This window comes from Pagrus major, chromosome 3 (assembly GCF_040436345.1).
Source record: "Pagrus major chromosome 3, Pma_NU_1.0".
In the NCBI taxonomy this organism is placed as follows: domain Eukaryota; kingdom Metazoa; phylum Chordata; class Actinopteri; order Spariformes; family Sparidae; genus Pagrus; species Pagrus major.
Window position 1 is genome coordinate 20,728,396 of NC_133217.1, and position 60,948 is coordinate 20,789,343.

The window sequence follows — 60,948 nt, forward strand, 5'->3', positions numbered from 1 at the left end:
TGGGAGAGAGGTTCATAATGCCTGGCCTCATTAAGTTGTCTATGTGCCTCTAGCAGGTATTGAGCTCTATCTAGTATTACAATTTTTGATCCCTTGTCAGCTGGCTTTATAACTATATCTCGGTTGTGTTTCAGGTCATTCAGTGCTCTTCTCTGTGGATTCGACATGTTATCTTTGTTGTCTATGCCACCTCTCATTCTCTCCAAACCCCGGCGTCCCGTCTGATTATCTCCTGGATGGGCTCCGGTACTGTTTCACAGACCGGTTCCCACCCAGAGGACCCGGTAAACGGAGTTGGGGAGGAGTTGGTGGCACAGTCAAAGTGGCTCAACAACTTTAGAGTCCTGTGATAACGATGTAGGTCACGTCGCAACTCATCCTTATCCACTCTCTGTGGGGTTGGAACAAAAAAAAGGCCTTTCTCCAGGAGCTCAGTTTCAGCCTCTCTAAGGACATAAGTTAGTGACAGGTTCATAATATTTGATTGTGTGTTTATGTCCGTGGGGGTGAGAACCCTCGAACCCCCCGGAATTAGTTTAATTGTTCCATCCATGAGGAGAAAATGCTCCTTGCTGTATCGGCAGTCCAATGGACAGGATCATGCGTGTGCATTCTAAAAAGACCATCTTCCACCATATTCAATGTCCTGTAGGTCTTCAGTATGTGCGTGTTGGTTTCTTGTATAGTTGCTTTTACTCTCGGTGCAAGGCGGTCGGAAAACTGGATGAGAGGAATAATTAACTGAGCGTTTGGGAAGGTTTTTGTTGCCATCGCCAGTAGTTGTTGGATTTGTTTTTTTATCGTTTCCGATAAGTTCTCTCTCAAACAGTTATTCAGGCCAACCGAGAGTATCACGCGCTGAGTCCCCGTGCAGGGGTTCAGTTTTGCCAGGATCCCCTTCAGATGGTGGATCTGCGCACCAGGAAAACTATCAATCTGGACCGATGAGTATGCGTGTGGTGGGATTCTAGCCAGGTTGGAGTCCCCAATAACCAACACGGGCTCCCTCACCTCCAACGCCCACCTCCTGATTTTCAGAGGGGTGTTGGGATGGCGTGTCGGTCTCCGCCATCCAGATGGAGACACTCCCCCACGCCCCGGTCCCTCCTCCCGGGACGGCGAGGCGGGGGGCGCCCATGTCGGCGGGGGACTCCACCTGGTCCGCACTCATCGGCCCAGTATTGTGCATTCAGAGATGGTCTGAGACGCCCGCACGGCCACATTACTGAAGTTCAGCTCTCTGATGTTGTTTTTTGTGGAAAGGAGATTGGTCTCGCACTCCATGATCCCGTCCTGTCCCTGTCCCCGGACGTCACTGAGTACCACTCTCGGGTGTCCCGTACCCACATCACCCATCTCAGTGGCTGTGCCATGCACCATGGCCACCACCTCCCTGACAGCCCGCTCTCCTGGTCGTCTAACCCCAACCACTCCCCCGTCGCCCGAATGTGGTATCACATCCAGGGGGTGGTTAGGGTTAGGATCAGGGGTTAGGTCAGGGTTAGGCTCATCTAGTGCCACAAGATGGTTAGGGTTAGGTGGTAGGTTCTGGGCTGGCCCAGGACTCAAGAGACGGTTAGAATTAGAGATGGAGTAATGGCAGAGGCCAAAATACGGCTGTTGAGCCGTTTAGGTTAGGATTAGGGTTAGGTAGGGGAAAGAAATAGTAGTACCCCCCCAAAAAAGGAGGACCACATCGGCACGGGCACAGGTCATATCTTGTGTAAGTTAAATTTAAGGGAAGGAAACAAACTCACTATTCTTTAGTAAACAAGATGGGGGAGAGAAAAGAAAGGGGGGGGGGGAATTAATAAATAAATGGACCTAAAGTAAACCAAACTATAACCTAAAGGGAATTTTTGAAAAACAAAGGGAGGGAAGAAAAACTAATTAACCAGAAATCTAATAAACAAAAAAATCTCAGGTAGAGGCCACCACTCTCAAATATTACAAAAGTAATAACCTGGTCAAGTGACAAAGGAAAGTAAACTGGATCTAATTTAAAACTAACCAAAAAAGAATAATAAAAAAGAAAAAGAAGAAGGGAGAAAGGAGAAGGGAAGAAAATCAAAAGGAAGACAGAAAGAAAGAAGAAAAAAAGAGAGACAAAGGTTAGGATTAGGGTTTGGAGGTTGGGGTAGGGTTAGGGTTGAAGGGTAAAGGTTAAGATTAGGGTTTGGGGGTTGGGGTAGGGTTAGGGTTAGGGTTGAGGAGTTAAGATTAGGGTTAGGGTTAAAGGGTAAAGGTTAGGTAGGGAAAAGAAATAGTAGGAACCCCCAAACAAAGGAGGAACACATCGGCACAGGCACAGGTCATATCTTGTGTAAGTTAACTTTAAGGGAAGGAAACAAACTCACTATTCTTTAGTAAACAAGATGGGGGAGAGAAAAGAAAAGGGGGAGAAGAAATTAATAAATAAATGAACCCCAAATAAACCGAATTATAAGCTAAAAGGAATTTTTGAAAAACAAAAGGAGGGAAGAAAAACTAATCAACAAAAAGTCTAATAAGCAAAGAAGTCTCAGGTAGAGGCCACCGCTCTCAAATCTTATAAAAGTAATACCCTGGTCAAGTGACAAAGGAAAGTAAACTGGATCTAATTTAAAACTAACCAAAGAAGAAGAATAAAAAAAAAAGGGGGGGGGGGGGGGGGGGGGGGAGAAGAAGGAGGGAGAAAGGAGAAGGAAAGAAAAACAAAAGAAAAACAGAAAAAGGAGAAGAAAAGAAAGACAAAGGTTAGGATTAGGGGTTGGGGTAGGGTTAAGGTTGAGGAGTTAAGATTTGGGTTAGGATTGAAGGGTAAAGGTTAGGTAGGGAAAAGAAATAGTAGGAACCCCCAAACAAAGGAGGACTACATCGGCACGGGCACAGGTCATATCATGTGTAAGTTAACTTTAAGGGAAGGAAACAAACTCACTATTCTTTAGTAAACAAGATGAGGGAGGGAGAAGAAAAAGGGGGGGAAAAAAATTTAAGAATAAATGAATCCCAAATAAACCGAATTATAAGCTAAAAGGAATTTTTGGAAAACAAAAGGAGGGAAGAAAAACTAATTGACAAAAAGTCTAATAAGCAAAAGAGTCTCAGGTAGAGGCCACCGCTATCCAATCTTATAAAAGTAATATTGTGTTCAAGTGACAAGAGGAAAGTAAACTGGATCTAGTTTAAAACTAACCAAAAAAAATAATACAAAAAGGGAGGGAGAAAAGGGGGGAGAAAAAAGAAGAAGGAGGGAGAGAGGAAAAAGGAAGAAAAACCAAAAGAAAAACAGAAAGAAAGGAGAAGCACAGGAAGACAAAGGTTAGGATTAGGGTTGGGGTAGAGTTAAGGAGTTAGGATTTGGGTTAGGATTGAAGGATAAAGGTTAGGGTTAGGGTTTAGGATTTGAGATTAGGGTTAGGGTTGAGGGTAAAGGTTGGGGTTAGGGTTGGGGATTTGAGGTTAGGGTTAAAGGATAAAGGTTAGGGTTGGGGTGGAGGGGTAAAGGTTAGGGTTAGGGTTGAGGATTTAAGATTAGGGTTAGGATGGGAGGGTGAAGGTTAGGGTTAGGGTTGAGGGATAAAGGTTAGGGTTAGGGTTGAGGGGTAAAGGTTAGGGTTAGGGTTGGGGATTTAAGATTAGGGTTAGGGTTAAAGGATAAAGGTTAGGGTTAGGGTTAAGGATTTAAGATTAGGGTTAGGGTTGAGGGGTAAAGGTTAGGGTTAGGGTTGAGGATTTAAGATTAGGGTTAGGGTTAGGGTTGAGGGGTGAAGGTTGGGGTTAGGGTTAAGGACACAGGTTAGGGTTAGAGGTTAAGGTTAGGTAGGGGAAGAAAAGGAGAGCAATCTAAAGAAGAGAACTCCGGGCACAGGCACAGGCTGTTTCATTTGTCAATTGTATAAGTAGAGTATCAATAAACTAAATTCTCTGGGAATATAATAAGATATGTGTGAAAAGAAGAAAGTAAACCTAATAAGAACAAGGAGGCTAATGACTACAACTCGAGATTGCAAATTGTTCAACTAACAGATAAAAGGTCTGAGCAACACGAATGTATGTACACACCATCATAAAATTTATATTGAGTTAAAGGAGCATTGAGAATCCAAACCGGTCGGAAAAAGAAAAAGTTGGAGAATGAAAGAAAGGGGAAAGTAATGGTTAAGATTAGGCAAGGTAAAAAAAGAGGTTATGATTAGGATAAAGTAAAAGAGGGGAAGAAGATAAGAAAAAAGGGGAAAAAAGGAAATGGTTGAGGTGAGGCAAATTAGCAGCTCAGGTTATGGTTAGGTCAGAGGGATAGGATAAAAAGGGACAAGGGATGGTTGAAATTAGATAAAGTTAGGTTAAGGTTATGGTAAGGGAAGGGAAAGGAAATGAGATAAAACAGGAAAACCAGCACAGGTGGAGTGGATAGTCTGGAACATAAAGCAGAGAGATTAAGGAGAGGCCCGCGCTCGAAGTCAAACAATAAAAAATCATACTCCACGGAGTAAAGAAAGATAAATAAATGTTTTAATAAATATATGCAATAAATAAGGAAAAATTGAGAAATAATAAGGCGGCGTGCTCCTCCTCAGAAACCCCCGGAAGGACCAAAAAGGTCACCCTCAGCTGTGGTATCCTGTATGACTTAGGAAAGAAAAGGGGAGGGGGGAGACTCTGTGTGAGACCTGGGGAGATCAAGCCAAAGGCCTGAGATTGGACAAACTGAGGACAAAAGAAAACAAGTAAGTGCTTAAGGTCAAATAAAGTGCTAACAAGATACATAAAGTAGAATAAGTGCTCAAGGGTGTAATAAAAACTTATAAAGAATTACAAAAAAACCACACAACAACCAATAAGTGCCTTCAAAAGCAATCAAAACACCTCTAAAGAAAGAATAAGTGCCAAAATATAAATGAAATCATAGAAGAAAACATAAAAAAAAAATTAACACAAGACAAAAACTACAAAAATAGCTCAGAGGCCCAGCTCGTCTCCCAAAAGGTCAATGCAGGTCATCCACAGTGGACCTAACCCTACAGCAGCAGGAGAAAAGAAGAAAGCCAGGAATGGATTCTAGATATTTCTAGTATTTCTCATTCAAACCCAAAGGTACAATAGAAGCCAATAGAGAGATATAAATGCTCTCTTTGCGTTTGCGTTGTAATTTGCTCCACAGGTTGTTTGCTTCTAGGCCCGTGTATTTAAGATGGTGGATGCCGTGAGTAATAAAATGTATATACAACTGATTTAATTTACAGGAATTCCTAATGTGGTACAGGTGCTCTGCTATGCGTAGTTTCAACATCCTGCCCGTCTCCCCAATATATACTTTGCCACAATGTTGACATTGAATGGCATATATAACATTTTTCTCACTCGGGGCAATTTTGCGTGGTATCGGCAGACCTTTACCTGAAGGTTTATTAAACAAAAACGGGATAGACGAAAGCCAAAAGGGGTCGTTAACAGGGCGTTTCTTGTCGAGTGCGGTATGAACTAATATATCTTTAAGGTTCCTGTTGCGTCTGTACGCCGTGATGGTTATGAAATTGTTAAGAGGAATGCAGTTACGTTGGGCATGCATAAAGTTGGTCTTCACCGAGGAAGTAAAACAATGCAGATGATGAGAGAAAGTCACCACCATAGGAACCAGCGGGGGGCTATCCATCCTCCTCCCGAAGCCCGTTAAGCTGTTAAAGGTATGTTTAACTTCGGCTTTGATTTCCCGCAGGAATCTGTGAGAGTAACCTCTCGGAGTGAGCGCCTGGAATAAGGTATTGGTAGCTTCCTCCACATCATCGGGGTAAGTACAAATACGGTGAAAACGGATTAACTGTGATTTGATAAGACCTCTGAAAGTGTGTTTAGGGTGGAAGCTCTTTTTATGTAGTAAAGCGTGTCTATCTGTGGGTTTAAAATAGACTTTAGTCGCTATGCTTTTAGCTTTGCTAGCATGGGAAGGCACAAAAAAAACCACTGTATCCAAAAATTCCACTTTTGCTTTCTAGAGGCTATATTTTAATTTTATGCACGGATGATGCTCGTTTAAAATGTTAAAAAACTGCAAAAAAGACTCCTCCGTCCCAACCCAAAGACCAAAAATATCGTCCAGATATCGAAGATACAAAAAGGGTAATTGCGCACATTTAAGAAACGCTGAGCTTTCCCAGTCTGCCATGTATATATTCGCGTATGCTGGCGAATATTTACGACCCATCGCGCAACCCGATACTTGTAAATAAAATTTCCCATTAAATTCAAAATCATTCCTGGTCAGAGTAAGTTTTAATAGCTCTAAGATCAACTCGTCCGGTCTGCCTAGTTGTGGTGAGTTCTGGAAGGCTAGCTTCACCGCTCTGAGGCCTCGCTCAGTGTCGATGTTCGTATAAAGAGATTCAACATCTATCGAAAACATCAGAGTCTCCGAGGGTACCACTAGGTTCTTCAGCTTATTCACAAAGTCGTACGTGTCTTTGATGTAACTAGCATGAAGTCTAGCCAACGGGTTAATCTGATGGTCAATATACTCTGCAATTCTACATGATTCTGATCCACAATCACTCACTATAGGTCTACCCGCCGGGACCTTGAAAGGCACAGTCCAGGGGCCTCATTTATCAACCGTGCGTACGCACAGATGTGTGCGTAATGAATGCGTAAGAACTTTCCCACGCAAAGTATGAAATTTATCAACTTGTACTTGTGCTTAGGAACGTGTGTAAATTTAAGCACAACTCTGACCATGCTTACACACAAAATCTAGTGGTAGAACAGTGAAACTACAAATAGAACCCATTAAGAGTGTTCAGCAATCTCAAACTTCACACATGTTCCCTGTTTCCTCTAATTAATAAACATTCTCAATTAGTAGCAGACACTTTGAATAATGGGTGTGACAAGCTATAAAAGACAGCTGTGACAGGACAACCTGAAAAGAAAACTTGAAATACAAGTACCATGGCCTATCTTGCACTATTGGAGGATTTGGAGAACCGTGCGCTCCGCAGGGAGCGCGTTTTCAAAGAGCGTGCTGATGTGTTCAGTGAGAGCACAGAGTGGCTTCTCAGCAGGTACCGCTTCCCAAAAAACATATTGATAGATCTATGCCGTGATTTACGACCCATGTTGGAGCGAGAGACAAAACGCACCGAAGCCATCCCAGTGCACATCCAGCTTGTGTCCACCCTGGGATTTTTGGCCACCGGAACATTTCAACGAGAGATTGGAGACATATGCAGCATCTCGCAGCCGGCAGTGTTGGATGCAATAATTTCTCTAGCCCCAACTTACATCCAGTTCCAATACAGACATCACCAACAAGCCGAAATTAAACGAGGATTTCACGCCATCGCCGGATTCCCAAACATAATTGGAGCCATAGATTGCACCCACATCGCAATAAAAGCACCATCACACAATGAATTCAGTTACGTGAACAGGAAAGGATTTCATTCAATCAATGCACAAATAATCTGCGATGCAACTATGTCTCTGTTAAACGTTGTTGCCCGGTGGCCTGGAGGAACGCATGACTCATTCATTCTGCAGAACAGCTCTGTGGGTGTGCACCTCCAAGCAGGAGCTGTTGAGGATGGCTGGCTTATTGGTGAGTGTTACAACATTTCGAAATTATTTTCTGGGCTTCGTATGGTATATTATAACATCTCTATAGGTGATCGGGGATATCCACTAAAGCCGTGGCTGATGACCCCCGTAGCCAACCCGAGGACCCCGCAGGAGCAGCACTACAACCGGGCCCATGCACGCTCAAGAACGGTCGTTGAACGCGCAATAGGCCTGCTAAAAGGCCGATGGCTGTGCCTGTCCACCGCGGGGGGGGCGCTTCAGTATAAGCCTGAAAAAGTCTGCCACATCATCTTGGCTTGCTGTGTGCTTCATAACTTGGCCATCAGACAAGGCGTCCCTCTGCAGGAACCCCCTAGAGCAGATGAGCCCATGCCCAACGCAGAGCCTTTCCCACCCCCCCATGCCACTGCCATTCAAACAAGAGAGAGGATCATACAGAGATTTTAGGTGAAGCTGCCTGTTGGCCGATCTTTGAAAAGTGAGATATACCGAAAATGTGCGTGGGAAAATAATCACAACATCATTAAACATTTTAAAGTTTATTTATTTAACATTTGCGATGCGCATGCAGCAATCTGTTTCAGTGACTCGTTTATTTGCTGTAAAGTATTTGCGATGTTGGTCAGTTGATCCTTTATTTCATTTATGGATTTTGTGGTGTCTTGTTGGTTTTGCAGCACTGCCTCCGTCAGCACCCTCGCCCCCCCAGGACGCACCAAATGGGTTTTGGATGGCCCCGGCTGCTCCTGTTTCTCCAACTCGCCCGGCTCCTCCACCGCCTCCGGCTCCTGGGCGCAGGCGGGACTGGCTTGAGTTTCTGAGTTATTGAAGAAACATCACATTATTGTCATGTTTATTTTCATTCAAATTCACAAATTAAACTGTCTACGTGTTTATCAAACACCTCAGCCCAGCTTTTTATTTTACCTGCAGTGTGACTGGTCGATGGTCCAGCCTGTTCTGTTGGGAGCGTGTCTGTATCTCCACCAGATATAATGCCACATAGTGCTGTGTCCCCGATGATGCTGGCAATACGGGTATCCATAGGTGAAAGCTCGGTTGTTGCTTGTCCTCCTCCAGTAACAGATATTTCGTGTCTGTGGGCTGTGACGCGTTTTTTGGCACCGAGTTTGATATCAAACCATTTCTTTTTTATTTCTGACAGTGACCTTTCCTCTGACCCAACAGAATTTACAGCAGTCGTTACCCTCTCCCACGCAGCATTTTTTCTTTTGTTGGTCACACCTGCATTTAGTGTTCCAAACAGTATGTTTTGGTTTGTTTCAACTTCTCCTACCAGTACCTCTATCTCGGTGTCGGAGAAGTTCCTCTTCTTCGCCCTCTTTGCCATGATATCGGTGTGGAGGGAAAAAAATCAATTCACGCATTATTAAAGGGATTGTTGCTACCATATATGGTCAGTTGGGGGCGTTTCTGAATGCAAATGACCCTAACCATGCACGAGCATGGTAGTTAAGAACAGGTGGGATTTATCATCACTGATTACTTACTAGTGTGCGTACGACAGGTGTCCGCACGTTTGATAATTACGGATTTCTTTGTACTTACACACATTCTAAGTTTCATTCCTACGACAGAATTTAGAACCTTTTCTATGCACGGTTGATAAATGAGGCCCCTGGACTCAGGAGGTTTGTGAATTTTAGGTAACAAGTAGAACAAACGCGGACGAGGAGATTGAGGACCGTACAAATAATGAAGTTGTTTATGCGAAATGAATTTCTGATCGTATAATTTTGTAACTAGAGACTGTACTAATACCTTAGTTGCAGGCTGCATAGACTCAATTAGAGGAACATAATATTTTTGATCCTGCAATTGCCTATTTGCTTCATACAGGTAATCGATCCGGTCCTGGAGCACGATTTGGCCCCCTTTATCAGCTGGCTTTATGATGATGTTGTCAATCTTTTTGAGCGAAGTGAGAGCTGCCAATTGGTCCCTGGTGATGTTACCTGACAAGGAAACTGAAGGGACTCTAAAGGTGTTGAAAGCAGCTAAATCTCTTCTGATCGAAGTCTGAATAAAAGGGGAAAGAAAATGGGATTGAGGCTCCCATGTAGACGGATTTATAAAAGGAATAAAAGTACAGTCCTGTTTAAAATTAAAATGATCAAGGATCTTCAGGCGTCTATGATAATCGTATAGGTCTTTACGCAGTTGGATCTTGCTAAAAGAACGCGGCGTTGGAATGAAATTTAAACCTCTCTCCAGAAGCTCCTGTTGGGACGGATTCAAACTGAAGGAGGAACAGAGAATCATAACATTGCTCGATTGGGGATGGGAGGTCACCTTATCCCCACTCACAAGTTTAGTTGGTCAAGCCAGTGCTCAATGATTTGTTTAGCAGTTCTGGGAGTCCAATGAACTGGATCTCTAATCTCTGTTCTAAAACGTAAGTGAGATAACTCCGTCAGGAAGTTGTAACGGCGAGCAATAGTCTGGTTCAATAAACCCAAAAGGTGTTGCTGGGCCTCATCTAGTTTATTCGAAAAATTAATAATAGGTACTCGAATGATAGCATTAGGGAATGTGCGTTTAGCTGCTGTCATTCTGAAAAGGAGGGATACGTGAAAGGTTAGAGTCACCAATGATCACAATAGGTTTGATTACCTCTAATTCCCAATCTTTATTCTTTCTATTGGTATTTTGATGTCTCTTAGGCTCAACCCTGGTCCCATTGGGGATGTCATCAATTTCAGGCATACGAAAGGCATCCTCAGAAGAGACAAGCATGCTGGTCGCATTTATGTCATCTGTGACAGGTTCGTCACATATCTCGATAGTTGCCACTGTGGTGAGTAAGAGCCTGAAACAGGATACCGGTCGCCTCCTCTACATCGTCAGGGTAAGTACATATCCTATGAAAACGAATTAATTGTGATTTAATTAAACCCCTAAAGGTATGTCTCGGATGGTAACTTGTTTTGTGTAGTAAAGCATGTCTGTCTGTTGGTTTAAAATAAACCTTAGTCGCTAAACCTTTAGCTTCACTACCATAAAACGGAGTAAAAAAGACTACTGTATCCAGAAACTCGACTCTCTCCTTTTGTAAGCTATATTTTAATTTAATATCAGGATGATGTTCATTCAAGACTGTAAAAAAGCGCAAAAAAGATTGCTCTGTACCGACCCAAAGCCCAAAGATATCATCCAGGTATCTGAGATACAACAGTGGTAATTTGGTACATTTGTCAAAAGCTGATCGCTCCCAGTCTGCCATATATATATCCGCATACGCCGGTGAATATTTGCGCCCCATAGCACAGCCCGAAACTTGTAAGAATTTTTTCCCATTAAACTCAAAGTCGTTACGTGTCAAAGTTAGTTTAAGAAGTTCTAAAATCAACTCGTCCGGCCTGTTCGGTTGTGCTGAACGTTGAAAGGCTAATTTAACAGCTCTGAGGCCCCTCTCAGTATCAATGTTGGTATATAATGATTCGACGTCGATAGAGAACATCAGAGTCTCCTGAGGTACCTTTAAATCCCTTAACTTATTCACAAAATCATAGGTGTCTTTGATATAGCTCGAATGTATTCGCGCTAAAGGATTAATGTGATAGTCTATGAATTCCGCTATTCTATAAGACTCGGACCCGCAGTCACTAACTGCTGGAATTTTAAAGGGTACCGTCCAAGACTCCCCAGGTTTATGAATTTTAGGCAACAAATAAAACAGGCGCGGACGAGGATTTTCTGGACCATAAAGATAATGAAATTGTTTATACGAGATGAATTTTTGCTCATATAACTTGTTGACCAGCGATTGCACTAGTTTTTGTGTTGCAGGCTGCATAGATTCAGACAAAGGAATGTAATATTTTGGATCCTGCAGCTGCCTATTGGCCTCAAACAAATAATCAATACGATCCTGTAGTACAATCTGGCCCCCCTTATCGGCCGGTTTAATGATGATGTTATCGAGGTTTTTCAGAGTTAAGAGAGCTGTGCGTTGGTCCCTCGTGATGTTATATTTTACCCCAGCTGAAGGGACCCTAAGAGTGTCAAAAGCAGCAACATCTCTTCTGATTAAAGCCTGTATAAAGGGGGAAACCAGATCCAAATTAGGCTCCCATGTTGAAGGATTCTTAAAGGGTATAGCAGTGCAATCCCGGTCAAAGTTAAAATGATCCAAAATCTTTAAACGTCTATGGTAATCATACAAGTCCTTACGTAATTGAGTTTTGTTAAGGGCGTGTGGCGTCGGGATAAAACTAAGACCTCTCTCCAAAATCTCCTGTTCTGCAGGGCTAAGGCTAAACGAGGAGCAGAGGACCATAACGTTGCTCGAAGGGGGATGGGAGACCACCTTATCCCCTCTCACATGTTTAATTGATCAAGCCAATGTTCTAGGATGTTTTTAGCAGTTCTGGGGGTCCAGTGTACTGGATCTTTGACTTCTGTGCGAAAGCGTAGGCTAGGTAACTCGTTTAAAAAGGTGTATCAACGAGTAATAGTTAGATTTAAGAGCTCCAAAAGATGTTGCTGGGCCTCATCTAGTCTATCCGAAAAGTTTATCACAGGCACCCGGATGATAGCATTGGGAAAGGTACGTTTCGCTGCTGTCATAAGGTGAGTGAGTTGTTTGTCTGATGTCGTGGGCAAATAGCCTTTAAGACAGTTGTTCAAGCCTACTGATAGAACTACCTCTCTCACCTCAGTTGCAAGCGGCACCTTCAAAAGGATTTGGCCAATATGATAGAAAGTTGCTCCAGGAAAGCTGTCCACCTGACCCTCCTCGTTCTGAAATTGAGGGATGCGTGAAAGATTAGTCACCTATAATGATGATCGGTTTAATTACCTCCAGTTCCCAGTCCTTATTCTTCCTAGTTGTAATCTGATGTCTCTTGGGCTCGACCCTGGTCACCCTGGGGTCGTTACAAACATCAGGCGTGTGAAAAGCATCCTCAGAAATGACCGGCATGTTAGCTTCATTCATGTCATCTGTGTCAGGCTTATCAGTTTTCCTCATAGGTTGCGCCTGTGTGGTGGCCGAAGGGTCGAGCCCCGGAGCATCCTGTGAGATGGAGGCAGAAACAGGTAGTATAGTATTAGGCAGTTCAACAACTACATTGCTCAAAATCAGATGTACTAAATCGTCTCTTTTCCTCACTACAGGTGCCTCCAGATGTACCAAACCCTGCGAGGGGTCCGAGGAAACCCGAGTGGGAGAGGTAAGTAAAGAGGTATGCAAAAGAGTAGTTTTACGAGTAGGGGTTGGTAATCCTTCACTAACCTGTTCAGGAGTGGTCCGATCAACAGAAAAGGACTGCTTCATGTCCAAAGAAGTGTCACAGATAGATAAAGTATCCAAAGCTGCAGGCTTTGAGGGTCCAGCTGAAGGCCGGGCTCTCGTTTCACAGTCTGGGTTTTAGAGTTCTTGGATAAGCTCAGTCTGTTCGTTTTGAGTGGACTTTCCAAATCCTTCGACTGTACAACTTCCTGGGCCTGAAAACTGTCAATAGGGTGTGAAATCGAAGCTGTATTAACTGGAGAAGGTAATGTTACCTCCTCTAGCGGAAATGTCCCCTTCGAAGATGTTCGAGGAATCCGCTGGGGTTTGGGAGAAGGAGGACATATCTCGATAGTTGCCACTGTGGTGAGAGAAGGCCTAACGCCAGATTTATCGACAGCTGGAGAAGGTGGAGGAGTCTTTACTGATCTGTCAGGTCTAAATACCGCAGGCATGTCCGTTCTGGCTGTGGCAGAGGTGGAAAATCTCCATCTTGGATGTACGGGGTCTGCTCAGGAGCAGGGACTACAACAGGGGACATGATCATCGAGCGTAAAGTTTCAATAGACGATGTGGTGAGTCTCCGACCATACCTTGCACGCGCCCACTTCAAAGCTCTATGATAAGACTCTAGCTGGAATGCTGGTAGATGTAGCAACTGTGAGGTGATGACTTCATCATAGTGAGCTCTAAGAATGACAAAATTCTGTCTAATCCAATCCTCTGTGTTCAGTTTAATCTTCTCCAAAGTGGAGGAGTTAGGAGAGGACGGCTTAATAAATGATGTCATTTTAGCAATCCTATTGGTCATTCCTTTAGGGAAAGAGTTAGTCTCCAATGATTTGCTAATGATTTCTGCATGATGGATTGCCTGTAACAGCTTAAAATAAGTTTTGGTGGCATCCGGTATAGATGGTACATTAGCTGTTGCTACTTGAGTATGTGTTGCAGGTGTTTCCTTACAGGGAAGGGAGGAGGAGGAGGAGGCCCCCCCACACACGTTTCTGCTACTCCGGTGGCCTGTGGATGCCGTGAGGGATGAAACACTAAAGGAGGGTCAGCCATGAGTACAAGGTTAAAGGTCAATCAACTCATAATACTAAAAAATAAATAGAAAAAAAATCGAAAGGGATCAGGGCCAAACTATGAAAAAACTATTAAAAGAAAAAAGAAAAAGGGGGCAAGGAGAAGGAAGGGTCAAGGATGGGGGGGGGGGGGGGGGGGGGGACAAAAATAAATAAAAAGAAAAAAAAATATAAATACAACATATAAAATATAAAACCACAAGATCAAAGGTTGTGTACCGCTATGCACATACAAATTCAACCACAATATAAGAACTCGGATTGGCCAGTCGTCTTCTGGCACCCCCTGGTGGGCCAAATAAAGAACAGCCAATATCAACAGATCACCATACAAAATGGCAGTCACATCATTTGTGATGTTGGAGCTCCATCTAGTGGGCAAAACTGAAAACAACCACCATTTGTAAATTAAAATGAAGTGATCACAGAGTATATGATTGTGGAAAAAATAAAACTAAATTCACTTCACAAAACAGACTCAAAATTGATCTATAAACAAAGAGATCAATATTATCAACAAGAGAGCTATACAAATAAAAACATTAGGATCCAAACAAAAGAAACAGAGATCCAAATCTTGTAAAGATTTCAAAACACTCAAATAAAGTTCGTTTTTAGAGTGAATTCACCTCGAATAAGCCGTGTTTTGTGTTTCCACACAGGTTCCAGTCCTTTGAAGTGTGGATCCAACAGGCAATGAGGACGGGGGAGGGGAAATTTCCTGCCGGCAGGAGGCCCTCACCAAACAACTGAAATTAGATCTCCAAAGTCTTTGCAGGAAAAGTATTAGGTAGCTCTCCACAAGAGCTCAGCAATGGAGCAATAGTCTGATAGTCTTTGTAAAGAGAAAAAAGGCATATAATGCATAAAAATCTTACAAGGGGATACAAAATCCAAGAGCATGCAAGTCCTGACGTTTCGCCTAGGTCGGCTTCATCAGAGGAAAAGGATTTGGCCAATATTGATAGAAAGTTGCTCCAGGAAAGCTGTCCACCTGAACCTCCTCGTTCTGAAATTGAGGGATGCGTGAAAGATTAGAGTCACCTATAATGATAATCGTTTAATTACCTCCAGTTCCCAGTCCTTATTCTTCCTAGTTGTATTCTGATGTCTCTTGGGCTCGACCCTGGTCACCCTGGGGTCGTTACAAACATCAGGCGTGTGAAAAGCATCCTCAGAAATGACCGGCATGTTAGCTTCATTCATGTCATCTGTGTCAGGCTTATCAGTTTTCCTCATAGGTTGCGCCTGTGTGGTGGCCGAAGGGTCGAGCCCCGGAGCATCCTGTGAGATGGAGGCAGAAGCAGGTAGTATAGTATTAGGCAGTTCAACAACTACATTGCTCAAAATCGGATGTACTAAATCGTCTCTTTTCCTCACTACAGGTGCCTCCAGATGTACCAAACCCTGCGAGGGGTCCGAGGAAACCTGAGTGGGAGAGGTAAGTAGAGAGGTATCCAAATGAGTAGTTTTAAGAGTAGGGGTTGGTAATACTTCACTAACCTGTTCAGGAGTGGTCAGGTCAACAGAAAAAGACTGCTTCATGTCCAAAGAAGTGTCACAGATAGATAAAGTATCCAAAGCTGCAGGCTTTGAGGGTCCAGCTGAAGGCCGGGGCTCTCGTTTCACAGTCTGGGTTTTAGAGTTCTTGGATAAGCTCAGCCTGTTCGTTTTGAGTGGACTTTCCAAACCCTTCGACTGTACAACTTCCTGGGCCTGAAAACTGTCAATAGGGTGTGAAATCGAAAATGTATTAACTGGAGAAGGTAATGTTACCTCCTCTAGCGAAAATGTCCCCTTCAAAGATGTTCGAGGAATCCGCTGGGGTTTGGGAGAAGGAGGACATATCTCAATAGTTGCCACTGTGGTGAGAGAAGGCCTAACGCCAGATTTATCAACAGCTGGAGAAGGTGGAGGAGTCTTGTTAGGGTTATGGGGCTAGGGATAGAAGATGAGTTCTGCGGTGGCTGGTGTCCAGTGAACTGGGTCTCTGGGACAGATCTGAAAGAGAAGCGGATTAATTTTGGGGAGGAAGGTGCACTTGGTTAGAATGAGGTGGTTACGTTTGGTGAGTAGTGTCTTTTTCCTCTGTTCCAACCTGCTGGAGAAATTTATGATAGGAATGTAAATGGTTGCATTAGGGAAGATGTAATGGCCGATTTTCAGTAGTTGTTGCAACTGTTTCCAGGTGGTCATGGACTCCTGCTCCTGTAAACAGTTATTGAGGCCGGCTGAGATGATGATATGTTGTGTGTTATGTTTGGGTGTGAGTTTTTTGAAAATTGTGGTTATGTGATGAAAAGTTGCACCGGGATAACTGTCGACTTGTATGTGTGGGTTTTTGAAGTGAGGGATGCGTGCCAAGTTTAAGTCTCCTATGATGAAGGTTTCCTTCTGCACCTCCAGCGACCATTCTTGTAGTTTTCTGAAAGTGCGTGGGTGTGTGTGTGGTTCCGGACGCCCTAAGGAGTCGGGTGTAACCACAGAGACCCCGTCAGAGTTTGACGTGGACGGCTCAGACGTTGGAGGAGACATCAGCGTATCGCTTATCATCGTATCAACCATCATCATCGTGTTATTGTCCACGTCATTGGTTGTAACTTTTTGACTGGGCTCTGTGGCTAGCAGCACTGACTCCCTCTGCTGCTGGTGTGGTGTGGTGGAATCTGTAGGCGGAGAGGATGAGATGGTGTTACTGCAGGGCAGAGCAACATTGCTGATAGTTTGTAGTTGCTCTGAGTGATGTGTCGTGGGTGACGTGTGAAAAGAAAGGTGAGCGGGGGGGTCAGGGGAGCGGTGGCAGGCAGGGGTATCAGCCCGTGTCGACCCGAGACGTAACAGTTTCTCCCTGGGGACTGGATGTAGCAGTACTTTTATCTGTCGTCTCGGGTCGCGCTTTGGCAGCTGGATATGTGGCCGAATCCCCGTGCCCAGGTCCATCCCCGGGCCCCCCGACGCACAGGGGTCTGGATCAACAGGTTGTCGGATAGTCAGGGGAGAAGAAGTAGGGTGAAGGGAAGTGGGGGTGGGAGGGGGATGGGGTGAGGAAGGTTTGGAAAGAGGGAGGGTTGGGGAGGAGGAGGTAGTGGGAGGGTTAGGTTTAAGATGGGGAGGGGGAGAGGAGGTGTGGGAAGGATTGATGAGTGGAAGTGAGCTCCCGGCAGGTTCTGGAAGCGGAGGGAAGTCTAGCGGGGAGAGGCGAGGTGGGGAGGCAGCCTCCTCCGTCCGGGGACCCCTGGATAGTAGGTCCCTCAATGTATTGACGGAGGAGGGCATTAGCCCCCTTCTGTACCGTGTCCGTCCCCACTGGACTGCCCTTTCAAATGATTGTGAACAGAAAGGGACAGGGTTCTCCAACCCCACAGCAATCAATGCGTCATAATGTTAGTATAATCATATTTGTGTGCATCCAATTGTCGGTGTTACATTTTACCTTATTGTACGTAGTGTCATTAGGGGATCATCGTTTGATGAATGATGTTAACCTGTTCACCTTGCGCATCATCCCCTGTGGAAAAGTGTTGGTTGAGAATGTATTATTGAGGATTTCTGAATGGTGAATGGCCTGTAGTAGTTTAAAATATGTCTTGGTTTGAAGATGTGTGTCTGTGAGTAGGTTGTTTGAGGTCTGGGGTGGGTTTGTCCGCTCTGGAGGGACTGCCAGTGGTGTAAACCGATTACTTGTAGTTATTGGCATGATTGCTGTGAGGTTGGAGAAAACCGCTGAATTCAGACTGAGAGTGGAAGGGAAGCCCAGCCGATCGTTGGCGCCTCCACAGCAGCGACGTAGTAACCGGCACCCGCCACGGGCCGGCAGCAGCCACCCAAATAAAAGAAATTAATTTAAAAAATATACAAAATAAAAAGCAATAAAAGCAGTGCCTTTATAACCAATAACGATGAATAAAGGGGGGGGAGAAAAAATGTTTTTAGTACCTGTGGGAGTCAAACAAGGAGGGGGGAGGGGGAAAAAAAGGGAGGAAGAGGGCTGGCGGGATCGTGTCCGCTGTAAAATAAGGAATAATTAAGTGTAATAAAATCAATTAAAAACTCACAGTTGGTGGTTTTAGGGATTCCTTGGTATCCAGATGTTTTCAATAAGGAGGGGATTATTTTCCCCAGTGGGGGGATTTATTTCTCCCCTCCCTATTACCACCGAGACTCAAGTAAAAACAGATCAAAAAAGAAACAGTTTCCTGGGTGGACAGGCGTGGTGAGTTTTCTTTTTTGGGGGAATCTTCCGTGTGCAGACACTTTCTGTTTGTCCAGAAACTCACCACAGAATGTTCTTTTTCACTGTCCCCCGTCGTCGTCCTGTGTTCTTAAAATGTCCATTTAAAAGAGCGATTGTGTAGTTTAAAGTTGATGATAGAACACTGGTCCTCCTCTGTCCGTAAAAGGTTAAAGGAAACTTTAATAATTTGTTAAAAACACTTGTGCCATAAAATAAAATAAAATGAATAGAAAGACGTCTCAACGTTTCGCCGTCTTGCTGCTTCCTCAGGAGTTATTTGCAAGCCACCTGTCTGCAAGTGTATTTGAATAGATTGTTTGGGGTGGGGCTGCTGTAGGCTTCGTTGTGGTTGGTTGGTTTGTATACAAGTGACCATTCTTGTTTCACGTCATCAGGGAGTTCCTCTTCTGTAGCAGGTGGCTTGGCAAAATGAAAGAGTAAGGAAATGAAAGACTATGGGGGTCGAGGAAGGCTAAAAGTGAAGAAAATAGGGTTTAGGATATATATATATATATATATATATATATATATATATATATATATATATATAAAAAATTGTTTTTTAAGAGTAAAATTAAAGTGATTAAGATTAAAAGAGGGGAGGTTTTTTAGGGTTAGGGAAGTAAAGACAAAGTGGTTAGGGTTAGGGTTTAGGGTTAGGGTTACGGCCGTCTTTTGACCGATTGACTCGAAATTCGTCACGAATGTGGTCCTCTACTGGCTGAATGAGGGACAGCAGTTCCCATTGGATTCCGGTGGAATTTGCATTTTTGGTGAATATTTTAAAGAAAAAAGTGGCCATTTTTCATGAAAACCTCAGCCCATTTTTTCAATAGCTTCCAGGTCTTTGGACCGATTGACTCGAAATCGCTCCCAAATGTGGTCCTATACTGGCTGAACGAGACACAGCAGTTCCCATTGGATTCTGGTGAAATTTGTATTTTTGGTGAATATTTTAGTGAAAAGGGACAATGTTTCATGAGACTGCCTTAAGGCTGGGGTTAGGCTTAGGGTTATGGGGCTAGGGTTAGGGTTACGGCCGTCTTTTGACCGATTGACTTGAAATTCGTCACGAATGTGGTCCTCTACTGGCTGAACGAGGGACAGCAGTACCCATTGGATTCCGGTGGAATTTGTATTTTTGGTGAATATTTTAAAGAAAAAAGTGGCCATTTTTCATGAAAACCTCGGCCCATTTTTTCAATAGCTTCCAGGTCTTTACACCGATTGACTCGAAATTCGTCACGAATGTGGTCCTCTACTGGCTGAATGAGGGACAGCGGTTCCCATTGGATTCTGGTGGAATTTGTATTTTTGGTGAATATTTTAAAGGAAAAAGTGGCCATTTTTCATGAAAACCTCGGCCCATTTTTTCAATAGCTTCCAGGTATTTGGACCGATTGACTCGAAATCGCTCCCAAATGTGGTCCTATACTGGCTGAATGAGGGACAGCAGTTCCCATTGGATTCCGGTGAAATTTGTATTTTTGGTGAATATTTTAGTGAAAAGGGACAATGTTTCATGAGACTGCCTTAAGGCTGGGGTTAGGGTTAGGGTTATGGAGCTAGGGTTAGGGTTACGGCCGTCTTTTGACCGATTGACTCGAAATTCGTCACAAATGTGGTCCTCTACTGGCTGAACGAGACACAGCAGTTCCCATTGGATTCCGGTGAAATTTGTATTTTTGGTGAATATTTTAGTGAAAAGGGACAATGTTTCATGAGACTGCCTTAAGGCTGGGGTTAGGCTTAGGGTTATGGGGCTAGGGTTAGGGTTACGGCCGTCTTTTGACCGATTGACTTGAAATTCGTCACGAATGTGGTCCTCTACTGGCTGAACGAGGGACAGCAGTACCCATTGGATTGTGGTGGAATATGTATTTTTGGTGAATATTTTAAAGAAAAAAGTGGCCATTTTTCATGAAAACCTCGGCCCATTTTTTCAATAGCTTCCAGGTCTTTACACCGATTGACTCGAAATTCGTCACGAATGTCGTCCTCTACTGGCTGAATGAGGGACAGCAGTTCCCATTGGATTCCGGTGAAATTTGTATTTTTGGTGAATATTTTAAAGAAAAAAGTGGCCATTTTTCATGAGACTGCCTTAAGGCTGGGGTTAGGGTTAGGGTTATGGGGCTAGGGTTAGGGTTACGGCCGTCTTTTGACCGATTGACTCGAAATTCGTCACGAATGTGGTCCTCTACTGGCTGAATGAGGGACAGCAGTTCCCATTGGATTCCGGTGGAATTTGCATTTTTGGTCAATATTTTAAAGAAAAAAGTGGCCATTTTTCATGAAAACCTCAGCCCATTTTTTCAATAGCTTCCAGCTCTTTGGACCGATTGACTCGAAATCGCTCCCAAATGTGGTCCTATACTGGCTGCACAAGACACAGCAGTTCCCATTGGATTCCGGTGAAATTTGTATTTTTGGTGAATATTTTAGTGAAAAGGGACAATGTTTCATGAGACTGCCTTAAGGCTGGGGTTAGGCTTAGGGTTATGGGGCTAGGGTTAGGGTTACGGCCGTCTTTTGACCGATTGACTCGAAATTCGTCACGAATGTGGTCCTCTACTGGCTGAATGAGGGACAGCAGTTCCCATTGGATTCCGGTGGAATTTGCATTTTTGGTGAATATTTTACTGAAAAGGGACAATGTTTCATGAGACTGCCTTAAGGCTGGGGTTAGGGTAAGGGGTTAGGGTTGGGGGTTGGGGTTAGGTATATAGACCCTACAAATTAAGGTTAGGATATAAAAAAGAACCGGGTAAGATGTTCAGGAGAAGCCACAAAAGAGGCGCTGAGGAGGAGACACAGGGATGAGGTGAGAAGATAAAACAAAGGTGAACTATAAATCATGCAAACACAGGTAAGTAAAGTATAAATCAACACATATTTAATAAACAAAATATATATACACAACAACTAATATTGTGAATATCTTCTCGTCCACAGAGCCCCAATACTCCAAGGAGATGTCATCTTTCAAATCCTGCATCCTGAACAACTAGTAAGACACTGCCTTAACCCTGGGGAAAGGAAACAAAGGCCAAAGGACAAATATATAAGGACAAACAACATTAAAGGTGTCTATAAATTATAAGTGCTGTAAAATAAGAGAAAAAGACAAAATAAGTGCTATGCAAAATATTAAAAACAAACTGAAGCAAATTAAGTGCTATCAATATCAAATCCCATCACCAACCGAGTCACAGCAAACAAAATAAGTTCCACAAAACATAACAAAATACACCCAAATTATAAAAAGTGCTAGAAATAAACACCAAAATAAAGTAAGACAAACTACTGTCAATACAAACATAAAACAAATCATAAGCTGAGGTCCTCCCCCGAGGTCAAGGCAGGTCATATGTCCGTCATTTCAAACCGGCTAAACAAAAACAATTATTTTTGGAAAAAATCATAAAGATAAATAGATCCAGAGTACAATCCTATAATTTGTCGTTAAGACCTGATGGTGAAATCGTGGCCAGTTTATGAATTACACTACTTTCAACACGTTTGCGTTGGTATTTACTCCAAAGAATATTGCTTTCGAGACCCATGTACTTGAGATGATGGATACCATAAGTAATAAAATGTACATATAAGATGTTAGACTTATTGGAGTTCCTGATATGATAAAGGTGTTCAGAAATACGCATTTTTAACGTTCTACCAGTTTCTCCTAACCCTAAGATCAAATAATCAGTGAAACACCACCAACAACACACATGTCCAAACTGTCACACCGCGTTGAGGGGTGTCTCGTCTTGGGAATTTTTTGTCTTGTGAATTTCATGTTTTATTTTGAAAAGTAACTCTCCTCTCGTTTCAGGTCACTTGCCTTTCCTCTTGTGTCACCGGTCTGACGTCTCCCCTGATCCCTGATTGTTTCCACCTGGTCCCCATTATCCTCTTGTGCTTATAGTCTGCGTCTTCTCGTTGTCTTGTGCCAGAGTATCTTGTTCGTTCGTGTGTCTCCAGCCCCATGGTCCAAGTTCATGTCTCGTTCTCATCAGCAGTGTCTAAGTTGGTATTCTTGTTTTTCTTATCTCCTCTTAAGAAGAGTGATTTTGAGTTGTAATTTTTCCAGAGCAGTGTTAAAGCTAGTCTTGATTTATAGCCTTTTGTTTCCCTCTGTTGGAGTGGTTTTTTGTTCATAGTTTTTTTTTTTTTCCTAGAAATAGTGTAGCCTAATTTTATAATCCTTGAACATCCCTTTGAGTGGAGCGCCTTTTGTTATTAAATTTTCATAGCTAAGAATCCTCGTCAGAGTAGATCAGTTTTCAGCCTTTTTGTTTCCTCCCTTTGGAGTGATTTTCTGTTGCTTTTATTTATTTTTCTCCCTGTCCTTTTCCAGTAAAGTTTAGAGTTGATAGCCTGTTTGTTTATCACTCTATCTTAAGAGCCGAGAAGTAAAATCACAGAAATAAAGCCTGCTTGATCTGCAAATTCCTCTGCATCTGAGTCCTCCTTTTAGTCCAGGCCTGACACAAACACATTGTTCCATTTTTCATATATCAAGAATATTCTTCTCGTGATGTCTTGCTGATATTTTATAATAATGGACTGTTTGATTTTTTTAAAGGTGACATATTATGCTCATTTCTGCTTGTTGACATGGTTCCTTGATGTCTAAATGGAATGATAGTAACATGCTTTGGTCGAAAAAAACCGAAGGATTGAGCACAGCAGGGGTGTTTACACACCAGTTTCACAGCCCTGTTTTGAGCGGCTGGTTTGAGTGCCTTTCCCTTTTATGCTAATGAGCTACTGCGTGCGCCGCCCACCTCTTCCTGCCGGGCGGAAGCATGGATCTATAATATTACCTGGATATGACGAAGCCTCTCAGCAGACACGCCGATTTTTCCCAGTGGCCACTCGTGGTATTGCAACAAAAAATCCCATGGGGCCCAGAAAGCATTTTTCCCATAAGCCGTAATAGTAAAAGAGAAGCCTGTAAAACTGTTCTCAGGACACCTCCAGCTGTAACCACTGTTAATTGCTAATCTTTGTATTCCATATTTTTAAGTCATGGACTTTTAAACCGTCAAAAAGTTTTCTAAAGGCCAGAAAAGCCCCCCCAAAGTCTCATTTTCCATGGTGACGTCACAGCTGTGTGCGTGCACTCCCAAGCGCGGTCCCGCTGTGTCTCGGGAGCGAGGATGCCTGTTGGCTTAATGACAGCTCTGAACGGGGCTAAACGTGGACGGAAAAGTGAATTAAATGACTCCAGGGTGAGTTTTTTTCGAGACAGAGTTGTGATACAAGTTTCATATTTTAATGGCATGTATTTCTAAATGCAATTCTAAAGGTATTTTGGCGTTAAATCACCCGCTTAATGACATTTTCACTTACTGCCAGTGCCACTGCTGTGTAAAAGTCAAGTTATTTACCTGCATGTGATAGTTTCGGTGATGTGTGTCACCAGGGTCTCGGTCTCACCTTGACTGATGTTCAATATCCTTTTCATCCTATAACGACCTTTTATTACGGTTTGAACCGTCTCAGTCTGATGGCCTGGAATTATGCAATCTGCAGCAGAGCATACTGATGATGATGCAAGTATAAACTACAACGCAATAAATAATACAGATGAATAATAAAACAGAAAAATATAAAATTAATTAATTAAGAAATGCACATTTTACTTACATAATGTCAAAGCATTCTCTATTTAAAGAAAGTAAGAAACAACAGTCAACATGCAGTTACATGTTTTACTCTCACTTGGCTCTTACAAACTATTTTTCTCAGTTTTGCAGACTGTAATCACAAATTAAACATTTTTTACTTGGGACAGATTTGTTTGAGCCTTGGAAATATTTTACAATTATTTTTTATACATATATGCACAATCAACTTAACAATGCACATGAATAATGTGCATTGATTTTATGCACCATGCACTTGATTTTATGTATTCTTGTATGTATTCTATTCTTGTAAAGTGTCTTTGAGAGTTTTTAAACAAATAAATGTACAAATAAAATGTATTATTATTATTATTATTATTAATAATAATAATAATAATAATGGCACTTGCACTTTATTGGATTCGCACACAACATTGTTTACACATCACACCAGCTCCGGCTGAAAGGGAGATAGTCAGGATCCTGGACATGGTGGATCACTTTGTTAGTATTTGGTGGAACATGTGCCATAATTACTGTGGCTTACATGTGTAGAATATAGTGCCATAAGTGTGTGCATGTAGTTGAGTCATTGTGTACAGTATGAAACACTAAACTGTCCTCTGTGCTCCAGGGTTTTTGGCCAGAAGGCTTCCCCGGGGGCCAGACACCTCTTTATATCGGTGAGAGATGTCTTGTGTAGATGGTGGAAAGCTTCATCTTTGTTTGGAGTAAGAGTGGGTGTATTAAAATATTGCATGGGGGTTAGGAGTTAGCAGTGTGTTAGAGGCTGAATATGGAGAGGGAACAGAAAAAACACCACCTATTGACCAGAGATGGGAGTCATGACATCAGATAAATTGACTCCTGCAGTTGGTTGCCAGGCCCGTTGCTAAGGACGCCACTCTCATCAGAGTAGCACAGAGAGGAACTATGCAGGGTGTTTGCCTTGTGTTTCATTTTTACCTTCATTAAACAGCTTCAGACTCATTGTGATGGTAGATAAATCACTTGTTACAGGGAGAGTGGAGGCTCCTTCCGTATCGTGGCTAAAAACCAACCCTGCGATCAGCCTCGGGACCGGCGGTGTCACAGACAGTCGGTCCGGCCCAGTACCGGTCCAGTACCGGTCCTGACCACAGGCTCAGCTCCCGTCTCTGTGGCACCGTGAGTCCGCGACACAAACGCGCCCCGTTACATGTGATCTGTTGTTTATGACAGATCAGACTACACAAATACACACAACATGTATATGATAATCCATCGATCCACCGACTGACTTCACTGAAAACAAATGCATACGACCGGGAGGAGGGTGAGGAAAACAGCGGAGAACAACGTTTTATTCTTACTTAAAAAAAATAAACCAACACAAATTAACCACGTACAGTCTATAACCATGACTTTGAGAACATCATCGGTTGATGTGACCTATAAATCCATCATTTGATTGTGTAGATTTGTCATTACCGGTCAAACTCATCCACAAGCACTCATGAGCGCGCAGCGCTTGTTCAGAACGCGGTTTGCTCGTTCTCATTGCCGCAGGGCATGATGGGAGGCCCCAGAGCATCATGGGGGGTGACTCAACTGCGCATGCTCTATGGGCCCCATAACGCGGAAGTAAACCCGGAAGTCAGAAACTTTTTCGGCGTATGCGCCAGGCGAGCAACTCCGTTGAAATCAACGGCCGCCATTTTTGGTCTGGTATCCATTAATAATAGATCCATGGGCGGAAGACGTGAGGACGGCATCGCGTGACCATGGCAACAAGCTATACACATTTGCGAAGCAAAGTAGTGATTGCTTTACTGCAGGTAACGTGCAGGTCACTGTCCTTTAGCACAACATGCTAATGAATTGTAGCTCACCGTCCGCGAACAACCGAGACATTTCACCCCGTCTCCTCTGCGTGTTCACGGAGGAACAGCAGCTCACCGTCCGCTAACAACCGAGACATTTCACCCCGTCTCCTCTGCGTGTTCACGGAGGAACAGTAGCTCACCGTCCGCTAACAACCGAGACATTTCACCCCGTCTCCTCTGCTTGTTCACGGCCGAGCAGTGGTTCACCGGCCGGTTAGAAGCGATAACATCTCTATCCTAATTCATTTTCTCAATTCACTGTCATGTTTTAAAAGAGTGCTGATATGACAAATTAACGTTTGGTAACATTAACATTATCGTGAATACTACGGCCAGTAAGCCCAACGTTGATAACTTCAGGTTAGTTCAGCCTCATATTTACATCGACCGTTAGCGTTAGCGTTAGCGTTAGCTCATGTGCTAAACGGCCAAAGTAACACAAACTACACTGTTTTTTAAATACTTACAGTTCCATCATTGACAGTGGGTATGGATCCATCTTTTAAGGGACAATCTTGTTGCCAGTCCAGCGTCCAGTCCTGACCCTGGTTGCTGAAGCAGTCCGGCGTGAAGTGACTGGCACAGACGTAACACTTTTGCTCACTGAAGCTGGGACGTTTCCCTGATAAATAAAATGTAGCCGCTTCGCTCTGATATCCTCTTTGGTAGGGAGGCCATGTAGCGAAACAGGAGGATCCGTGCATCCGACGACAGAGCAGCAGTGCTCGGCTTTCGGGTTGTACATGGTAGCGGTCAGGCTGTCACGTACAAGTTAAGCGAGAACGAGAAAATGGCGGATCCTCGTCCAGGTAGCTGGCGTAGTGTGGGAGGAGATAGCCAGCACCAGGACTGGAGTATGCAAAAGACCAGATTGTGACGTCACAATCCGGTCGAAATCCAAACGGCTCGTTTAGAGACCCAATCCCTGACTCCAGTAGTTTACGCAATATTGACTTAGTTGTCGAAAAATCATGCTTAAGGGGTGGGGAGGCACTCCGGATACGCAAATATACATACTAAAGCAAGGAAAAAGTGAGTTTTGCATAATATGTCCCCTTTAATCATTTTTTTGTCATGGCTATCTATGGGAGACGCATATCTTCCTGAGTGCCACTGTAATCATACACACACTTGGTGTGTGTGTGGGTTATGGGCAGTGTTGGGGAGACTTAAACTACATGTAGTTGAACTACATAGCTTAACTACAATTTGCTGTAACTTGCTGGTAGTTAAACTGCATTCATATTTTGTGCTGCGTCAAGTATTTCAACTACTTTTAGGGTCATTTTTTGTAGTTTAACTACTCAATTTACAAACTACAATTTTGGCCAATACAATGAAATATTTTTTTTATAAAAAAAAGACCTATATAATATATATTTTATTTTTCTTTGAAAAAAGGCATGAAACATGTCATGACATGCTAAGCCAACGTTGCCTCTGATTGGCTTGCCCTGGCAGCACTCAAATGCTTCACAGAGTGGGTGGGTCTTTATGCCAAGGAAGGCAGTGCTCATATGGCACAAGCACATCATGGACTTTAGCAAATAAGAGCATTTGTCATTTTGGAGCAAGACTAAAAATAAATCTAATCTAATACATTTCTGTCAAAAGCCAGTATTGCAAATCACAGTGAAATATGGTCTAAATGTGAACCTTTAATTAACTTCTTCAGATAGTTGATGAAAAAACTTTCACTTTTGAACCGGCTGTCAACGTCTCTTCAATGGAAACATGCTCACTGTGAGGCAGATATAGCCTACTCAAAAGTCTGCAGTTGCTGTTGGTGAACAAAGAAAAAGTCCCCAGGAGTATTCCTTCCTGCTCAGCACCCAACAGCAGACACATTTTCAGTTGGTGGAAACTAAACCAGAGCTATAAAGAGAGTTAATACTGGACTTACGGTCATTTTGTGGTCAAAACACAAAAACAACAAACACGTATCTTCTAGATGTATAATTCATCAACTGTTTGCCAACACATTTGCCAGTACAATTTAATATGGTGATTATATGGCTGCTGAAGTGGTCAAAATAAAACATGTAACCCTTTGTGTTATTTTGTTGTAGCGGTATTATGATATGGGAAAATAAGGTTTTCTTTATTTTTATTCTTTCTATTCATTTTGCAAGCAGCTGACCTACTGCTGACCACAGATTAAATGTCTCTCTCAGCAAAGCTTACAATTAATTGGAATCAGTTAATTACAAGTGTAATACTGACACACAGGAGACACAGGGAGAGGGAAAGGGGGTGAAAGAAAATTGTTAGAAATATAACAATATAATATCACTAGAAAGAGCTGCTTTAAATTTATAATCGCTGTTGGATTATAGGGTTATAGAACAACTATAGCCCTTAATGTGCTTGGGAAAGAGATTTAGGTTTAAAAAGATTAAAGGAACAGCTCAAACTATTTAAACTTGTACTACTACTGGACTTCTGTGGCTTAAATAGATTTAGCTTGATAGATAGTTTAAAATAGTCTGCGTGCTGGAAATGTAGGCAGTGCAACAACAGGCTACATTGGGAAAGGTGAGAGTTTGATGGTTTATCAGGTTGCATTTGTTTATAATGTGAAATGTATTTCTTAGATATCTTTTTAGGCTATATCGGTTCATAAAATTGTGAGTAAAAATGTTGTCAGTACTGATACAAATATGTAACAACAGATTGAATTGCAACATTCTGTGTTTTGTGTTTCAAATGAAAACATTTAAAGAATGGGAGCTACACAGCACATAACTCATTTTCAGGGAGTCCACTTTATTACTTTATTTGAAGATTCTATGTATGAATATCACAAAAAAAGTCATTCAAATAGAAAACATCACATAGAAATGCCATGTTATTTAACTGTACCATTTAAGGGGTCTTTGAGGAAAGAGAGTAGCACACATGCTCCTGATATTAGGTCATTATCTGTATTAACAACACAAAAACTCATCAAGTATCACAGTAACACCACAAGGCATTCGGGTTGTTTTGTAAATCATAAATAAACCAATCAGTATAAATTACACCAACACAGTAACTGTCCATATCAGTGCATCTGGAAAGGTAGATTGAAGGTAACAAAGTGCAAATAGTCTAACAGGGCTTTAAGTCAGTGCACTTGGATCGACGGGGCTTAATAGAGCATAAGGAGGAATACGCCTTCAAAATGTCATATACAGTATTACAAGCGACTTTCACACTTCAGGGACATTTTCTTTTCAGGCAATGTAGAACAATGCTGACAGGCTCAGCTTTAATTAGCAAGCCTGTGTGTGACAACGGAGCTCATACACCGTTATCTGTTCTTCTCTCTCTAATACAACAGCATTGAACCATACTACTTTCACCATCTCTGTAATGAGCAACAATTCTCCATTTTAATGCCTAAAATCTGTACTACAAAAATATTAACCTTAAGTGTTATCAAGAGGAAACAAAGTGCAAGAATGTGTTCGTCTTTACTACAGAGACAGATATAAAACACGAGGTAAGTACACTTAGATCAAAGGTGCAAGAGAGAAAGACAGAATCCTTATATTTGAACTAGCTCAACAACTTTTTGATGGCTTATACTAAACTAATGAATATATCACAAGTCTAAATTTAACAATATCCATGCACAAGATCCCCCACAAAAAATAAGCATTCAGGTATTCTCCAACAATGTCATTGTTAAACGTGCCTCTGGAGCTGCGTTCAGATTCGAGCCTGGCAGATGCATCACAGAAATATACTGTAGGTGTTAGGCATGTCACTTCAACAAACTCTTTGTTTGAATTAATTTGATGCAACCCACTTAGCCTAATGCTAAAATACATTGTAGAGTTAATGTTGTTTGGTTCATTCACAATGCCATGGTTGTTTCACTGAGTAACAAACTAATGTTACTGTATGACAGATGCATTAGAAAAGTCAGCAAACAGCTTCATTTTTATCCAGATTTTCCATCTACTGTATTAATTCCAAAATGTTTTGTCACATTACTTCTCAGATGATTTAGTGTGATAACTAAATCACATGGCTCACTAGTTTTCTCTATTTAACATTAGCAAAGTGAACAAAGATAGCCTAGCCTACTGAAGGCCACAGGGCATGCAGTGGGTCAAAGTAACAGTGTATTTTATGAAGAAACAGCATGTTCAGACCTGGTATAAACACTGTTCTGAACAGAATGGATCAAACACTGTCTGACTTCTATGTGAATAACCATAATGCAAATTAAACATGTGGGATCTCTTAACCTGCCAATGTTAGCAGCAGGTGTTTGTGAACACTTTGTGAAACTTTGCTATGACAAATTCTAAATTATTCATCCGTTTTTGTAATTTGGGTATTAAATACAATACATTAAGTTGTTTCTTTCCTTGTAAAAAGTGAGTTTGTAATGGCATCGCTGTACCAGCCTGTCTGTTTCTGTGTCTAAAGTGCGTCTTCCAACATATAGCAGCTGTTTGAACATAGTTTATATATGATAAATGAAAGAACATTTAAAAAATTGACAAACATGTCAAATTTTACAAATATGGTAAACTGTAACTAATATAGACAACTTCTTTGACACCTGTGGAGAAAGTCCCCAGACTCTCAATTTTGTGAGTATATTTTATGAGAAACTTTGTGAAATGCTATCTACAACAATTTCTTAAGTATTTGGGCCTTCTTGTTAATTCAGCAAACGTTCTACATGAAGATATGTCTTTATTTGTGTAAAAAACATTGTCTGTTTGTCCCTGCAATGTAGCCTACGTGTTAATTTGCATATAGTGAGGGGGAATGAGATCCAATACATGTGGTCAATCTAGACGCATGTCGAGATGCATTTAATGTCAGGTGTGAACTGAAGGACCCAGGAGCTGTCCACTTGTGATCAGAGCACTCAGGACAGATGTTAATACCAGGTCAGAATTACCTCAGTCTGTTAATTCTCGTTTCTCTCTAACGAATAAATAACAAGAAACAGAATTACACAAATCACTAATATATGTTTAAAACAAATTAAAACACGTTGTCCACCACAATTCACTGACTGAAGTGTATTTTTCAGCTGTTAATTCTCCCATTCAGTACTTATCTTGGTCACAATTCTCTAATATCCAAATTTCGTTTGTACAGCTGGTGTGTTCATGTTAAAAAACAAATACCGGCTGACATGCAGTCATCAGATGTTAAATCTCACATATTAATATAAGCCTAAACAATCCAGCATCAGTCAGGCTCTAATTTAGGTCATCATGGGATATTAAAACTCCCTTTTGAAAACCATACTGATGTAGCTAGAAAGAAACAATTAATGAAAATCCCCCTAAACCTCAGACTGGACATCATGCCACAAACTGAACTGAATATTAGAAACTGTCAGGGTAAAATAAAAAAGTTGGCATCATTTGCTTGGTAAATGTTGAGGAAAAGTGAAGTAAGGTATTGAAAAAGTATTATTTCTAAATCTGATACAGCAATCCAGGTGTTGTTTTGGCACTGATTAAAAAAATGTTCCAACTAAACAAAACACACTGATATGATTCTCTGAGGTGGTGATGACTGGGTGAAATAACAGATTTTTAATTAAAAGCCAATATCAGATTAGATGAATTTATCCTGTCTAACACAACTCTACACTACATGCAATACAACACACTGCACAAGTCACACACCATGCACGGTGATGGTGCTGAGGCATGCAGGCCACAGCGGGTAGTGGTGTTTGACTCAGGTGTGGTCAGGTTAGTGCAGAGGTGTATGGTGGGCTCAGATGATGGTCTTGAGCTCCTCGTCAGTCAGCTGGTTGACCGCCATGATTTTTGTCAGCTGCTCGGCATACCTTGCCTGGTCCTGCATGAAGTGTGGGATGCGGACGTTCTCCATCTGAGCCAGCGCTTTCAGGCGGTCTACATCTTCAAAGGACACCTGAGCCCACAGAGAAAAACAAGAGACAGAATTAGCAACCTGCTGCACTGCAAATCAAAAATCGAAAATCAGCATGAACCATCAGAACCACAGTAGAAATGGTACAGCAGTAATGAATTATTTAATAATTCATTTAAACAAGACTAAGAGTATACAGCCATGCTAGAAGCCCTGTTAGCTCAGTGGTGCTTTGGGCTCAGTGCGAATGACAGCATGTTAACATGCTCACTATGACAAAGGCTAATGACACTTGGTGATGTTTCACATGTCATGATTAACATTGTTCTAATTTTAGTTTACTGTATTAGCGTGCTAACATTAACTATTAGCACTAACACAAAATATAATTAAGAATGATGGGAATGTCTAGCAGGTATTTGGTCAGAAACAAAAGTATTGGACAAACTGACATTTTGATCTGATGATTATCATCTGAACAGAAGTTATTAGTGAATGTATCAAACTCCATGGCTATCCATGTCATCATTTGCTAACTCTCTTTTTGTGTATCCCGTCCTCAAACCACTTATGTTATTAAAAACACATCACTTCTTACATCACTTTCAACATTAACAGCTGGAATGAGAACCTTGTTTAATCATCAGTGTCCATCTCCTCTGAAGAACATGATCTGTTCCCTCCTCAGAGAAGTTCTTATATAAGCCTCATTCAGCCTTGCTTTCCATTTATTTCACTCTATGTCTGAACTGTTTACATCTTCTGTGTAGTTAACCTTTTACTTCATGCAGCTGTATGTCACAAAGCAGATTGTTCTGCTGTTACTAAAGGAAACATAACTGACTGGTTAAGTCAGATAAAGAATGAATGCACCTTCCTACAGGACACTGTCAGCACAACACTGAGGCCCAATCTGCTGCTTGGATACAGAGAATCCATCATCATTGTTGTATGCTGGACCTGAAGATATTCAAGAGGAGGCTGTACAAATGACAGCCTTTGGTTAATGAATGCATCCAGAAAAGATGGAGAGAGAAGTGCCTGACATCGGAGGGTATCAAGGAAACCAGTTCACTTAGTATTTCCAGCTTTGTGGGCTGTTTTGTGCAGCGCTGTGGAGATAAATTCAGAAAGAACAGGGGATGGAGTACAAGATCGGCAGGTTGATTGGTGTGACCTCAGCAGTTATACAGATGTCGTACTGGACCGTTGTGATAAGTGCTGTGCAGCTTCTTTTCTTTTGCATGTCTATTTATTCTGTTTAAACCCAGTGTTGTATTATACTATTTTTAGGAATAGTTTGTAGGGTGGCAGTGTAAGATTGCTTTAGATCCTCCAGAGCGTTGTCAAGTCCAAAATTCGAAATTTACCAAAACAAACAAACATATAATCATTTCAACAATTCACATGTTTTTATCAGATGAAATATTCTGCTTCAATCCATATTTTGTTAATGTTAACCCTTTTAAAACTAACATTTTCACTGTGGTAAAAACTGTTTAATCTCCTGCTTGCTGCACACAGTATGAACAGAACTAGCAGCAATCTAACAGCCCTATTAATCATATTTATATAACCACATTAACAAAAAGTCTATTTTAGCTCTTACATTGTTATAGTAAATTTACAAGTTGTTACAAAAATATATGTATATATATCATATTATGTATCCATCAAGACATCATCACTTTCATACCAATGACTGTAGACAGATGCTGAAGAAGTTGCCAGTTTGGAAGCATTGTAAGATTACTGAGAATGAACCCAAAATATAAGCCTGAGGGTGTGATTATTACCACTAACCCTAACCCTAATATTTGATGCTTTTATAGGATTAACCTGGTGCCTAGATGTAGTTATGTTGACAAAGTTAGTTGACAAGTTATAATCATTAAATATTCAAATCAAATATTCAATAAAAAAAAGACCAACTCATTTAACTCTTTCATTCAATTTGAGGATTTTGTTTGAGTAGTACAATGACACACATTCACAGCTCTATTCGAAAACCTCAATATGAGCTTCAAATTTAAACAAAATGTAATTTTGCACAGCCCTACTGAAATGAGTTTTCTTTGCAGGGTGTCTGGGCTCAGTCCTAGAGATAGAGTGAGGAGCACAGATACCCACAAGGTGCTCAGAGAAGGACCGCTGGTGCTTCACAATAAATAGAGTTGAAGTAGTTGGGGAATTTGATCACGTCCAACTAGGAAGAGACCCTGGAACAGGTCAGGGGACACATTGGGATCCCACAGGAAGATCTAGGATGTGCCTAGGAAGAAGGATGTCTGGGCCATCTTGCTTAGCCTGCTGTTACTGAGACCAGGACACATGATGTAAAATGGATGGAAAGTGAGTACCATCCCAAATTTAGCATTCGTTTGGGTGTCTTTGAAGCTATGTGCATGAACTCAAAATGAAGCACGTTAAACTGTGTTTCATTTGGGGAGGAGAGGCTGGCTCAGACAAATAGTCATCAGTCTTCTGAAAGGCACACCTTTGTAGGCTGTCCTACAAAGAAGGTGGCCCCACAAATAGAAAACTGTGGCTGAATCCAAAGGTTCAGCCCTCACTCGCAGACAAGTGACTTTTTGCTGGATTCCAGAACACAGTATCACAGATGCTTGTAAGGGTCTGCCAGTCTGAGGGGTAGACATTTGGATTCAATGGCAGGGAGAAGCAGCCACATGGTGGAGGTCTAGTCAACATGCTTGATTCAGGTTGTGAATGACATATAATAAAAAGACTCACGTATGGATAGCTGAGGCAGCAGTTATTCATCTACTTCTGACCAGTGAAACAATAAATTGACTAATATCATGAGACAGATAGAGTAAAGCTGCATCACCTTTCCTAAAGCCATCAGCAGTGGGAAGTTGATCTTGTCTCTGTATCTCAGGATCTTCAGGATACCATCCAGGTAGACCTGGTCTTTACTGAAGCACCCTGCATATGAGAGTCAGAAGAGAAGTTTGACAAGTATGAATTTTAAAAGGGTAATAGTATCATTCTGAATGATAGTTTGAATGTATCACTTGTGAATCAATTCAGGTTACATTACACGTGTCTTAAACCCTGTTTCGGGACATAGTGACCTGGTTGTGCTGTATCGATCTGGCCTCTCTTGGCTCGGACACAATAGTCCCAGCGGGTGTTGGGGTCCTGGACGAAACGTCCCAGATTGTGGAAGAGCTGAGAGAAGGACATGTGGCTAGCCTGGTAGACGGTGTAATAGAGCAGGGCGGCGCGCCACAGTGTGGGGTCTTTCCTGAACAGGACACTATGGATGCTGGCCAGGCCCTCCTCTGTGGGGTTCAGCGGCTTCAGGTTGTGCTTCTTCCTGCCCAAACTGCTGCTCCATGGCTGGTGGCAGTTGTTGATGCCACGGAAATAATGTGTGCCTGGTGGACAGAGACAAGAACCATTTATATAGTTGTCTTTGTTTGCAGCAACATCAACTAGATCCATGCAATGGTTTACTGACACAGTGTATTAATAGAGGTGTGGAAACATCTCGATTATAAGATGCATCGCAATGCGGCTGGGAAGATTCTGCATCGATGCAGAGACAGAACATAATCAAGAGTCTGCAAATTATGTTGATTTTTTCAAACGGACATCTTGGGGCACATGTCAGATTTTTTGGAAGTTGCTGGGAAGCATGAACAAGACAAGACCAACGCTGAGTTCTAACTAACTGGAGCAGAGCTGAGGAGCTGACCTGAGGAGTTAGCCCTCCTCAGGTCAGAGGAATAAATAATCAGTCTACATCAAACTGGAACAGCCGTCTTTGAACAGAGGAGGTGGCCTACAACATTACTTATTACACCTAAAATGCTGTACTGAGTTCCCTCCCCAGACAGCTTAACAACCATTCACACCTGAGCTCACCTAGCCCTAGCAACCCACATGAAGGCCAGTTTGACCAACGACCCACAAGTGGCTCTAACGACTCTAAAACTCAGAGCTCACGTGTCCTTAACGACTCTGTAAGGACACTCCCACACAGAGTTTAAAAGCCTGAAACTCCCCTCCAGTTAGTTAGAACTGAGGAAGCCTCTTGGATGAGAGGTGAAACGTCTTCAACAAACTGAAACACGTCCAGTTGCCTACGATACAGCACTTAGAATTACCATTAAGCCCTGAACGACTGAGAACCTTCATCAACACTTTGTTTTGTAATGTTTATGTATTGAAAAGATTTTATTTTGTAGACTGCTGTAGTCTGACTATTAAAAGGGATTTCTGAAGTAAAGGGGAATTTAAATGATGAAAAAGTATCCATGTGCAGTGATATAGATCATTGAGGATGCCATACGCTGAGATGCATCGAGGTGCATCGAGAATCATTTTGTATTTCAATCGTTGACAGCTGAATCTTAATGGAATCGAATCGTGAGGCCAGGGAAGATTCACACCTCTATGTTTTGATAGCAATAACAGTCAGTCAGCAGATATTGAAAGGCAGCCAATCACGTTGTAATGTCTCCTGATGTACCCACCAATCTCATGCCTCAGCATGCCTTCCAGCCAGTGCTCTCGGGCAGTGGAGATGTTGATGGTCAGTGTGGGCCTGCTGTTCACCACCGTCATTGAGGCTCTGGACAGAAGGTCGTCTGTCACCTGGACTACAATCTACCAACACACATATAACCCAATGTTACTTTTTTGCGGTTAATTTCTTTATGCATTTTCCTTCAAAGGTGTCATTTGTAAGAAATGGCCAGAATTCAAAGATCGCTCCAAAACTATAAGGGGCAGTATAACTGAAAACTGCTGCTCACTATAATCTTGCTGTAGCTGTCTTTAGCTGTAGCTACTAGCTGCTGTTAGCAAGTAGTTCAGTGGGCCTTGGAGCAAAATGTTTTTAACTTTTTTAGTTCAGTTTGAAGACATAGGATACAGTATGGATGTGATTTACAGCAACTCTGATCAGGACTATGGCTCAAGGGACGAAGACACAGCAGGAGGGGACCGGGGAGGCCTGAAGCTGCAGAGAGCTTGAAAACAGCATATAGAAACAGAATATTATGCAGCTTACTCTGTGAATTGATGATTTATTTCAACCAAACCAGAGGTGATATGGAAAGACAAACCAAGACTTTTTTGCTGAGTTTTATTTTGATAATGTCACCAATCATATACATATAGCTGAAAGAACAAGAGCTAGCCCACTATCACCTCTCGAGGTACAAAGTGGTATTATGAGAAAGGATAGGCTAGCAGGTTAGCATGCTAACTTAAGTAGACAACTGTAGTTTTCAACACAGTACAGAGACCTCTTTGACATTATGTCACCACTGTTGTTTCTTCACACTCTGCTGATAATTTTTATTTTTAATTTTTAATTCAGATTCAGATATACTAAAAATAATATACTATACTGTACTATACGAAAATGGACAGGAATGTAAATAGATGGGCAGGCAGCAGATGTGCATGTGTTCTGTTTATACTGCATTACGTGTCTGTGTAGAAGAAGTTTTTTTGGTGGATTTCTCCTTCAATGCATTAATGCCTTTGTATTTCTTTGCATGTGTATGTCTAAACCCATTAGGGCTTCACCAAGCATACACAAGGTGCGGGTATATGTGGTGTAATGTGTTCAGTGGAACATTATTAACTTGGTGATGTAACATGTATTCCTTGATGGTTACATAAATGGAGCTCTGCACAAGCAAACTGCAGGATGACTTCGGTGAAGTGGCAGCTTTTTGCAAGGTCTTACTTTTCCCTGGAGCTTATTCACTTTGATGCCCTGTTGTCTGCTCCTCCGTCACCATGAAGTACAAATCCACCATGACACAAACTGCAGCTACAGGAAAATAGCAGGCTCCAAATTACAGCCTCTTAATGACATTTTGTTAAATCCTGTAGAGTGAGAACTGCCAGAGCTGTGTTGTTTGTCATTGTGTTTAAACACAAACCGTGGAAAAATTAAAACTACAAAACCATGAGTGTGCAAATAAAAAGCAAGCATCATCAAATAAACTGAGTTGCCTCTCCTCATACCTCCCCCAAGCAGCCTTCTTTCTCCATGTATTTCTTGACGTTGTGCCAGATGCGACTCTTGGTGAGGAGGTTGCCCCCAGTGACCTGTTCAAACATCTCATAGCTGCCATATCGCTGCAGGGCAAGCTCCATGATGTGCACTGCCTGCAAGAGATGTGATATTAAAAATGTTAAATCTGCCCATGACTTTCTTTGACATCTTCTGTTGTTGATGCTCTGGACAGATGGATGGTACTTGGCAATGTTTCACTTTGGTGCATTGAAGTGGAAGCAAGAAATGACTACTCAGGGCACCTCACCCTGTACATCGCTAAAATGAAGTCAAACATGCAAGAAACACATCAGGTAAACCACAACTTATTTGGAAGAGAAAACAAAGGCAAGCAGCATTTTTACAGACCAAATATGTGATGTGGAGAAGCTGGTGATAATTGAACATTCCTCTTCATCCTATGGGGTTCCTCAAGGTTCTTTACTTGGTCCTGGCTCAGTTCTTTTTAGGGATGCACATTAAGTATTTTTTCAGCTGATATTGATAAGCAATAATGACCTTCTTTTCATGGCTAACAATGATAAAATAAACAACAAGACAATGATAAAACAATAACTTTCCTTGTATTTCAAAAAGAAGTTAATTATCTGTAGTTTATGCACACCTGCGGGTAAGAGAGGCTAAGGTGTAGTGAGCCATAATGGATGAGTTAATGTTCCATAGCTCCAATAAGATTTGTTGTGTTAAAACAAAGACCTTTTTCTTCTCGAAACCCCTGTAGAACATGTATTGTACATTTTTACAGTGTTTCTGTATAACTTTAGTGTAGTCCTGCTTGACATTGAATGAATTCATGTTGAATATTATTTTACATTAGAAGGGCTGCTCCACATTCCATGAATTATTATTCTATATTGTGTATTATAGCATTTTCCTTGACAAATGCCAGCAAACCAATTTACAGTCCACTTTTAAGGTCAACACAGTGAAGGAAAAGATTACAAACTAGGTCAGACTCCAGGAAAAACAAAACACAAGCATCATCCACAGGATCGTTTTACTGCATTTCCTGTTGAGCTCACCGACTCTTTCCTTGCTTTAGCACCTGTGTACTTGTGTTACATAAAGAGCCTGAAACAGAACACCACAGGGCTGTTTTCCTGTTCACTGGAAATACATCTTGTACCCTCATTCACTTATATATGGGGTGATTGATCAGATCAATAATTGGATTTCTCCATGTACTCATACTGTTCATGTTGATTCAAGACGTGCACAAAGGCAGTTTTAAACTAATGCTCCTGTGCGTCCACTTTTACTGAGACAACATACTCACCCTGCAGCAGCTCTGATCAGCCCTGATGCTAAACAGCTTTGGCAGCAAGTCTAAGCGATCACAGTATCCTACCTGACTGCTGGAATGTGGAGGTTGGTGAGCTCAAACAAGCCAGCTCAGCACCAACCTTGTGCACTGAGGACATCGCTGCAGATGTAATGAATGACCTTTCACTGCCTCTGGGCCAGATATTGGTCCACCTTTGCACTTACTGACTGAGTGTACTTTCTTTTTGAGTTTGAGGTTATTCTCTGATACTTTCAAAGACCAATAAATGACAAACCTGTGTTTGAGATTAGTAAGAATTAGTCCACAGGTAAAATTTACCAAGACCTTGCAACCCTGCTGCTAACCTCAGGTTATGCAGGTCTGACATTTCAAAATGAAGGGTGAACAGGGTTTCTGAACAAAGTGCTTAATATGACCATGTAGTAGAGACTGGTGAAGCATTCTAACCTTTTTAGCCATAAATACTGCTTTTAACAAGCACAAGCATGAAAGTGGTGAGATAAAATCAAATTAGTAAATTAAAAACAAAGCAAAACAAAACAAAAAACCCAAAAAGGAGGTGTGCAAATGAACAGCAGAGTTGATCATTCTCAGTGGGTTCATCCCTGTGACTAAATAGAGAACATAGAAAATACAGAAATGTAAATAAATATAGATAATAATAATAATAATAATAATAATAATAAATATTGATATGTGCAACTTAAATTAAAAATAAAATTGTGTTCAAAATAGTGAGTCATTTTATTAAATGTATTTTTATGTTGTTTACTACCATAAAAATACAAAAGACTTCAGCCCGTGTCTCCAATGACAGCTACAACTCTGTCGCAGAGAGTTACTGTAGGAAATCACTACTATTTCAGCACCTTCAACCACATCAAATATTCAGTTTATAAAGAATACATTTTTCATGTAAAACAAGTATAGGCTGTGATGACATGTTCAGTTTGTTTTGTCAGTCTTGCCCTCACTATCCCTTTTCTGCCAGGTTTCCCAATCCTTACGCACTGCTGATTATTAGAAATGTTACTAATAACTACTCAACATTAGTTTAATGTTGTTAAACTTTATGCTTTGAGGTTGCTTGCTATGATTGTTGGAACGTATCACATAGCTGCTTGCTAGAAGGACTGCCAAGACACATAGTATTAAACATTTCAACATAAGGTATTTGTTGCAGATGTTATTTCTCTCACCAGGTCAAATGAATCAAACCAAGGGAACTAGACTGTTCCAAACACAAACACACCCTTACCTGTGTCAGAAAACGATCTGAGGCATTGTTGTGCCTCGCCAGGACCAGTACGGATACAGGGTTGTTGTAGTCAAACTGTGGATTGTAGTTGAAGTCAGACTTAAAAAACTTGGCCTTCTCTCTGTCAACATTAGATGGCTTGATGGCTGTAAGAATACAGAGCTTCTTGGCATTTTCCACTTCCCGTGCAATTGCTGCTTTGTGCAATGAGGGAAGTTTAGTACGAGGGGAATTGGGGATGCACGTCTTCCTGAGCTGTGGTACTGTACGAGGGGTAAGGCCCATGGAGCTGCCCACTACTGTGATGTTCCGTGCTGGTTTTGGGAGGTTGGAGTTGCTACCTGAGAGGAAACGATTTGTATGTGCAGGTTTCCCACCACCTTCTGGAGCACGCACCTTTTTAGGTGCCATGCCTGGACGGTTTCTTTTGCTTAATGTGGTGCCACATTTCACTGATGTTTTTGGCCTCTTGAACGGTGACTGCTTCGGGCTCTTCTTCTCCTCTTCCTCAGCCTGCAGCAGGACATTCAAGCTGCTGGAACCAGTGCTAAAAAGGTCTTTGAGGACACCTGAAGAAATCTTCTCCAGGTAAACTTGGCTTGGACTCAATGCCTTGTCAGTAGAGTTTAAGACATACTTTTTGGACATCTCTATTTCTGGCCAGCGGAGTCTTTCTGAAAGACGCAAGATGAGAGAACAGTGAGTGTGTTTGCTGCTTACTTAAGAATCCCCTGCACGTGTGGATCTTTTATAGATAGCTTGATAGACTAATCCTCTTATCAAGGCATGATAAAATTAGATCTATTTCAAAGCCAAGTTTAAAAAAAACCAAGGTACTAAATAAATGATCTTTTGATCTGGGTTTCTACAGTCATCATAGAGTCATCTGACTTAAATAAATCTTATTTTGGACTGTTATGTCAGCAGTCAATGGCCATGCACTCTTCAGTTTTGTCAGTCGGTATCCTGCTATCACAGAGGAAATTACTCTCATCATGTCTCCAGAGACTGACAGTACAGCAAAGAGTCAGAGGGCAGGGCAGTGTGATTTCCAGTAAGGAGACCTGGAACATCATCACAGTAAGAGCAGGCTCTCTGTTCGGACAGGAGCACTGAGACGGAATCCACAAAATAATGACCTCAGCCTGCTCCTTTGGCTGCTCACTGACCTGCTCAGCCACCAAATCAAATACTATCATCTAACACATCAGCTGGGTATTCTGTCTCGATGGATGTGACAGATCAAACTGTAGGCTAAAAATAATCTATTTAAATAATAATCATTTATATCTGCTGTATACTGGTGTGAAAGTTTTACAAAGTAAATTGAAGACATTTTTAATGTAATTCAGCTGCACAACATCCCTATCTCCTCCATCACATTAACCACAATATCAAAGCTCTAATGTTAATTCAAAGCATATGATTAGCATTTAGCATGATTAGCACTTATCAGCCTGATTAGCAGTGATCAGCATAATTTGCAATTATCAGCATGTTTCAGCACTGAGTGAGCTCACCACGAACCTGCCTGTCAGACTGCTGTGAGTCATCGCAACAGAAACGCGTAGGATAACATACAATGTAGTGTATATCTAACACAATATAAACGGAGAACGATTATTAAATGTATGCTTTACTTAAATATATTTGACTTGCTAATTGCTTATTTTCCCCTAGTAATACTAAGTTGTTTTTTTAGCTAGCTGGAGCTCACATGTCAACTTACCACCTTTAACGGAGCTAGTGACCACTGAAGGTAACTAACGGTAGCTGGTGTCGCATCAGTAGTTGTAAGCAAAGTTGCCATCATTACTATTATTAGGATATTACACTTAGTTCCTGATATGTTATTAAGCTCACACACAGTCACGTTAAAATAAGATAACACAAGAGAAATGTAATATTACCTGTCACTTTTATCGATTCCAGCATCCTCTGTTAAGATCTATGTAAATCTAGTTTACCACAGTGCTGTTCAAAGAACAACGTGACAAACGTTATTTAGCAAGTTAACCTAGCTATATAAGCCGGCCAATGTTCTCCAAATACGAACAGGAAAGCGAGACACCTGCGTTGACTACGTATTACGACACGCAAAAAATATTTTTAAAACATTTTCCTGGCTAACAGCTGAGCAGAGCTGAGCTTCACCGCGCCGCCTACACCGAGCCACAGCCGACTTGAACTGACAGGACAGATCCGAGGCTGTCTGAGGTGTAGGCTCTGCGTTCACTGATCTGTTTCCATGGTTTCGTTGGCAACTACGCAATACACATGGACGCTCATGGGAAATGAAGTCCAACTGAGATTAGGTTGGGTCACTTTGAAGAAAATAGGAGGGCTTTGTCTTTAACTGTCTGATATTCATACATAATTTGATGTGAAGTATTTGTATTGACAGTGGATTTTATTTAGCGCTCATATTATTTCAACTCAGACATTTGCTTCCAATAGAGGCCATGATTGTAGTTTTCTATGTGCTGGTTGCATCTGCTGACTTGAACACAAAGCTGTGTGGTATTAGTAGAGTATTTTTACTGAAGTAAATGATCTGAATACTTCCTCCACCACTGATTATTCCGGGCAACAAGAGTACCTCACAGACCACTAAAAAAAAGGGTCTGGAGCCTGCCCTATAAGTTTAGCGCCCCCTGTGGTGATGACAAGGACTGCAAGTCCAATTCATTCATTCATATCATTCAATTTAAATAGCTTTATTGCCATGAGCAAAAAAATATGTTCTTGTTAAAGCAATTTACAGAAGAGTATTGTATTACATATAGTATATAGAATAAACTATATACATGGGTGTCACATAATGCATGTACTATGTCATAGTGATGCAGTTCACATTTTGATTGGTATACAATACAATACAATACAATACAGTACACTACAGTACAGTACACAACAACTGTATACAATTCAGTACTGTTACTTAATATACAGACAGACAGACAGACAGACCAACCCATCCATCATTCTGTGGGCCTATAACAATAACAGTATATAGGCCCAATCGACAACTAGGCAAAACAAGATTTGTGGTGTTTATTTGTCCCCATTAACAAAATCAATGCATTAACAGCTGGATAGAACAGGGGCCGTGTGGACCAGGTCCACTCACACATAGTCCGGAGTCTGGACCACTAGTGATCAGTCGTCTGTGTACAGCGGTCATGGTCAGTGGACAGACCAGTGTATGGTCATCATTATCCAAATTGTACTTTAGGTTAAATTTGAATTGATGTTATATGTGTATTTCATTGTATTTCCATATATTGTGTATTGTGGTTTCATGATAATGAGCAGTTTGGAACTATGTTAACCTGCATTGTCCCTATTAAATAAAATTCAAATGAAATAAAAATAAGAATATATCTGTGTAGGTCAGGTTTTAACCGCTTGTGTATCGCATCTGAATACACAGATGAATGAATCACACATGTAAAGAGTGCACAGTAGAGTCGTGGGTGTCTTGTGAGCTGTGGCCATGGATCTTATTATAGATCCATGGCTGTGGCCTGCTGGCTTGTTGTAAAGTGACAGCTCTGTTCCGCCCAGGCTGTGAGCTCACAGTGTTCGCACAGCTCCTTGATTCTGATTGGCTCTCAGGCGCTTCCTCCAACTGTTGGAGTCTGCGCAGTAGGCGCAGCGCTGAAATTCAAATTTGAACAGTCGTTGTTTTGTGCAGAAAGAAACGAGGAGACGAGAAGAGAAGCTGTGAGCCGCTCAGCTCGCCTCACTACGCCCTGTTTGTGTACACATACTGGTGTACAAGACTTATACGCAGTTGTCTAAGTGCTGAGTATCGACTATCGAGTAAGGACACTGACAAAAATGGATCCATTTACCGAGGTGAGTCGATGAGCTAACCCGAGCAAGTTAGCTTAAGTAAGGTTGATTCGAAATTGCGGCGTTAGCGTTATCTGCTAATGCTTAGAGTAATATTTAGTATTTTTACAATGTAACGAGATACCCGTTAGATACATTAGGAGACCAACTTGTTTACTTCTGTAGCATTTAAATGTAAACTATGTATGGCAATCAAAGACGTTATAATGATACCGATGGCAATACATCGAAACAGAGCCAATGGAAACGTGTCACGTGTCTCTTTGTCTTGTCAGTCGCCAGCAAACACAAATTTGAAATAAATAGATCTAACAACCTTAAACCTGTGACTGTTATATATGTGGTTTTCTACGTGTTTGAACAGTTGGTAAGTAATTTAGCCTGACTGCTAACTCCCTATACAGTATTATAACATCCATGTCCTTGCACTTCATTAATTTGAACTAAACCAAAACACACCATCATTTGTATAACGTGACGTTATTCAAATGAAACTGACTTGTCTCCACTTAAGGCAATGGTATGTGTCAGCACTGGAAATTGTCCAACATTTGTGCCGATTTTCTTAATTGTCTTGTTGCAAACTAAAACTAGAAATTGATTCATATCTAAAAAACAGTGACTGTTTGTCCAGTATCTGAGCCAGTAGAGTTTGAAATTTCAAATCCAGGAACCACAAGCAGGAGTGGCTCATTCCTGAAGAATGCTGTTGAATATGACCTCAGGTTTTCCACACTGCCTGGAGAAATAGTGCAGGCGTTCAGTGCAGCTGCAGGAATGTGTTGTGGCTTGCACAGTTAATGACAACACAGTAAATCAGATTGTGTGAGGCCAAGGCAGGGGGATGTCATCTAAAGAGAAGAGGAAGGAAAGCAAACAGAGGGCGTTTTTATCTCTGGTGGAGAAGGACTGTCTTGTGTGTCCTGTCTTGGGCTGTTATGTTGGTGGTTAAAAAAGCCCCTACAGAAACCATGTGCTGTGTCCTGTTCTTTATACTGTATTTGCAGCAGTAATCCTTGATGATGGAGAATCAGCTATTTTGGCCTGTTTGAAGGATCGCAGACTAATTGCAAGTCTCACAGCAACAAGCGTGTAATTATAAAGAGGTTTGAGTCTGTCAGATTCTGTGTCACATTGTAGATAAATGTATTGATGGAAGTCTTAAGCTTTGCTGCAGAGCCAAAACATACATTCAGTTTGAAGTTGTAAAAAAAATCTCAGACCAGTTGAGGGTATATGCTGTTTCCCTCTCACAGCAATTGCAAACTTTTGGGGATTTTTTTTCCATTTCTCCCTCTTTTTTCCCCTTTCCCTCAGCCGACTTGAGAAGAGAAGTTGTTAAGGCAACTGGAGTTTATTAGACAGAAACATTTCTTTGGCTCACAATCGTCTTCTCATAGAGAGCTGAAGCCAGGCCCCTTCCGGTGTTCCACATTGGACCTTATTTCAGAAGAAATATGTGGTGGTCAATGGCCCAAGACAAATAACTTTTTGATGCTGGTTGAATTTAGAGTCTGACCGATATATAGTTTGGCCAATGCAGAATTATAAAATTGCTAATAAGTTTACTGTTTCAGTGCATTGGCATTTTTATCAGTGTGTTTGATAACCACATTTTAGGGATTATTACCGAAATGAGTGTATATCAGCCAATGCATTCATATCAGATTTCTTTTTATTTTATTAGATTTTTTTTATTCATATTTATAGTTTTGTGACCATGTTTGACTTTTTAAGTTGAAAATTGTCTTTCAAATTGACAATCAACACATCTGTAATTCTTGGCACAATTCGTATTGGTTCAAAATATCAGTATCAGTGTCTCACCATTAGCTACTGTACACAATTCTTGGGTCACTTTATGTTCTTGCCCAGTTATTAAATGGTGAAAATTTACCCCCCTAATTGAAAATGTTGCTTACTTTAGCTTTCAGGTGACTTGAATTATTTCTGACATCATCAACAAAAAGTATTCATCTAATACAGAATCTACAATGTTGATTTAGACTAAAAACAACAAAATGTGCAATTTCTATTATCTATGTCAATTTGTAATTGAACCCACAACAGCCATGGCATGTCAGGTTCTTATAGGATACTTATTTTAAAAATGTGATGTGTTGTTTGCTTTCAAATAATCCATCTCTAAAGACAGTGGTTTAAAATGGCGACTGGCGACCTTAGTAAACTAAAGTATTTAGCTGTTTCTAGGTGCTGTATCATAGGCAACTGGACTTGTTTCAGTTTCTTGAAGATGTTTCACCTCTCATCCAAGAGGCTTCTTCACTTCTAACTAACTGGAGGGGAGTTTCTGGCTTTTAAACTCTGTGGGTGTGTTCTTACAGAGTCATTAGGGACATGTGTGAGCTCTGAGTTTCAGAGTCGTTAGGGCCTTAGAAATCTTAGAAACCCACATGAAGGCCGGTGTGACCAATGACCGAGTCTGAAACTCAGAGCTCACACGTGTCCTTAACGACTCTGTAAGGACACTCCCACACAGTTTAAAAGCCTGCAACTCCCCTCCAGTTAGTTAGAACTGAAGAAGCCTCATGATGAGAGGTGAAACGTCTTCAAGAAACTGAAACAAGTCCAGTTGCCTACAGTACAGCACCATGACCTGGATGACTGAGAACCTTCATCAACATATTTAGTTGTTTCTAAGTTGTCATACTGATAAGTCGGCCATTTGGGTGATATTGTTTGAAGATGGGGATAACCATGCAATCTCAGACGGTCTCTCCTGGAAGACAATCGTATTGTTGTTCACACAAAAGGTGACAGAAATAGTTGTGTCAAGAATGAATTAAAAGAGCTAGAAAGAAGTTCAAACCCTGACTCCCAGGCTCTTTGTCTCTGCACATCTGACCAATCCAGGTGTGAATGTCAGACACACCTGGCTGTTGTCTTGGAAAAATTTGTTTCAGAGTGCAACCCCACTAAAAGCCCAAATAGTTTTGGTTGCCAGTAAGCTTTAGCACAGTTGGTAAGTGAGTTTTTGAACTTTGGACAGAGCCAGGCTAGCTGCTTCTTCCTGCCTCCAGTGTTTATGCTAAGCTAGATGAATTGCCTTCTGACTCCAGCTCTGTGAATCAATGTGATATATAGTTGTGTATAAAGGTTACGGTGTACAGTAGCTACAGCACCTGTGCATGTAGCTGCTGAAGGAGTAAGCAAGATTCTTTTCTTTTTTTTCCACTAACACAGAACTAGCAAAACTATCTCTACTGGAAGCCTCCTTTCTGTTGTCTATCTGTTGTGGATGATATGCCCCCCCAAAAAAATGGCTTGCTGTCAGAGCACCCCTTAGCTTGTCTTGGAAAAAAATGCTTCTGCCTCACACAGCGGAAGGTCGCAATACAATGTAATCCAGAACTATAAATAATACCTTTGTGCAACTCATAAGGTAACACGTTAGAATGCCAATTCTTTGGTCATGTTTGAGGCTTCAGTTTGTAGTGGTGGTGTGGTATTCTAACTGATACAATAAAACATTATACAGGGTAGGATTGTATTCTTTTTGTATACAGCAAGCATTGGAGTAACAATTCAACTGTTTTTTTTTACCAGAAACTGTTGGAGCGGACCCGGGCTCGCAGGGAAAACCTGCAGAAGAAAATGGCAGAGAGACCAAATGCCGCTAGCAGAGGGATGGCCAAAAGGCCATTGGCTGACACCAATAGTGTGATCAGTGAGCCAGTCTTTGATAAAGGTAAGAGCACATATGTTGGACTGCAGTGTGCTGAGACTTTTTCACTTTGGCTACCGAGTGCACCTCTTCTCTTTACTTATATTTCCCCATCACTTTCTCCCAGTTCCACAGCCGTCCTCCAAGCCTTCTCCTTCCAAGCGCAGGTGCTCAGGGGAAAATGTTCAACCTGCAGCCGGTGAGGAGAACCAGGAACCCATGATGACGACGCCCATTGCCCCCATGCTCACAGATCCTCCTACAGACAAGAAACCCCCGGTGGGCCCTGCCAGCAACCGAAATTCCTCCTCCCTGGAAAAGACTGCAACCCGACCTGCTGTCCAGTCTCAGCCACAGCAGCTGAAAACTGCACAGCCGGAGTCAAAGAAGATGGCTGTCACCCCTGCTCCAGATCCTCCAAGCAGCAGAGAAACAGAGATGGTGTCTGTCATTTTAGTCCGCAGAGGAACAAGGAGGACCTGGTGGAAGATGCCGCTCCATCTGCTGCTGGCATGAAGTCTCGTCTGCAGAGGCTGGCAGAACAGAGAAAGTGCTGGGATGGAAGTGGTGAGAAAAATTTGTGTTTGATATGATTTTAATTTAGCTCATTAGATAAAATAATTTTAATATAGCTGTCAGGATTGTGAGGCACAATCCATGATCAAGGTCCAAACAAAGGAGAAGCTTCACGCCAAAGAGGTTAAAACCTACGATAACTGGACTGCCAGGACCTTTAATACAGGAAGTTACAGCTGACGGCAACTAAATCAGATCTTATTGAAGAGTTTTCATGTTGTTTCTTAAAGCATACAGTACATATCTACAGATCAGTATAGAAGTGCATTTATGTAAGTGCACTGGTCCACAACCTTTGGGTAAATTATGTAATTTATGATTTTATTTATCAAAATAAATTCAGACTGAGTTGCCCTGCCTTTCTGTAGCCCGGCCTTCACTGTTGTGACACTACTAATAGTCAGGTGTCAGTTTTTCCAGCTCGTTGTTGCAGCAGAAAGGGTTCCTGTTTTCACTGGGGCTGCTCACTCAAAGCTAGCAAAGGCCAACTGTCAAGGGTTTTATGTCTGATAGTCATATAGTTTTCCCTGTCCTTTTCAGGCACCTCTGATGCAGGTCCAGACTACACGCCCCTTTCCCAGTTGAAGACACAAGCTGAGGTCCCACCATCCACCATCCCCACGGTGTCCTCAGGAACTCCACTGGGAAGGAGAGGCAGACTGGCTAACCTCGCTGCCACCATTGGATCCTGGGAAGACGACCTAAGCCACGCTAACATTGTCAGTGAGAATCCAAAAGAGAAGCCTGGTACAGCTGTGACCAAGGTAGCAGTCAGAGATGCTGCAGTGGCTGCCAGCACTAAACCAGGTGCTGCCAGTTCAACTGCAAGCAGCAAGACCACATCCAGCTCTAATCAGGTAGGCTTATTGTCTTATTCACCAGTGTAATCAGTTACTTTTGTCTGAATGATATTGTATGAGCTATCAGCTGCTGTGAATTTGGCTACTTCTTCGTTTTATCTGTTGCATGGAATACTTTCTGTGACTGCAGGTCTGTTATGAGGAAAATACCGAAATCCACTGATAGTGCTTCATTACTTGACTGCATCATGAGTATGATAGAATATTTCTATTTATGACACTATTTTAATTTGAATAGTGAAATATATAATTTTGATAATTAAAAATGTATTCATGTCTTTGGGAAGTAAATATCTCATTCTTCTTGCTGAATAACTTTGTATTGTTTACATATAGAGCTGCATTAATGAGTTGATTGACAGGAAACCCTCAAACCGTACTATTTTGATAACTGTTTAACCATTTGAGTCATTTTTCAAGCATAACATTTAAAAACGTGGCTTTTTTGTTCTGAATGCTCAGTTAGAACCTTAGACCACAGGGCAGCCCAACTTGTATTGTTTTTTCTTTGTTCTATCAATAAAGGAACTAATCAATCTATTTATAGCAGGCTACAAATCATCCATCAAAGTCCAGCCGAGTAGTTCTCCCGAGCCCTCAGAAGGTTGACATTCCCGCCACCAAGCCAGCACTTAAGCCAGTACCCAGTCCCCAGAAGAGTTCCATCCAGGGAACAGCCTTCCCCTCCAGCCCCCAGAAGGCCAGCCCCTCCTCATCGGCATTAGTGCCTCAAAGTCCCCTGAAAAATCAGGTCCTCTCCAGGGGTCTCAACACCACCTCCAGCCCCCAGAAGCCCGAAATCCACGCCAAGCCCATCATAACTGTCAACTCTACCCCTCAGGAAAAGGCCACAGGTGGCACATCTGGTGAGTCATATTCTAGTTAATTTAGGAATTATATAAAAATTTTGGATAAGGAATGATGATCCAGTTCTCAGACGTGCTCTAACAGAGTTAGTGGATTACTTGGGTAATCACATTAGGTTGTACTGTAAAATGTTAGGTATCGTGCTGTATGTTAATACAAAAGTGACATGACGACAGTGTAGTTTGTGGTTTTACATGTCACCAAAAGAGGAAATGGAACCAAACAGAAATTCAAGAAACTGAACTTGTTTTCCATTGTGTAATGAAGTGTGTAAAGGCTTGAACCTTCATGCTCTCCCCTTCATGTGTTTTCATAAGATCTGGCCTGTTTACAGAGAAAATTACAAACTTCATGCTCTTGTTAGTTTTGTGGCTAAATCTGATTATATTTATCCTCAGTTTTATATTTATACCTAACCGTGTATTGTTAAGCATGCATGCACACATCAGTAAGATTGCTGCTAGATTTATATGGTGTTTGATGTAGCGTTAGCTTCCGCCACATGTATGAAAGAATATGGTACATTCTTACAGGAGTAAAATCCTTCCTGGAGCGCTTTGGTGAGAAGTGCCAGGAGCGTACCAACCAGAGCTCCCCAGCAGGGAGCACTGCCCATGCCAAGATTCCCACTGTCACTCCGTCAGTCACACCAAACACCAGGCTGGTACAGGACAGGCTCAGAGCTGCCCAGGCTGCAAACACAGCCACTGCTGATCTCACCCAAAGACAGAAGCTGGTAGGTTACAGTTACTATGGTGTATCCTATTGTTGCAATCATTTTGTTTGAAAAACAAAAAACAAAATGAGATTTGAACGAAAAAAACTAATTTCAGGAGCGAGAGTCTGAGCTGGCTCAGATTCGCAATCGCTTTCAGAAAGGAAGCAACATGTGGAAAAACAAAGAGGAAGCAGCAGAAACCAATAAAAACACAGACATCAAGGTTGGCCAACAAGCATCTGACACATGACAAACATGTTTAACATCTCACAAAAATGTAATGTTGTCATACATATACAAGATTATATTAAATAAATAAAATAAAATAATGTGCATTTTAGGAACAGCTTTACAAGCCTGTGGAGGCTGAAGTTGCCCCTCTAAAGCCTCAGGATGAGCCCACAGCACCTTCTACTGAGAGTACAGCTACACCCACAAAGTGCACTCCTCCAGGTATTTGATAATATTTTTGGAGTGGTGTTTGAGGAGGTTTTTTTGTTTTCTGTCTGAATGTTTTTGAGTGATTAATTGCTAACATGGGCAGTTGTTCTTTCAACCATTGGGCTGTCTGAAGCACAAATTTCCCTGTAAACTTTGCCTTAGGTAAAGAGTAAGAAATGACCATCCCAATGAGCTTCTAACTAAAAAAACGATTTGCAGGCATAGCAGCATCAGTTGGCAGATCTGTAGGGGTTATTATTTATATATCAGTTTGTATGCACGTATTGCACGTGCATACAAACTGTACATGCATGTATTTCTGTCAGTTTACAAACCTGCCTTCAACATCTGTGTGCACAGTGTGAGGGGGAAAAAGATCTTTTTACTCTGATGAAATTGCTGGCTAGGAAACCCTGATTTTTCATCAAGAAAAGGAAAAAACATCTCTGCCATTATGTGTATTGTTTGAGTTGAACTGTGTCAGTAATTCAATTTCACTAAGATGGCTTTAAATGTTACAGCAAGTTTGACAGTTCTCAGCATTGGTAGATGTGTTCAGACTGCAGTGCACAGTCCTATGTGAGCTTCAACTGTAATGGCTAGATGAACTTTTTGAATCTTAGTTAGGTGGACAAATGTTTTCTAAAATAGATTATGTTAATTAACAGGTCGTGAGTTGATGGTCTCACCTCCAGCATCAACATCAAGTCCTCTGAGGGTAGTCATGCCTCATATTGAGAAAACTACTGATGAAACCCCAAAAGATGATGAGGTGGTCAAGGAGATAGAGATGAATGTGGACCAGTCCATCAACTCTGCAGTTATCAACGGGCTGTTTGAAGGGATCCTGGAGCAGAGTGATGATCAGAGTGAGGAGGAAGATGCTTTGAATATCTCCTCCATGTCCCTCCTCGCTCCACTAGCAGAGACTGTGGCTGCAGTGGTGAAGAGTCCAGAGAGAAGAATGATGGTAGGTGCCAACATGATGTCTCTTTTTACCACTTACACGAGTTACAGTTAGACCTCCTTGGTGAGAAAAGAAATGGCTTATCATACTTCTTTTATTTCTTTGTGCAGACGTCTACTCCAGCCAGCTCATTCATCGTAAAGAGCAACACTCCAGACAGTGTTACCAAACCTAGCAAGTTCCAGAGATCTAATATAGTACGGACAGCCTCTTCAGACAGCAGCGAAGCCTCAGACGAGGACCACAGATTGCCATATAGGTAAATAGAGCGCTTACCTATATGCTCTATATGTAGCACTCGGATGTATTTTAGTTATGTGACCTACCTTGCTGTTGCAGTAAATGTGTATCTTATAGATGTGTGTGTGTGTGTGTGTGTGTGTGTGTGTGTGTGTGTGTGTGTGTGTGTGTGTGTGTGTGTGTGTGTGTGTGTGTGTGTGTGTGTGTGTGTGTGTGTGTGTGTGTGTGTGTGTGTGTGTGTGTGTGTGTGTGTGTGTGTGTGTGTGTGTGTGTGTGTGTGTGTGTGTGTGTGTGTGTGTGTGTGTGTGTGTGTGTGTGTGTGTGTGTGTGTGTGTGTGTGTGTGTGTGTGTGTGTGTGTGTGTGTGTGTGTGTGTGTGTGTGTGTGTGTGTGTGTGTTAGCATTGATGCATACAGGTCCACCAGGGTTAAAGACACAGAGAGACCCAGCGTGAAACAGGTGATTGTGAGAAAAGAGGATGTTTCTCAGAGAGCAGAGGAGGCCAGGGGATCCAGTCTCTTCAGTATCAAACAGAAGATGAAGGTTTGGAATAAACACTAAAACTTTGATTCATACTAGATCACAGTATGTATGTAAAGTTTCTTTGTGAACCCTGTTATGCACCTGATTTACATACAGTAGGGTTGAAAAGTCTCAGATCTAGCAATGTTGTAGCTTTGATAGTTGAAATTTAACTGAGCAATATTGATATTGTTATCTCAGAACAGCCCTATTAAAAATACATGACTCGAGTGGCAGAATGTGTCAGAACAAGTTTCATCTCTTAGTTAAGTTTATCACAGGAAGAACGAGCTTTACTATCTCTGTTGTACGTTTCTGTAGATTCTGACCAATGAGATGAACCTGCAGCAGACAGTTATTCATCAAGCCAGTCAGGCACTCAACTGCTGCACAGATGAAGAGCACGGCAAAGGATCCCAGGTGGAGGCTGAGGCACAGAGGCTACTGCTGGTGGCAAGTGAGTTCATCCAGACAATACTTGGCTTTTACTACTGTAGGTAATCTTGTGTTAGGCTTTAGAAGTTATTCAGCTTTATTTATAATGCCTCTAGCTGTCTAATTATGCTTCTCTTTATTAAATGTTGCCATTGGGTTCATTATGTGATTTACACTGAACTAAAACAAGTCACATTATGAAAAAATGATATGAAGAAAAATATCAACATGCGGGATTTGAGACCACAAATATACTTAAATAATGAATACTTCTGGTCAATTTGCTAGTGAGTACAAGCAGCTTCTAGGCAGTGTTTTAATAAGGGTTATAGAAATCTGCCTTGAATAAATACAGTATTTTAAAGCCCCTGTATGTAGGATTTGGGGACTCCTAGTGGTAGTATTAAAGCTAGGCTTTCTTTTCTCCTGGCATTTCTAGCCGAGAGGAGAAAAGCATTGAAGGCAGAGCTGGACCGTCTGAAAGAGGACCCAACAGGCCAGAAAAAGGCCCCTGCAGCCCCAGAACCTAGCAGCATGTCTGCTTCCAAGGGCTCCATCACCCTGCAAGAGTTACGCCTGCCTCTCAAGGCAGACTTTGTTTGCTCCACTGCCAACAAGCCAGGTAGAATCAAAATGCATTATGTAATTCAAACTACTGTTCAACATTTTCTCCAGACATCAGCTGTCTCTATATTGTACATTTCTGTCTTCTTCCTGTGTCCTTGAATTAATATCTTTCTGTCTTTTGATAATTGCAGAAGCAACCAAATATTCCTTCTTCATCATGATTCGTGCCGGAGCAGAGAACACTGTGGCCACACCATTAGCCAGCACCCACCGCGGCCTCAGTGGGGACACTCTCGCATTCCCTACCACGTTCACCATGTAAAGAACACACTCCTGCTCCTGCACAAAGAAAAGAATACAAGTCGTGTTAATTGATAACGATTAATTATTATTTGATTGTGTTGCTGTTACCTTTCACATGATGTTTATGTTTAGTGTGGTTGTTGGGTAATTGTTGATCTAAAATGTACATTTTTATCAATCTGCTTTATATTGAACATAGACGAGGTCTCTGATTTATGTTGATCGTGATTGTTGAATACTGACAATAAATACCCCTCTCCCTCTTCACTTTCAGATCTGATGTGTCCAGTAACTTTGAAATTGATATTGAGGTCTATGGGCTGGTGAGTGTCTTACATCATGGTTTATATAGATAGCAAAATAATTATGCCCTGTACACACATGCACATGTCTTTATTGCCTTTTCTTTGCTTTTTTGTATTTTACACTCTGCAATCTGCAGATTAATTGATAATAGAAAATAATTATTTGCTGCCATAAGGGAAACTCCAAAAGCAGCTTTTAACACACTGACACAAACTGAGTATCATCAACCAGTAGAAATTGATCCCTACTCAGTTTCTTTGTTTTCCCAATTTACTCTTGTTTAATCTCCAACTAACTAGTAACTATCTGCTAATACTGATACCACTCAGATCATCTTTCTTTCATTCTTTCTTTCTTTCTTTCTGTCTTGCTCTCTTGCTTGCTTGCTTGCTTGTCCGGTTTGTTTCTGCTAATTTCTAAAGTCTTCATATGCCCCTAGCTCAAAATGATAATGAAGGCACGGTCCTTAAATTGTCTAATACTACAATCCTTGAAATAAAAAGTTAAAGTCAAGGCTGTGCTTCTTTTCAACTGTTCTGACTGTAGAAATACAGTCAGGGATGAAAAACATAGTTTTGATGCTGTAACTGTTACATAGGTTTCTTAAAATTGAGCAGAATTACTGCTTAATGATTCATTATAATTGTTGGCATCCTCAGGTGCAGAAGCGTGAGGTCTGCAGTGACAAGAAGAAGAAACCCAACAAGTCAAAGGTTAATCCCCACACCTAATGTAAAACACACTGTCAGGGAATGATGGAACATGCTTTAATACAGTCTGTGTGTGCATGTGTGTTTGTGTTTACGTGCACGTCCAGATGATATGGAGACAGGTTTATGAGGCCCATGATTTGTGTATGTCGGTATGAACAGTTTGTTTCAACTCCCTCCTCACATGTTGGTGTGTGTACTCTGTGTGGGCACATGGAGTCTACAGAATGTCACTACTGTACACCTGTTTCACCACACAGGTTTGGGCGGCCATTTCATCTAGTGGGAAGAATGTGAACTAGCCAACAACATACAAATCGCCCAGACACATTATACTGTCACTGCCATCATTCCTTTTGAAGCAAAATGCATGATTTGATTTACTTTCATCTTTCTAGGCTATCACTCCAAAGAGGTTCCTCGCCATCACTGTAAGTGTTTTTTTCTGCTGCCCTCAAGAGTTTTGTATCAATATGCAGCTTCTCATCTGTCTTGTTTATGAATTTATTCCTTTAATCTTTTGTTTTGCAGAAAAGTGTCCAGACACCAGGTATGTTAATATTTCAAACTGATTTTAAAGAAACAATTTGTACTGTTATTTAAAGTTCATGGAAACATTGTACATCTCACATCTGGATTACAATACTTAGAAAACAACCAAGGCAGATTAGACACCCTATTGCTTTGTGCAGCTGACCACAGTGGAACTGATGTGTGATTGTAGCCACAAAGGCCTGTAAGGTTGCCAAAAGGATCCCTCTATCTTAAAACATTTTAAAGGGGCTCTGTGGAACTTCTGTGCTGTGCTGGAAGCTGTTTGTTAGTTTATGTTGATGAACTCTATTTCTAAACTAACGTTAACTACTGTTGCTTGATGTGCATAAAGTTGCATCCTTTAGACTGCCACAGAAAATCAGCCCAACTCCTTCGCAAAGAAATCCACAGTCCAGCTGCATTGGATAACTTAAACAAATCGTCCACAGGCTTGCATAGGCAGCTGAGAGAGACAGGGAAGGTCTAATTTTTTACATGATGTTACAATCCACCCACATGTTCAATAAAAAAGTGATTAAAACATGTTAATTGCTACAAATTGTTACAAAGAGCCCCTTTTTAAAATGGGTCAGTGTTTGAGTATTGCACTTCAATAAGGCTGGGAGACTCAGAAAGAGACAGATTATTTTTTTCCATAGTTGGGGTCCAGACATTATACGGCAGTTTTCACTGCACTGTAGCACTCACTAGAACAAGTAGACTAATGTTGATGTGCTAAATCAGTGGAGTGTCCCTTTAAGCCACATATGAGGTATTGATGATCTTTCTCTCTTTGTTTGTAGTTGTGGCCAGTCCAGGGGGACCCAATGCCATTCGCACCAGTAACTTTGCTCTGGTTGCATCACACAAGCTCATGCTGTCCAGTATTGGGAAAAACAAATTTCCTCTGGAGAAGGTATAGGAGCCAGTCACTTTCATATTCTCATGTCTTTTTTCCATGTCCACACTTTAAGAACACTTCCGTTTTCTGCATTTTATATGTGGCTGGCCTTTATCTCTATGCTGCATGTATGGCACCAACAAATAGCTGTTTGTGTACAGGCTCTACAGACTCATTCACCTGCCTTGCTATTTGTCTTTTAGATCAAGTATGAAGGAGAACTGCTCAGTGGCATGTTTCATAACAAGGTTACTACTTGTCCCATTGCATGTCTTGTGTACTGTTTGTGTGGGAAGGAGGGTGAATACACTATATTAACACTATCATCTGCTTCATCTTATCACAAAGCTGTTGTCATTAGGGAATGTCAGTTGCTTTCATCTGTCTGATTGTCAGCTGCTTTCAGGCAACGATTATTAACCATCTCAACAGAAACTTGTATTGTAATCCTATCTGTTTAACCATATCTGGTAACTTAAACATTTATAAATTGGGAACATGATGTCTGAACCTTTAGTGAAATGTCTGTACTTTGGATTCAAGGTGCCATTCTTGTGCCCACTGGAAGGCCACATCTACCTGAAGATGCAGTGTGAAGTTGGCTCAAAGGTGGAGGGGAAGGGCTTCCTGGTGAGTGCAAGCAGATCAAAACATCACCACACAAGTAAAGTAACAAGTAATGCTGAGGTGGACTCTGGTTTGCTGATACAGATATTTTGTAATTCTAATCCCCCTGCAGACGATGTTTGAGGATGTTAGTGGATTTGGAGCCTGGCACAGGAGGTGGTGTGTCTTATCAGGATACTGCATCTCCTACTGGACGTACCCAGACGATGAGAAGCGCAAGGTAACTAATTGTCATTATAGCGCTTCTGTATTTTATTCTTCTGTTTTAATAGACTACACTGGAGGATAGACAGACTGTAGTTGTGGTTGTTTGTTCTCATGGAACTGAAAGACGTCACCTTTTTTCCTTCTTTGTTTTCTTTTTCATACACCTAGGGCTAATTGTCCAACACAACTGTAATGGGATCATAGAGAGTTAAAAAAAACAGTTTGTTCCAGTCTCTGACTTCTCTTCCAGTTGATATGGGGAGGTGAAACAGTCTCCAGGATGACCATGATTAAAACAAAACTAGCTTTGTAAAAGCCTTAAGTCGCTACTGATAACACGAGGTTTGAAACGGAAGCCTTGGCTCCCTGATATTTTTAATCAAATACATCGATCAACACTGGGATAATATTGTAGGGAAAACTATTGGTACTTTTCCAAAATATTAACACAATGAGGTTTTTGATAAATAATCATCAGTGATGGTGGATATAATGACTAAGTGGGTACAGTCGGTAAATTCAGAAAATGACATCACTTTACTGTAATGCAGCCTTTTAAACCAGGAAAAGACGACACCGATCACGATGAAATGATATCCAAAATACAAGACAATATATAGACTCATAAGATAACAATATAATATCACTATATTGCCCAGCCCCCAAATATATACACAGTCAATTTATCTGTCATAAACTGAAAATATTAGCCCTGCTGATGTATCTACTCTGGTTCTTGTTCTCTGATGTTGACTACCATCAACGATACTCCAGATCTTAACCAGCATAATCCATATCTTCTGTTAGACTCCCTGCCATATCTATCTTGGCATGATCTGTTTGTTTTTACTTGCAAAACACAACTGTAACGTGGGAATAACCACTGTACTGTAACAGGCAAGCCAGAGTAGCTCCATCTTGTGTCAGTCTACTGTGTCTGTGACAGAATGTGCATGCAGTCAAAGGGGGATTCCATTTATCTCTGTAGAGTGTGGAAACTAAAAAAAACAAGAAAACTAGTTTGAAATAAGGGCAATGTTATTATACTACACAGAATAATCCTGACACTTTGACACCTGATGGCTGTGTTGACCCTCTTGTCTTTTTGTTTTTTCCTCTTCTGTCAGAATCCCATTGGTCGCATCAACCTAGCCAACTGTACCAGTAACAAGGTGGAACCAGCCAACAGAGAGTTCTGCGCCAGACCCCACACATTTGAGCTCATCACAGTGAGACCACAAAGAGAGGATGACAAAGAGACACTAGTTAGTCAGTGCCAGAATACCATGTGTGTCACCAAGTAAGTCCCTATTATTTTTATGTATACATATAAATATATATACACACACATCCTTACATGTCTGTATAACAATGTCTATAAATAACAGTGGCCCCACATTGCTGAACACTGTGTTTGTGTGTGCAGAAACTGGCTGAGTGCAGACACTAAGGACGAGAGGAATCTGTGGATGAAGAAACTCAACCAGATTCTGGTGGATCTGCGTATGTGGCAACCAGACGCCTGTTACAGGCCACTGTAATACTGCACTACGTCACAACCAGCCCTTTAATTTTTGGACTGTCAATATCAGTGACACATGCAATTACTAAGTGCAATACACTCAGAGTTAAATATTTCCACTGGTGGATGTTTTATAGTCGACAGGTGAGCAAAACGCAGGTTATAGGAGAGAGGAGAGAAAAATAAAGCCATACATTTGAAACATTTCACAACAGTATTTTGTGTAGGAGTTAGGCTTTGGCACTATATTTTATTCATTTCCAGACTGGTTTGAAACTTTAATGTTTTGGGATATTGTTGTGTTGCTGCATTTTTATGTTAATGCAAATATTTGGTGTACTTGACATCTACTGCATGGCTTTAAATTATTTGGTTTCAATGCTGAAATCAACATAAATGTTGTTGAAACTACAGATGAATATTGATTTGAAGCACCACAGTTTTATTACATTTTATCCTACATGACAGCACAGAACTATACTGATTGATACTTTTGCTAAGTTTTATTTTATATATTGGCTTTTATAACTTGTGGCAGGACTTTCACCTTTGCTTCATTGCCATGCACAGATTTTTGATACCAGTTATACCCCAGCTTGTATTCTATTTGTAATATTTGTTTAATGTTTATGTAATTGTTTGAGTGTTGGAGTTAGATAAGTAGAGGTAAGGTCTGTTACATATTCTACACTAAACCCATATTGATATTTGACAGTCAAAAATACTAATAACTACATATTATTTGTTTTTATGTAAATGAAAACAAACATTCTTGACTAGGATCACATTTTTATATTGCACACTTGTGACCAACTGTTCAAATCAGAACATTTTATGGTTAATACTAATTAACCATAAAATAAAGTTGTCAGTGCCATCTGCTGGACAAACTGTGTAAGCATGACACACTGTAAATGAACTTTAACACACCTTTGGCTTTCTGTACTACAGTTAAGTACTTATTTTATGCTGATGCAGACACATTTGTTAAAGGATATTTGCTGGATTATTTATAAGAAAGCCTTTACGTAAAATAAGACTTATCTACACGGGTGGAACTATTTGATTCTAGCATATATGCTTTTTGGGTGTATGTATCAATGGCAACCAAAGGTTGTGTTCTTTAAGTCTGCTTTATTATTGGCTACAAACAGATCTTAACAAAAGATTTTAGAGTCATGTATCCTGTATTATTGTATTTATTATTCAAGGAGCCCTTTATATGTAATTGCTCATTAAGCAGTGAAATATGTGGTATAAGTACACATTCATCTTTGTAAGTCACCCATTGTGCATCTTGTGGAGAGTATGTAACAGACTTTACTGGGACCCTTCAGGTGTTGATAAATGAAATATCAGATGGACAGATTGTCCTTGAAAGATGAGGTGTTAATAATGAAAACAAAGCTAGCAAACTACACAAGGTCAATTGATTCTGCAACCTTCTACTTGTGTTTTTCATCATGAAGAATATGATTGAGTAGGAAATATGTTCAACTTGTTGACTTCAAGAGACTTAAGTGTGTCAGCTGTTTGTGGATCAGTGAGACTTCAATAAATGCCTGCTTTGACCGTATGGAGCAGGTTACTTATGCTTAAGTCCTGTTTTGTCATTTTATTGAAATGCCACATTAAATTAAATCTGCAATAAGATGATATATTTTAATAGCATGGTGTCTTTCATGTACAAGACAATTACAGTAATGATTTCTGAAAACTAAGGAGCATAGCTGCTGTGGTGAGGTGATTCTGAAATGGTCTTGCTTTACCTTAAACAGTCAAAGTGACAGAACTCATGCTGGTGGGAGCGCTTGTAAAGCACTGGTGGCAATGTCCGTTTTCCCTGACGCCAACAGACACTGTTCCAGGAAACACTGAAGGGAAAACAGACTTTGGCGCATGGGCCGGGATTCCTGCTTCCATAAGTCTGAGACAACTAGTCAAGATACTTCTATTTTGCATTTATTTTGAATGGAATACTTTTTTTCATTACAAATTATAATATC

At 41.3% G+C, this 60,948-nt stretch overlaps 2 protein-coding genes across 2 annotated transcripts; one reads left to right on the forward strand and one right to left on the reverse strand.

Moving 5' to 3' along the window:
- Positions 1–31,373: 31,373 nt before the first annotated feature.
- matcap2 (microtubule associated tyrosine carboxypeptidase 2) lies at positions 31,374–42,032 on the reverse strand. Its single transcript, XM_073463558.1, has 7 exons — positions 42,008–42,032; positions 40,098–40,771; positions 37,503–37,646; positions 35,993–36,125; positions 34,586–34,891; positions 34,339–34,436; positions 31,374–31,532 (listed from the first exon to the last, which is right to left on the reverse strand). The coding sequence occupies exons 1-7, from the start codon at positions 42,030–42,032 to the stop codon at positions 31,374–31,376; spliced, it is 1,539 nt and encodes a 512-aa protein (XP_073319659.1).
- A 1,801-nt stretch (positions 42,033–43,833) lies between these two features.
- On the forward strand, positions 43,834–60,602 carry anln (anillin, actin binding protein). The gene is given in 25 exon segments (XM_073462828.1): positions 43,834–43,958; positions 47,523–47,664; positions 47,768–48,097; positions 48,100–48,207; positions 48,757–49,073; positions 49,624–49,942; positions 50,477–50,679; positions 50,777–50,884; positions 51,003–51,114; positions 51,771–52,072; positions 52,180–52,328; positions 52,710–52,851; positions 53,152–53,287; positions 53,705–53,887; positions 54,024–54,150; positions 54,410–54,458; positions 55,101–55,154; positions 55,259–55,303; positions 55,550–55,582; positions 55,683–55,701; positions 56,489–56,601; positions 57,130–57,216; positions 57,326–57,433; positions 58,548–58,720; positions 58,847–60,602. Coding segments are annotated over 25 exon segments (3,492 nt in total). The 5' UTR covers positions 43,834–43,940; the 3' UTR covers positions 58,962–60,602.
- Positions 60,603–60,948: the final 346 nt, after the last annotated feature.

What these genes read in the sequence shown, in the direction of transcription:
- matcap2 (XM_073463558.1), bottom strand. Translation starts at nt 42,032, where the DNA reads ATGCTGGAATCGATAAAAGTGACAG. An exon ending in GGAATCGATAAAAGTGACAG is followed by an intron (nt 40,772 to 42,007) that starts GTAATATTACAT and finishes TGCGTCTTTCAG; the next exon opens with AAAGACTCCGCTGGCCAGAA. An exon ending in AAGAAGGCTGCTTGGGGGAG is followed by an intron (nt 36,126 to 37,502) that starts GTATGAGGAGAG and finishes GTGTGTTGGTAG; the next exon opens with ATTGTAGTCCAGGTGACAGA.